This window comes from Maylandia zebra, linkage group LG1 (assembly GCF_041146795.1).
Source record: "Maylandia zebra isolate NMK-2024a linkage group LG1, Mzebra_GT3a, whole genome shotgun sequence".
NCBI lineage: Eukaryota > Metazoa > Chordata > Actinopteri > Cichliformes > Cichlidae > Maylandia > Maylandia zebra.
In genome coordinates this window covers 4,892,511-4,953,458 of record NC_135167.1, presented here as the reverse complement: position 1 = coordinate 4,953,458, position 60,948 = coordinate 4,892,511, and the positions used below count along the sequence as shown (strand labels likewise).

The 60,948-nt window shown below is 38.9% G+C and overlaps 4 protein-coding genes across 10 annotated transcripts; all 4 read right to left on the bottom strand.

The window, feature by feature from the left end:
- Nucleotides 1–778: 778 nt before the first annotated feature.
- On the bottom strand, nt 779–10,596 carry LOC143419907 (adhesion G-protein coupled receptor G1-like). Its single transcript, XM_076887744.1, has 13 exons — nt 10,401–10,596; nt 10,260–10,295; nt 10,071–10,122; nt 7,017–7,101; nt 6,707–6,814; nt 5,559–5,720; nt 5,424–5,481; nt 5,242–5,333; nt 4,277–4,395; nt 2,504–2,780; nt 1,515–1,617; nt 1,055–1,389; nt 779–964 (listed from the first exon to the last, which is right to left on the bottom strand). The coding sequence occupies exons 1-10, from the start codon at nt 10,456–10,458 to the stop codon at nt 2,678–2,680; spliced, it is 873 nt and encodes a 290-aa protein (XP_076743859.1). The 5' UTR covers nt 10,459–10,596; the 3' UTR covers nt 779–964; nt 1,055–1,389; nt 1,515–1,617; nt 2,504–2,677.
- A 2,450-nt stretch (nt 10,597–13,046) lies between these two features.
- LOC101487695 (adhesion G protein-coupled receptor G3) lies at nt 13,047–28,278 on the bottom strand. 7 transcript variants are annotated; one of them, XM_004539821.3, is made up of 14 exons: nt 28,170–28,278; nt 25,429–25,537; nt 25,201–25,243; nt 24,267–24,318; nt 22,543–22,630; nt 22,272–22,400; nt 19,520–19,660; nt 19,388–19,442; nt 19,218–19,309; nt 18,309–18,427; nt 14,548–14,828; nt 14,276–14,369; nt 13,852–14,180; nt 13,047–13,765 (listed from the first exon to the last, which is right to left on the bottom strand). In XM_004539821.3, exons 2-14 carry the CDS (start codon nt 25,435–25,437, stop codon nt 13,641–13,643), a joined length of 1,557 nt encoding a protein of 518 aa, XP_004539878.3. In that variant the 5' UTR covers nt 25,438–25,537; nt 28,170–28,278; the 3' UTR covers nt 13,047–13,640. The 7 variants fall into 7 exon arrangements, with proteins under 7 accessions (XP_004539878.3, XP_004539879.3, XP_012776328.3 ...); XM_004539822.3 differs by lacking the exon at nt 25,201–25,243; XM_012920874.4 differs by lacking the exons at nt 25,201–25,243; nt 25,429–25,537; nt 28,170–28,278 and adding an exon at nt 24,651–24,783.
- A 9,089-nt stretch (nt 28,279–37,367) lies between these two features.
- On the bottom strand, nt 37,368–52,930 carry LOC101463969 (adhesion G-protein coupled receptor G1). The gene is made up of 15 exons (XM_076888698.1): nt 52,655–52,930; nt 51,242–51,374; nt 51,009–51,051; nt 50,719–50,851; nt 50,340–50,394; nt 49,504–49,588; nt 49,233–49,361; nt 47,283–47,432; nt 47,151–47,205; nt 46,980–47,071; nt 46,214–46,332; nt 41,906–42,186; nt 38,740–38,833; nt 38,309–38,637; nt 37,368–38,222 (listed from the first exon to the last, which is right to left on the bottom strand). Exons 4-15 carry the CDS (start codon nt 50,774–50,776, stop codon nt 38,098–38,100), a joined length of 1,572 nt encoding a protein of 523 aa, XP_076744813.1. The 5' UTR covers nt 50,777–50,851; nt 51,009–51,051; nt 51,242–51,374; nt 52,655–52,930; the 3' UTR covers nt 37,368–38,097.
- Nucleotides 52,931–54,253: 1,323 nt separating this feature from the next.
- Nucleotides 54,254–58,779, bottom strand: LOC101464443 (adhesion G-protein coupled receptor G2). Its single transcript, XM_014413004.4, has 4 exons — nt 58,520–58,779; nt 55,729–55,834; nt 54,769–55,097; nt 54,254–54,680 (listed from the first exon to the last, which is right to left on the bottom strand). Exons 1-4 carry the CDS (start codon nt 58,647–58,649, stop codon nt 54,568–54,570), a joined length of 678 nt encoding a protein of 225 aa, XP_014268490.2. The 5' UTR covers nt 58,650–58,779; the 3' UTR covers nt 54,254–54,567.
- Nucleotides 58,780–60,948: the final 2,169 nt, after the last annotated feature.

The following is a 60,948-nucleotide window of genomic DNA, read 5'->3' as shown; positions in this document are numbered from 1 at the left end:
CATAGTTCAATACTCAGTTTCAATTCCTGTCAGATAACATCAGATGATGTCTGCAGCCCCATTTCACTGAAAAGTTAGTTCAGTCCAAAGCAATTAAAGTATTTTTTCATGTTAAACACTCCATCAGTAACAGTACTAACCACTGAGCTATGTTGCAACATTCATGCTTCACAATCATCTGTACAGTAGCAAAAAGTCATGGCGTGTCTGCATAGTCTCCTCAATTATAGGTGACTAATACACATTGAGTCAGCTGCTGAGAGGGTATGTAGGCTCTGTGATAGGCTGGCTTGTGTTTCAGGATGTACTGTTGATTAAAACAGAAGGACTGACAGCAATCTTTGTACCTAAACCACTAAAGCAAAAGGTTAGGTGCAATTTTAGCTCAAGAAACTAACATGAAACTTTAAACCTTATGATAGTTTCCAGAAATTATCATTTAGACCATTTAAGTGTGTAGAAATGATGCTGTGCATTAAAATATTTTAATCATAGTTTTCCTACTTGACTCATACATGAGAAAGCCAGACAAAAATATCTGAAAGTGTATAGTTCACTGAGAGACTGACCTGCAGTGAAACCAAATGTTTTTATGAAAGCACAAAAGTTTCCATCTACAGTAACTTACCTAAGTCATAATACATGAATTGTCTTTTATGAATCAGTAAATTGTTGAGAATCTTTGCCTTCTCTACTAAAAATAATACAACCATAAGAATCATAGCTGCATTTTTTGAAAATATACATTTGCATATAAAAGAAGAAACAAAACAGCAACAAAAACCCAAAAACTCATTCAACAGTCAACACCTAATATACATCATAGATAATACATCTTGGCTGTTATTGGCTATTGGCTGCTGAAACTGGTGTTCAACATTTTTTGAAGAGTCTCTGACTAATGAAACATAGCCCGATCAAGACTTCCGGGCCAAACCCACAGACCAAAGAAATATAAATACACCTGAGAAGAGAAGAAAAACGAGTGTTAATTCTTCTTGCAAGTGATCAAAGTCCAGTGCATATTTGATATAAGAATCATTCACATAATAACCTTGAAGGGAGTTCAAAATGGTGAATATGTAGATCCCAGTGAGTGAAACGTACGTAGTGCTGGCTAACCCCCAAGGTAACCCCAGCACACAGCTGAGGCCCAGCACTGTGACACAGTCCCTCCATAACCTCTTTCTTTTCTCTTTGTTTATCTCCTTCCAGTCACTGCTGCTTACAAAGCTCATCTTCTTATCATCACTTCTTAATTTCCGCATCTTACACACAACCAGCCCCAGCATGCAGGCATTGAACACGACCACCAACAAAGGAAAGGCCACAGTAGTGATGTAGCTGACTAGAGGACACTTTGATTGGAAGTCGCTGCTAATCCAGCACCTGCCCATTAAAAAGATAAAATAAAAAAATACAGTGAGCTCCTTTAACATAACAGCATGTATCTGTGCATAATCAAAATACCATGCTAATTACATATTTAAAATCAAAACCACTGAGTTTCTTACATTTGTGCTGTTGAATTGCCATTTTTGGTTTCCCTTAGTTGTAGAGTGTACTTTCCATAAACACCTGAAATCCCACAAATTGTTGCGACCAATGTGGGAAAACCTGGACAAGAGAATGATCAATTACCTTTAATTGAATCATTAGATACAAAGACCAAGATAAGATCAAATGTAACATTTTTTTTTTAAATTTGCAATATCCATTGCAGTTTCTCAAACATAAAATAAAAGATATACGGAGAATGTTAGATTATCACCAAGTTCTGGGCTTCAGTGTAAGAACCTTGCCAGTGTCTGTGTGTGTACGTGTAAAACGCAAACACTGGAATGTGGCTTCTCTTAATTTAATTTATTCAAAAAGAAATTGCTCTACATGAAAAAAATACAAACAAACAAAAAACAATAATACGAGTCTACACAAATCACCAACCTTGAGAAATTTTTAGATTGAGCCCCATCTACATATTCCTCTTATCTCTAAACTGCCAGACTTTGTCAGTTTGTTCAGTTGACTAGAAGCTGAACTGAGAGAGTCAATAACATTCAGCAGCTTTAGTAGATAATGTGTGAAAATGTCCCACTATAACTTTTTCTTAATTTAAAGGTGACCAATTCAAACAACAGCCAAAGAGAGCTCAGGATACTCTTGTTTCTGAATTTTTCTTTGTATAATTCTACTTGTTTTTAAGGTTATTTGTCAGTTTTTTGGTTTCTTAGTGTTCTTTATTGTCAGGTCTCAACTGTTATGAGTTTCACCCCAACTTGTGCTCAGTATTTCCGTTTAGGTAGTTTCTCATTTTTGATAGAAGGATAACGATAGAAGTTAGATTAGATTCAGCTGTCTTGTTACTCTCCTGTTTTCAAATCATTAATTACCTTGCCTATATTAATTGCCCTCAGTCTTGTCTTGGAACTATTGCTTCATTAGTGTTTTTCTTTTCTTTTTTCCATATTTGACAGAAACAATGTCCCAACAAAACTTCACTAACCCCATCCAACCAGGCAGAGTTTGAGCAGGTATCTCCTGATATAGATGTTAAAGACCCGAATGAGCAAAAGGTAGATTTGAAACCCCTCCAGAGCACTCCAGGTCAAGGTGGCCAGCAGAGACCAATGCAGAAAGAGACCAAGAACCAGGCAAATTGAGCTGTCCTCATTTTTCCTCAGCCATTCCCAGAAACTGCACAGCAGGAAGCTGAGGTGGAGGAGAACATTGCCCCTGTAAGTTGCATGTGCAGACCTGTGGCCTTCTCAGGACACCGCCGACTACAAGAGAAACAGGATTATTTATTTATCACCAGTTTTGCAGACAGTAGACATAATCTGGCATTTTTAGATGTTTAATTTTAAAATCAGTTTCAATATCTGTTCATACTTTTCCATACTTTACACCAATAGAGATTATAAGCTTGTTGTTTGTTTATAATGGCTATAAGACTAAATATACAAGATAAAATGTCTTGTCTATGTGTAAGTGAGGCACGTGGTCCTGTGGATTAAACAATAAAAGACAAAAAACTGAAGCTGGCAGCAGTGATGATAGGGTCTTCACACTTTGTCAAAGTGTGCTACAGCTGAGGCCAACTGTTGCTACTGTCAAGCTATTTCCTGTTGTCACATGAATAGCTTACACATTTCTTCATGGTAGTTTCATGAAGGAGTTGCTTGTCCTGTGTAGAACCCACAATGAAAATTTCCTGTACATCTCATGAACATTGAATGATGTTTACAACTTAAGTACCCAATTTCTTGTTTCTATGCCTATGCAGTAGTTCGTTCATCTGTGACCTAAAGACATAGAGACGTCTCCACACTTGGACTCTTATCAAACGTGAAGTTTGGAGCAGATTTGGTAACCATGTCATTTTGGCACCGTCACATGCAAGAGCCATTAAATATAAACATTTTCACAACAACTGACATAGGTGTCAGGATTCACAGTGTTTCAAAGCTTTCCAACCCCATAAAATACTTTAAGGTAAATTGAGATGTGGCCAAAGTTCAATGTAAATTTACAATGAACTAAAGCGAAAGTATCAGCTATAGCTATAGCTGCTGCGCAATACTGACATATAGGTGTGTTGAAACTAGACTGGGGGCTGAAGTGGTTTACTATCAGCAGGGTGCAGTGTCACAGACAACAAGTCAAACTATAGAAGAGAGAACAATAATTTATTTATAAGGAACTAAAACCTACTCTCTGCAAATGGCAAAAACCCAGGCATTTCTTTAGGTTTACAAACTAAATAGGTTTTGCAAAAAAGCATTCATGCAGGGAAGTTCAAACATTATTTTTAAAAAGTTTCAAAAATTGGAGCAACAACTGAGGTCCTATGAAGCAACATGTGGTGAGAGGCGCTGTAACCTAGCAACATAACATAGTAGTGTTCTCAGAAACAGGCAAGCCATCTACTTAGCCACCAAACACTGTGGTGGGCTTCCTGGCTATTTGTGTGACCTGGGTTTTTGCCACTTAGAATGAAATGCTTGATGTGAAATCTTTCACAATGAATGTCATGTTAAGTGTGTGGGACAAGTTAGTTTTCTGATGCTTAATAACTAATGTCTAATCTTTCACAACATAGTAAAAAACAAAACAAAATGTAATTTTTCTATGAAATGAGATGGCAGTAATTCACTTAGTATGAACACATTACTTTAGGTCCTTGATGAAAGGATGAAAAAAATGTCTCGTCTGCTAAACTAAAGAGATATTCTACAATATTTAAATATGACACATCACGGGACATGAGGACACTCACTGTAACCAAATGAAGACAATCAGGCTGATGAATGTGAAGACGACTGAAAGTGCTGATCCAATGTAAGTGATGTAGCTTAGCTTCTCCGCTTCCAAGTTTGTGACTGATATCTCAGGGTTCTGAAACGTAAGACAATATGTACGTATGTAAAAATAAGGGAAGTACCAGTGTGACCAAGAAGCTGGTGTAGACATGCTAAACACTGCAGTTCCCCCAAAAGCAAGTTAATTACTAAGGTTAAAATTGCCATAATGATATTAACAATCAAGTTTACAGCTTAGTACAAAAATAGTTTTGAGGTTCTATAGATAATTTCATCCTATTTATTACAATTGTAATAGAGTTATAATTGTAGTTATAACGAGAGGCTCAAAGTCAGGCATGCGCCAGCTTTGAGTAACATGTTTGCTAGCATAAACAGCTCTGGCTAAATACTGTCAGCTAACCTTTAGATTAGTGATATTATTTAACAAATACTATGTGGTGTGACACAACCCAGTCAAACAATTTGTACTTCAGTTTTAGTGAGAGAATACAAGTATTCCAGTATTTTATTGTTGTTTCGTAAGTCATCAAAAGCAGATATCTGTATCTGTACAATGTACCAATACAGATTATTGATGAAGATTCCTAACATCCGCTGTCCTCTCTTCCTCAAGGCGGCTAACACTGAGGCTTCTAAATGCTGATTCCAAAACTAACGAGTGACATATCAGGTTACATCCTGCTTTTATACAATCTATATGTAATGCACTAGTTAGCTCACGCTGGCATTAAAAAATCTATTCCTCTCATTTATTCTGGTATATTTAATTATACAAAATATGTCACCCCTCAAATGCTATACACATGGCATTTTGTCTCCTAATTGATATGCTGTGCCGAGTTACAGCTGCTAAACAATAATAAGACAAAAATATATTTTTATGACCAAAGTTTGATCATTTTCTGTTAAATTATATTACCACAAGAACAGCAAAGAAGCTGAGATGGTCGCAGCTGCAAATAAATTCATCTTCAGTTTTATTGGTTTTGCAGCCTTTAACACTCCAGTAACCTACACAGGAAAAAAAATCAGAGCAAGTAAGTGTGCGTCACCTTTTTACTTAGAAATAAAAATACCAAACAATGACATCGATAACAGCACCTGTTCCATTGTCTGATTCCTGCCAAAATACACAAGTTCCATCTGTAATCTGTGAAGACTAAATCAAAATAAGAGGGAAACAGGTTATTCCATTTTCTAAATATGATGTTAGCCCAACTATGTTTGTATTTTTACCTTTTTGTTGTGTTTGAAGAATAACATGATGGGTTGTAAGAGATTTCTGATGATTTCACCATTTTCTGTCATGTTAACTGCCTTCACCGCGAGGACTAATCCTCTGAGCACAGTGCCTTCTCTGCGGTGGAATTGGAATCTACTTTTCTGAGGAGGACTCAGCTGCAATGAGGCAGACACATGACAGTAATGTTAGTGTTGAAAATGGGATTTTTGTTGTGTGTGGGACTGTAGGCTGTAGGTTTATATTATGAAATGGTAATTATGAAAGAGTGAATTTTGGGCCATTTTACAGAGAAAGGAGTATGTATATATACTACTCCTAATGTAAGGAGTAGTATAATGAATTATGTTGCCCTAGATGTAACTAAGTAGCGTACTGCGTTACTTTGAAGAAAAGTATCCTGTTCAATGTGTAATACATTGCTTTTTAAAAGACCCCAATTCTGATAACAACAAAGAGGGGAAATAGCTCACAGCATGCAATTCATTTGCATATCTTTGACATGCTGCTTGGAGCTGGTGGTGACTCTCAAAGCAAAGCCCACGAGAACCTAATGAGCATCAATAAGCAATCGAGTGGGTAAAAATTATTGATAATGGAATCAGCATTGCTAAATTCTTATAAGTTTCCATTCCTACTGATGCGTGAGAAAATAATAAAGCCCTCTGAAAAGTGAGGACTCTTAAAGAGAATGCAACAAGGATGCCATGGAAAGATGATTCGTTTTGCAGGGCAGTGTCCTGTTGAGAATCCAAATCCTACAACTTTAGCGCCCTATCTTGCAAAGCCATAATGGACTTTTGGATGTTGTCATTTTGCCCCTGCTCAGGCTTTTCAAAAGCTGCCATCCTCCATCTGAACTTTCACCTTTGTGTCTCTAACGTCTGGCTTTCTTCCACATCACCTTCTGACAGCTATAAATAAACTTCTACAGCTCTGAGTAAAATCCTTTCTGCCTCGCTCAGCCATCATATCATTCTGCAATCAAACAAGACCTGATCTCCACTTCAAGGGACAGAGGATATAAAGTAAATAAACAAAATTTTTGGAAAAAAAGTTGATGCAAAATGTTTCTATGAAAGACAATACTTAAATTATGTATTCTTATGATGGGACTAAGGTTCTCTCTTAAGGTTCTACTTACCTTAAAATAAGTGCTGTTGATAACAGAAGCCATCACTGTGGTGGCAGCTCCTTTGAAAGCTGAGGATGGGATGTGAATTCTGTGGTGAGATGTAGGGTTCATATCACCCTGAAAAGCACAAACAAGAGCATGAAAAAAGATCTGAATGCATACATCCTCCACAGTATATCAATACAAATATATATAACACAGGTTATAATTTATAAAAGTTACCTTTGCTTGCACCTTGTTCCTTGTCTCAGGTATTTATAGATCTTTCAAGAAAAGATATTATAAAAACAACAAACTCACCCCCCAAAAATGTGCTCACCTCTAGTGATGAGTCCACGGTTTGACGACTGAAGCCGAATATACGCCTTTTGAGTTCACAGGCTGCAGTTCTTTCCTCATAACACCTGCAAAGATATACTCACTATATAAGTATTCACTGATCTGAAACAAATGGCACAACTAAATCTATGAATATATACTGAAGGTGACGTTTCCATTACAATAATCAGATAATATATTACCTGCAAATATTGATAAACACTACCAGTCAAAGTTGGGACACACCTTCACATTTACTGGTTTGTTTTAATTTTCACGACTATTTATGTTGCAGATTCTCACTGAAGGCATCAAAACTATAAATGAGCACACATGGCATTATGTAGAAAACAAAAAAGTGTGAAAAAAGTCAATACATGTTTTATATTTTACATTCTTAAAAATAGCCACGCTTTGATTGCTGCTTTGCACACTCTTGGCATTCTCTCACTGAGCTTCATGAGGTCGTCACCTGAAATGGTTTTCCAACAGACTTGAAAGAGTTCCCAGAGGTCCATCTCATCCTAAAACATCTCGACTGGGTTTAGATCAGGTGACTGTGGAGGCCAGGTCATCTGGCGCAGCACTCCATCACTTTCATTCTTGGTCAGCCTGGAGGTGTGTTTGAGGTCATTGTCAAGTTGAAAAATAAATGATGGTCCAACTGCAGGATGCTGTGGTAGCTATGCTGATTCAGTGTTCCTTCAGTTTTGAATAAATCTCCAACTGTGTCACCAGCAAAGCACCCCCACACCATTACATCTCTTCTTTTATGCTTCATGGTGAGAACCATGCGTGCAAATACCATCTGTTCATCTTTTCTGCATTGCACAAAGTCACAACGGGTGGAACCAAAGATCTCAAATTTGGACTCATCAGACCAAAGCACAGATTTACACTGGTCTACTGTCCATTCCTTGCGTTTCTTGGCCCAAACAAATCTCTTCTGCTTGTTGCTCTTCCTTAGTCGTGGTTTCCTCTGAACAGTTGATGTAGAGATGTGTCTGCTACTGGAACTCTGTGTGGCATTTATCTGGGCTCTAATCAGAGGTGCTGTTAATTTCTGAAGTTGGTGACTGGATGAATTTATCCTCAGCAGCAGAGGTAACTCTTGGTCTTCGTTACCTGTGGCAGTCCTCAATTTCATGGCAGCACTCCATGGTTTTCACGACTGCACTTGGACACATTCAGTTTAAGCAATTTCCCAGACTGACTGACCTTCAGTTCTTAAAACAATGATGGACTGCTGTTTCTCTTAGCTGTTTGTTTCTTGCCATCATACGAATTCTAACATATGTTGTGAAACAGGGTGTCAGCTGTGTACCAACCTGACTTCTGCATAACACAACTGATGGTCCCATCCCAACTAAGAAGGCAAGAAATTCCACAAATGAACCCTGACAAAGCACACCTGTGAAGTGAAAACCATTTCAGGTGACTACATCATTAAGATCATTTACAGAAGGCCAAGGGTTTGCAGCGCTGTCAAGAAAGCAAAGGGTGGCTACTTTGAGGAATTTAAAATATAAGACATATTTAGAGTCATTTTGTCATTTTGTTCTTTGCTGCATAATTCCATATATCTTGCTTTATATATTTCAATTCAATTCAATTCAATAAACTTTATTGATCCCGAAGGTTGGCCCGCAAGGAAATTGGGTATTTGATATCTTCAATATGTATGTACAATGTAAAAAGTAAACAGACTAGTAGTGTATATATGATAAACATAAACATGGATCTACTAAGTTGATCGAACACATTGTTTAATGGAATATGTTCCGAATTCCAAAAGTTCAAGAAAAAAAAAAAACCCCATGAAGTTCTCTAAAAGCACACAAACCCCATTTTCCTGCATGACAGTCTGGTGATTTAAGCCGCGCACTGACACCAAATGACACTGTCAGCTTTTAGTAAAAGTCAGTGTCATGGTGGCTGTGTGTGGCAGGCAGATTTGGGGACCCAATATGCAGACTCAAAGAGGCGGAAGTAAACTCAAACTTTGCTTTGTTGCTGGACAAACAGTGGGTCGACCACCCAGGTACCCTAACAGGCAGTTGGATAGCATCATTTATGACTCTGAAAGGCACTAACACTCTCAGGAGTACGCTTTGGCTACGTCCACACTAGCCCGGATAGATTTGAAAACGCCATTTTTGTCTGAAAATGCTCCGCGTCCACACTAGCGTTTTCAGTCGTTTTCACAGAGTTGCGCGTCCACATTGTAACGGCCAAAAACGCTTACATTCCAGTACTGAGCATGCGTGAAACAAGAAGATTCGACCTGCCTCACTTCTGTCTGCCGTTTATTTAGTTTCAGGCTCTTTGAAATGTCGCGGCAAAATGTTTAGGAAAAGCACAGAGTTTTTTAAATGGACTAACAATGAGGTGGAGTTGTTGCTGCGAGTAACACAAAAGTACAAAGATGCAAAAGCGAGTGAGAATTAAATAAGGTCTCTGGAGCATGTACAAACTGATATTAATCTTTAATAAGGCTGTCAAAATTGAGAGCAATAGAAAACAACTGCTCTATAATGCCCTCCGCTATCTTAGTTTAATTGGTCACATGACTGCATCATATGACTAACATGTGTCATCGTTTAGAAAGTCTGCGTTTTTGCTGTCCACACTGTGACGTGAAAGCACCGTTTTCAAATATATGCATTTTCAAGAACTTTTTGAAAACGCTGCGTTTTCCATCAGCAAAAACGCCGTCTCAGTGTGGACGGGAGGCCAAAACAGAGAGAAAACGATGCATTTTCAAACGAAAACGTATTAGTGTGGACGTAGCCTTTAGCTGAGGCAGATATTTCAAAACACATAAATGATGACAATCTAGATATGAACATGTTGTTCATCTAATTTCAATAGGTTTAATGTCTGATTCCATAAACAAAATTTATTATGTATATCTGTGTTTCTCTTTTTGACAGTCACGTTAAGTCAAATCCAGCATTTATCCACAGCAAATAGTGTCCACATTAATTCATTCATGTAGTACAACAATGCAACTTATCCAAAACAGGAGTGTTTAGATGTCCATCATTTAAATTACCGTGTCCAAAAAAGACTACTTTGTGTACAGTGAAGCAGGACATCTTCACACTCTGTCAAAGTGAAGCAAACAGAAAGTGAAGGAATCAGAAAATAACAGTCATACAAGATTTGAAGTTGATACAGTTTTGAAGTCTGAATTCAGAGACAAATGAAAGGCAAGATGTTCGGCTGTTTGGTCAGTACTTACTTAGTGGCTTCTGCGTTGTGAAACTGTTGTTGCCACCTGGTAGTAGAGAAGTGTTTTAAGGGGCTGTTTACAGTTAGTGTTACTCATCTCATAAGCAAACAACTGTAAACATATCAGCAATTACATCGTAAGATTACTCACCAACAGCTTGGGACATAGAAAAACAGATGATTTTGACGAGAAAAAGTGTAATCCACATCGTGTCTCACTCGTCCACAAATAGCTCTATGCTGTAAGAGGACCATTCAATGTGCTGCCCTACCAGGTTGAAGTGTGCTTAACCAAGTGAGCTGAGAATTTCACACATTCTTAGCAGAGCTGTGGTTCAGAGGTCAGAGGAGGAAGTGATTCATGGCTAATGTTTTGGGTTTTTTTCAAAGATGTCATGACTGAGCAATTTGAAGCTGCTGGTTTAAATTTCCACTGAAAATTTCATTGTAAACATAGACTGACACACTGTGAAAAAGCTTTAGAACATGACTAACCAGCCAAGACCATGATGCCAGACCACATCATGGTCTTTTAGTTTGCTTTAACCAAAACAAGCTTCAGAGCTTTAACTGGTTTGAAGCTAGTCTTGACCATTTAAAAAAATTAATTGACACTTACACAGAAACAAAAAATGTAACTGAATAATGAATATTAGTTTTTTTTGAAGAAAAGGAATTACTCTAATGTTACTGCTTTACATATACACAGATAGGAATACGTTAAACCATAATTGTCAAGAAATGTTGAGAATTATAAGTTATCAAGGAAGTGAAACCTGAACTCGCATCTTGTCATTTTTCTAAAGATGGCAATACATGAAAATAAATCCAGATTTTTGAAGGTATCTGTATTCCAGTATATAGTGTTTGTCTGCAGCTCTATAAGAACCAGACTGTCTGTAACAGTGGACTGAATACCCCATACTCCCAAATCACCCCTTCCGAGGCTTGGCCTTGAACCCACACGCTAACCACAAAAACTAGATGGAGGAATCTGTGCTCTGCCTGGAGTAGTGTTATAACTGTTCAGCCTGGGACACTACAAAGAGGCTTGTGATGATGATTTGGAGACACAAACTGATATCAACCTCAGTTCCCTTGTCCCAGACTGAAAAAAGTTGTAGGATACCCCATATAGAAAATATTGTCAGCTCCAGGAAAGTGAAACTGGGCACCTAATTCATCGCCCTTGTACGATAGGAAATTGGTTAGGATGTTTACAACAGGAATCCTCAACATGCGACTCTCACAGTCTGTTCTCCAAAACCTAAAAGAGGAATTATGGATTTGATCAAGCCTGGGCTCGGGGGGAGCCCGATTGTCCTAGAGGGACGTTCCCTGCCGGATACATGATAGACGGGTGGAAAAACTAGAGGGTTGTGTGCCTGGCAGGACTGTCGATCGAGGACATTGAAGACATCTACCTTTTCGGAACCATGATAACGGGGTTTTTGCTGATCGGAGCTGGCTTGGCCCTGGCTTATTGGAAATTGAAGAAGGCGGAAACAGCTGTTCAAAACCCCACAAGGCTGCCTGCGATGATTGAAACAATGGGACAAGTCGTGAATTCTCAAAATGTGCTCATCGAACGCAGCACGGAACAAAAAACTCTCTCCCTGATAACAGACTCTGTTTAGACTCTTCGTCCCCATCCCACGTCCCCCATCCTGGATTCCAAGCGCCTTTGAACACTTATCTCGAAGATGGAGGTCAGACATTGTGTGTTTTTGTCGGAGCGTTCCTTTGTGAGTGCGCAAGTGCCAACCAGCATGCTGCCTGCTGTAACCCATGATTTCCTTCAGGCTTAATAAAGTATTTCTGATTCTGATACAGAGTAACATGTCAAAGATCAAGAAAGCAAGCACTGATAATAGTGTCCCTTAATCATACAATCAGTGTAGAAAAACATCACCTGAAACGCGTTTCTTGGTATATCCTGTGCTAAGCTTAAACAGCGTCACACACGGTTTGATCCAAACAGCATGTAGTATATACTCAGTGATGTTGCGCTACACCAGGCAGTTTCAGGAGCTAGGGGTGGGTGATAAACACCTTTATCAGGAGGAGACAGAAGTGCATCAAGGGCCATCCAGGTAAAAAGCAGAGCACGGAGACATGCATGAAATGCATGAGCAATTCATAAGAGTAATGCATAAAAAAGAGGAAGAGTGTCTCCTGTGGTATTGCTGCCACCTGTTTAAACTTCTAATGTCAGGTCATGATGTTGGAGATGATTATTAACAGCCTTGTCTCTTACCGAGTACTGCGTTTTAGGAGTTCTTCCGCTCTGTTCCCCTTTTGAAGACTGCTGTAAAGTAAATGTTAAGCTGTGGAAAACCTAACACATAACTGTAACAGTAAATAAAGTAAATACTATTTTATAAGAAAATTGTTGTCAAAAATTTTCAAAATTTGTCAACATTTTAAAGATTTACTTTATCAATATCAGGGAAGAATTGGCAAGATTAAGAAAGAAGGTATTTTAAAATACTCTTAATGAATATTGATCATTCAGAGAGTACTGTAGTTCATTTTTTCTTTAACCTGAATGTTGCTATAAATAATAACTAGTTATAAGTAGGTATAGCATTAGGAGCAATTTATCAGAAGGACCTCAAAGGGTGATGCTTTAGCAATGTCATGCTTATCCTGTTAGGTTGTGAGTTGTCCAAGTATTGCTAGTGTTAGCCTGTCAGAGTCTCTGTGGAATCACAAACAACATACACTCCCTGACCACACTATTAGGTCATCTAGTATACAATGTAATACATGGAAATGTTATTTGTTTCTTCAAAATGTCATTTTTATTGTCTCTTATTAGCACGGAATCTCTAAAAACAGTAAAAAAAAATACTACACTCACTAGTCACTAAAAAGCAAAACACACAAACAAACTCAATGCATATTGGCATGAAGGAATAGTGAAGATGATGTGCTCATGATTAAACTCAGAAACAGAACGGAGGTGTGAGCATGGTGTGCTCATTGGTGCCTGAGTATTTCAGAAACTGGTGATCTACTGGCATTTTCCAACACTAAGTTCTCTGCAGTTTCCAGAGAATAAGCTGGAAAAAATATCCAGAGAGCATCAGTTCTCTGGAAGAAAATGCCTTGTTGTTGCCAGAGGTCAGAGTAGAATAACTGCACTGCTTCCAACTGATAGGAAGTCAACTCAAAGAGCCACTCATTACAGTCAAGTTATTGATATTTGCTTGAAAGAGGAAACAGAAAATCACAAGAATTTTCTTCAAAATTTCTACATAGTATTTGCACAAAAAGGAAGAAATAACACATCTAAATGTGTATATATTTTTAATTGTTAGTTATACTGAAATATATATCAATAGAAGCACAACACCTAATATAGGTCATGGATAATGCATTAGTCTTTTCAGTTTCTGCTGTTGAAACTAGTAGTCATCATTTTCTGAGAGGAAGAGTCTCTGATTGATGAGTTATTTTCAGGTTGAGATTTTGACCAGGCCATCGCCACAGACCACAGGAAAATAAATAGACCTGTGAAGAGAGAGACATAGTTTGTCAGTTCTTCTATTAAATGATCAAAGTCCAGTTAATCCTTGACATGATGATCACATACTAACCTTGAAGGGAGTTCAATACGGTGAATACGTAGATCCCAGCGAGTGAAACGTATGTAGTGCTGGCTAACCCCCAAGGTAACCCAAGCACACAGCTGAGGCCCAGCACTGTGACACAGTCCTTCCATAACCTCTTCTTTCTCTCTTTGTTTATCTTCTTCCAGTCACTGCTGCTTCCAAAGCTTCTATCACCCCTTCTTAGTTCCCAAATCTTAAACACCACCAGCCCCAGCATGCAGGCATTGAACACAACCACGAAGAAAGGAAAAGCCACGGTAGTGATGTAGCTGACTACGAGGAGCTTTTGTTCAGACTCGTTGCTCATCCAGCACCTGCTCATTATTAAAGACATAAAAAATGGGTTTGCTTAGAAATAAAATCTCCTGGCTCACTCTAATATTAAGTGATATCAAAGATAGTTTCTTACATGTGTTGTGTTAAATTGCTGTTGCTGTATTTCAGAGTGTATTTGCCATAAACACGTGAAATCCCACAAACAGCTGCAACCAGTGTAGGAAAACCTGCAAACATGGAAGACAGAATTAATGTCAGCTGAATGTTCTTTAGGACAGCGTGAGGCATTATTATCACTGTTTCTCTACTTCTCAATGCTGCTGCAACACTTCAACACAATCCACTTTCATTTAAACATTTGTGACAGTGTATTGCAGAGCAGCGTCCCACCTAAACGACACTCACCCCATCCAATCAGGCTGAGTTTGAGCAGGTACCTCCTCACATAGATGTTGAAGACCCGGATGAGCAGAAGGTAGAGGTGGAACCCCTCCAGAGCACTCCAGGTCAGGGTGGCCAGCAGGGACCAGTGTAAAACCAGACCCAGTACCAGGCAAGATGAGCCGTCCTCTTTTTCCTTCAGTAGTTGGGCCAGGAGGCTGGACAGCAGGAAGGTGAGATGGAGGCAGAACATCGCCACTGTTAGCTGCATGTGCAGACTTATGGATTTCTCAGGATACCGCCGACTACAAGAGAAACAAAATTATTCTCTTGTTGCCAACTGTGGAGATAGTGGATATTATCTTGCCTTTTTAGATGTGAGATGATGGTAATAACTCCACACTAATGCAGCAGATAAAACTATATGTAAGAAAGGCCATGAGGCTGTAGCCTCACTTCTCTAATGGTCTCTTAACTAGATGTAGCCACAAAGTTCACTTAATACCACACTATGAGTAGCAGTCGCCTCATTTGCATCATATAATGTTAGAAATGTAACAGAATATGGGTTGAACTGAAATGGGAAAATCAACAAATTCATTAAACAAACAAATTACAAAGACAAACATGACAAAATCACTCTCAGGCAGATATATTAATGTACACAACATTTCTTTAATTAATTACTTTACAAATTTCATTCACAATCACATGTTTTTTTTTCTACCATTAATATTATTGAGTTTGTTTTCTTAATGTTCAGGGTTTTTTTTATGGCATTTCCAGGCCCTCGTAGCAGTGTTTCTTTGAGGCTACTTGACAGAAGATGTCTCTGGGGAAGTGACTACATTTTGTTTATACCAGTATCAACATGTTGAAAAAAAATAGTTCCCAAAATGTAAGCAGCAACTGAGCTTTTGTGACGCAATCTCTGCAACCTCACACGCTCATCAGTCTTTGCAGAGACAACTGTTAGAGGAAACTGTTATAAATGCTCAGATATAGAGACATTTCTTTAAATAGGCGACCCTGACGAAACTTAGTAAAAATATCTGTAGTAAAAGTTTTACCCTTTAGTTCATAAGCAGCACAGTAGGGTCTCACAGAATTTGTGTCCTTAGAGGTTTTTGCCACAAACCACACTGAGCTGCTCTCTCCCATCGAATGGCAAATATAAGCAGATTAATACCCACAGCTTGATAATGATCAATTTATTAAACATTTTTCCCCCATGACTGTGGGCTGCTAGACTTTCAGAAGAAATGTGATCAGTTATGACGAACTGGTTTTGTGTTCCACCGACTTTGTCACAGCATAACTAAACTGGTTATACTTGTGAAATATATCTGATCTTTCACAACATAACTTCATTCTTCCATGACATATATTTGCACAAGGAACACTATAATGTGTATGGCCATATTATGTGATTTAATTTTTGTACATTGTTTTCAGGTGTAGTTTTGTTACACAAGGGCCTTAATTTTGTGATTTTTGTTGGAGAGCCAACATGTTCTGAGATCCCAAGTTGCACCACAAGGGGGCACCTCCGCCCTAGTGAGATGGTTTAGTGTAATGCTACTGCTCTTCATCAGATCTAGCAGAGGCCGTCTCATCATTTAATTATTTTATTCAGTTTAGTAAGTAATAAGGCCACATGTGGACCTTATTCCTTACTGTGGCCTTATTGTCCTAAAAACTCGCTGACAAGCCTTCAGTTAACCAAAATGCTGCAGTAAGAGTCCTGACAGGGACTAGAAAGAGAGAGAATATTTCTCCTGTTTTGGCTTCCCTTCATTGGCTTCCTGTTAAATCCAGAATTAAATTCAAAATCCTGCTCCTCACATACAAGGTCCTAAATAATCAGGCCCCATCTTATTTTAAATACCTTGTAGTACCATTTCACCCCATTAGAGCACTCCGCTCTCATACTGCAGGCCTACTTGTTGTTCCTAGAGTATTTAAAAGTAGAAAGGGAGGGAGAGCCTTCAGTTTTCAGGCCCCTCTTCTGTGGAACCAGCTTCCAGTTTGGATTCAGGAGACAGACACTATCTCTACTTTTAAGATTAGACTTCAAACTTTCTTTTTTGCTAAAGCATATAGTTAGGGCTGGATCAGGTGACCCTGAATCCTCCCTTAGTTATGCTGCAATAGATGCAGGCTGCCGGGGGATTCCCATGATGCATTGAGTGTTTCTTTTTCAGTCACTTTCCCACTCACTATGTGTTAATAGACCTCTCTGCTCTGAATCATACTTGTTATTAATCTCTGGCTCTCTTCCACAGCATGTCTTTATCCTGTCTTCCTTCTCTCACCCCAACCGGTTGCAGCAGATGGCCCCGCCCCTCTCTGAGCCTGGTTCTGCCGGAGGTTTCTTCCTGTTAAAAGGGAGTTTTTCCTTCCCACTGTCGCCAAAGTGCTTGCTCATAGGGGCTCATATGATTGTTGGGTTTTTCTCTGTATCTATTATTGTACGATCTACTGTACAATATTAAGCACCTTGAGACGACTGCACTTGTGATTTGGCGCTATTTAAATAAAATTTAATTGAACTGAAAAATTTAATGTGGTCCACGTAATTAACATGCCAAGTAAAAGTAAAACCTGACGATTAGTTTGTCTCGGTGGGATCTGTATTTGTCTTGGTCTTTGAAATCTGTTATGGTTAAGACAGGAGGAGCTAGCTTAGCTCGCGCATGCTGGAGTTGCGTGTAGCCTTCGGCTTTGTCTTTTTTTAAACTTAAGTCTCCCTCAAAAGTACAACACCGCTCCCGTATATTTGAGTTAGTGAATTCACAGAGACAGTTTGATGTGCTGCCACTGTAACTGACTAAAGTTAGAGAAATAACAACTCTGGTCACTCTGCAATGTTGATGTGGAGATTTTGACTACACAGATAAGCCACTAGTATATGGTACAGTGCAGGAATGTTTGTTTTATTAAACTATGTGTGGGTAAAAAGAGTGTGATTTGTAGCTCTGAGTAACAAACAAGCGATATGGCTGTTTATATTTTGGTTTATATTATTTATATTATCATTAAGTTTATTCTGATTTTGGGAATGTGAGATAAAGAGATTCAGACGATTTGTAACCGATTTTGAACACATGAATGTGTATAATTAAAGATCTGACAGAAGCGAGAGAGGAAAACAAACTACCTGTCGTCCATCTCATCAGTTACCTGTTTTTTTTCAGGACCAGATATAATCTGTTGGCTGCCCTCTCACTAGGGGCGTGTTACACACACACACACACACACATATGTGTGTCCCTTTTAAATGTATATATATTTATTTATATTGATACCTCTATATTTATCTTAATATTTATCTTTCAGTATCTCAATCTCTACACTTCATTTTATATGAGTGCTTGATGTTTGTTGCATATTTGCTGCTATGACAACTCAATTTCCCTCTGGGATTAATAAATTCTGATTGTGGTTTTGATTCTATCTGTGACTTTGTTACAGTGGTTTGACTTTAGAATGAAAACACTTTTTGATTAAATAAATCCAATAATAATATGTTTTTAAAAACATATTTTTCATCTCTTTGACTAAAATACCATAAAGCATACTACCTCTGTTCAACTGAATACTGTGGAACTTCACAGTGTGAGACAAAGCAGTTCACTCTGGATATGTACATCAGGATATGTACTGCTGAAGTGGAACTGTGGATAAACTTGCAAATTGTTTATTTTCTCCAATTTCTTATTTGATCACAATTGGGAACTGAAAACTATAAAGTTTTAAATGTGAATAATATGACATCTACTCACTGTAGATAAATATAGATGAACAAACTGATCAGTGCGAAGGGGGCGGAGAGTCCTGATCCAATGTAAGTGATGTAGTTTAGCTTGTCGGCATCAGCTTTTGTCACCGATATTCCTGGATTCTGCAACATAAAAAGATGAAGTTGTTGTTTTGAAATGTAATTTACATTCACGTGTTTGATGGACATCTGTACAGGAGCATCTATACCTAAATTTCCCCATTCCCATGTTAAAATGGCGAGATGTTTACATGTCGGAACAATAAATGCTTGGGACTGTGTTGGTTGGTTCACCCTTCATCACAATTATATGATGAGTGAATTATTGTAGAAGTCATCCATGTGCTGGCAAAGCTTAAAATTAAGTGTGTGTGTCTTAGAGTGGCAGGTGTGCTTGTTACCGTACTGGGTCTGTGACCAAGTGTTTTGTGTTTTTGTAGTTATTTTCTTTGATTTGATGTTTTACACAATTTTGGTTCTCTTTATGGTTTTCTGCTTGTGTTATATTTATCATTCCTAGTCTTTAGTTTTCTTCTACTGTGCCTTCTCTGTGTTCCATGGTTAGTTACTTTTGTCTCATGTTTCTAGTTCCCTAGTAAGTCATGTCTCCAGGTCACAGTGCTAAGTCCGCGTCTTTGTGTATGTCTCTTGTTTCCCGTTTTGCTGTGATAGTCTCGCCTCCCATGCTCAGTGTTTCCAGTTTTGCTTCCTCCCTGTCTCGTTTTGTCAGGTTAAGCTCTGTGTTTCCCTCTGTCTGTTGTTGTGTTCTTACACAGTAAGAGTACAGCATACATTTGAAACAGCTCCTTAATTTAAATTGTTTATCAACAGTAACAGTTGTTAAACATTTATTAGATAAACATGGTGTTTGCCAAAGGCTTTTATGATACGTAGGAAGAGATTTTCAGCTCACCACAAGCAAAGCAAAGAACCTCTGACGTTTGCAGCTGCAAATAAATTCATGTGCCGTGTAATTTGTGTCACAGCCTTCATTGCTCCAGTAACCTATAAAGGAAACATTCTGAGTAGCTGAGTCATTTTATTTAGAAACAAACTAACTGAAGGTTGACATCTCCAAATTACCTGTTCCATCCTTTGCTGATGTTTCCTTCCAAAATACACACGTTCCACTTTCAACCTGGAATCAAAATTAACGGTAAACAGGTTGTTACATTTTCTATTTCAGATGTTTGTCCAACACTTTTGTCTTTTTACCTCTTTGTTGTGTTTGAAGGTTAACGTGATGGGTTGTGAGAGATTCTTGACTGCACGGTTTCCTGCCCGCACACATATGACTGAGTACCTAAATACTTCCAGACCCCCAAGAAGTCTCCTGCTTTTTTCGGGAGGACTCAGCTGAAAGAAGGATGATACATAACATTCATGTTAGGGTGAGATTAATTGGAAAATTTTTTTAACTTTATTCCTAGCAGACGTCTTGTAGTTACATTTCCACTAGTGGTGCAACGGATTAAAAATCTCAAGGTTCAGATCGGCTCACGGTTTTAAGTCACAGATCGGATAAATTTTCAGATCAGCAAAAAAAAGAAAGAAAAAAAAGACAAAATTTTAACATTTACTTATTAACTTATTTAATTATTTTTTGGCTATTAAAACATTCAACTCAAGACTCATTCCATGCAATTGTATAAAAACTAATTAAGGTGCAATATAGGGCAGTACAGGGCTTTGTATCTACCACTCCGCTGTGATATAATGAGCGGTCACGGTCACACAGCTTTCCGTTGCCCTGGAGGTCCACCCATTTGTAGTTGGGCAACAGAAGATGCCTGGGACAGTTCAGCCATAACTTTAAACTTTTCCTGCTCATACGTGCCTGGGTACAATCTTGTCACTGAAGTGGACGTGCAACAGGATATCATAGCGTGGCTCAAGCACGTTCATCATAGTTTAAACCCCTTATTTTGCAGAATGTCTGCAGCTAAACACCCCAGTAGCTTTTGTAATAGCTTTAGCCCGGTCAGACTGGGCAGCAAAGGGCTGCTTAAATGCCGTAAACTCCTCTGCTCCTCCACTTGGACCGCTAACGCTGGCCATAACTATCGCTTGACAGACTGACCACGCGCACCATACACATCCTTTTTTTCCTTCTTTTTCGGATCACGTGCGTGCCGAACCGTGGAGTGGGATCGGTTTGGGTTACGGATCAACCATGATCCGTTGCACCACTAATTTCCACATCACTTTAAGATTTTTTTTGAAAATGTTGGCTAGTTGCAGCTGCAGTTTGAAGTGCCACAAGTACAGTGTTATGAAAAAATTTTTGCATTTTGGTATATTTGTAACTTGGGTGTACTGCTGGATAGCTCGTTCAAACTCAGTAAGAAGCAAGTGTCTGCTGTAGTGAGATATAGCTTCCACCAACTGCGCCTAATCTCTATGCGGCAGCTCACCTTCTGACTGGTACAAGGAAATTCTGCTCTATTACACCTGTTCTAGCCGGCTTGCACGGGCTGCCCATAAAGTACCGTATTCAATTTAAATTATTACTTCTTACGTTCAAAACTATTAGTAAATTAGTGCTGAGTCTCGGGGTGACCGTGCGTTTGCTCTGGCTGCCCCGGTACTGTGGAATACCCTCCCTCTCGACCTCCGCGCCTCTGATTCTATTGCACTGTTTAAATCACGACTAAAAACCCACTTATTCAATCTTGCCTTTCTCTCTAGTTAACATTTCACTTATGATTTTACATTATGCACTTTTATGCTCATTTAATTCCTTGTTTGTTGTGTATCTGCTTCTTCTTCTATGTATCAGTGACAGTTATCTGCTTGCATACTTAGTACTTGCTATTTCTATTTCTATTATCTTTCTTTTATTCTCTATGTTACTTTTTAAGCACCTTGGTATACCCTTGGTTTTCAGTGTGCTTTATAAATAAAGTTTTTTATTTTTATTATTATTATTATTATTATTATTATTATTTTGCAATAACTGTCAACAATTTTTTTACATAACTGTGGAGGAATTTGTCCTAGTTTTCACAGTCAGACGGTCCTCCCCGGACGACCTGCTTGTGTGTGAGTGTGTGTGTGTCTCCCTCCCTCCCTTTATCACTCAGGAGGAGAAGCACACACAGATTTTCATTGAAGAGACTCACCTGCACCACCTTCGGGAATTGGGAGAAAATCACCTTTGGAGAATCGCACTTCTTTCTTGTTTAAGACTGTATTTGAGCACTGTAAATAAACGCACTGTCTGCTTTGCATCCAGAGCGCCACACTTGAGTCCATACCTTCCATTAGCCGTGACACCAGTCTACTTTGCAGAATTGTTTTAATTCAGTCAAACAAGGATTTTTGAAGATGAATGGTTTGTATATAGTTGTGTTTAAATATCTCAAGCAGGATATCTTAAGTCCAGACTTTGATTAGACCCATGTGAAACATTCATGGTAGAGAGCTGAGCCATTAATGAAAATACAACCCAGAACACTTCTTCAGGTTCAATCTCAAAGAGATAGAGCTGTAAAGACAAATTGCATTGTTATGTTCAGGCCTGTGAAACAGGCTCTGTAAGATTTTTAGAATTATGTTGATGGACAAAACTAAATGCTCCAGAAGCTTTCGGATTCATGCTTGTGAAGCATGTTGTTGTGAGTTGGCTGTATGGCAGGCTTTTTATAGAACTGTAGTCAGAATGCATTGCATTACTGAAATAAAGGTTAACTTTGTTTGTAGACTGGTTGAGGAATTTGTAAGATATATCAGACAAACTTTAATTTTAGATCAAATTAAAGCAAACACTTCTCATTGTGGCCCTCAGTGAAACGTAATTGGACATCTTATTAAAGGAGCAACTTTTAATCAGATTTCATAATAAGCAACAGCTGAGTGTGAAGAGACTCTGCTGGAGGAATGCAAGACGCATCAGCATTAGAAAATGTTGAACCTCCTGTGGATAAATAATTAAGGTTTGTTTTCTGTTGCTTTTAGCGTTACCAACCTTAAAATAACTGCTGTTAATTACAGAGGCCACCACCAGGACATCCACCTCAGACACATTTCCTATGCTTTCTTGTAGAGCTGATGATGGGATCTGAACTCTATGTTCAAATGTAGGTCTCACATCAACCTAAAAAGCATACACGAAAACATAACTTTAAAAAATGTGTTGATTGTCAGTAATTAGAGTTCATTAATACAAGAATACGGAAATTCAGATCAAAAGTAACTTTTTCACTTCTAAAAAGCACTTCAGCTCCAAATGACCTCACCTCTTGAAGCGAGTTTACTTTGAGTTGTTTGATGCCTGTCATGGAGCGGCCTCTTGGCTCGCAGGTCATAATTTTGTCCTCATAACAACTACCAACAGATATTTAACATAGTTCAGATATATAACCATGCAAACAGGGATATAACTGAGGATAAAAAAGACAAACTAATGCAAAGAGATGAGAAGTAAGATCAATTATTGGACCTTTCTCTGCTATTTGATTACTTCATTTGTTCATGGATATACATTTAAAGGAGAAAAAATGAAACTGCAAGAACTTGAGTTGAACAAAAATAAAATCTCTTTTACTGCTTTAATTTGAATTTCTGACAATAATTTAATAATAATGTTCATATTATCATATATCAAATTCTACAGCTTTGTTAAGTCTTTTGGCATTTCAAAATATGATACTGCTACCTTTGGCATCAACGATTATAAACTCCTGTTTAAAATAAACATTTAACCTTGAGCCCTCAGCGTAACATTTGAATGTACTGTCTAACCGGTTAGTTTTCAAAGTAAACAGGCTTATTTTAACCCAAACTAGTGACTAAACTACATTTTTTACCAACTAATCTTGATTCGTACATCTAACCATTACTAATACATAAGAACCTCATAGTTTGATAAACATAAATATATTTAAATGAAGACATTGGTACATAGAACATTTTTAAATACTATGATGTTGTCTTTCACAGGAAAACAATGTGAGAAATTCAGACAAAGCTGCTGCCATGCCAGAGACCGCAGTGTTACTGCAGTTGGTTCTTTGATGCATGAGCTGCAGAAATGATAAGACAAGGCATAAGTTGTGGTATTTTAACCCAGTCCACATTTTTTTACTAAACCTAACTCAAAACTTTTAGCTGCCTAAATCTGTCAAAGCAGCTAACACAAGGCAAAAATAAAAATAAAAAACCAATATAAAAAGTACAGTAAAAAAGACAAGTACAGACAAAAGTCAACAGTGAGAGAAAGAGGACACAGAGGTTCGCAGTCTTATGATTTACGCCATCTCCAGCACTTCTGCCTACGTCTGAGCTCTTTAAATCAAGAAACATGAGCATCAGCTAAAATGTTAGAATTGTCATTTAAATAATGTTTCTAGATGAATCAAGTCTGTATTAAGTTTAACAAACACCAGCTTACACAATACACTTAAACAATAATACAAAATTATGTTTACTCCAAAGTGTTACACTGTGTTCCTCTAGTTCAGGGGTGGGCAACTCCAGGCCTCGAGGGCCGGTGTAACGCAAGTTTTAGATCTCACCTTGGGTCAACACACCTGAATCACATGATTAGTTCCTTGCCAGGCCTCTGGAGAACTTCAGGACACGTTGAGGAGCTAATTTAGCCATTTAAATCAGCTGTGTTGGTTCAAGGACACATCTAAAACCTGCAGGACGCCGGCCCTCGAGGCCTGGAGTTTCCCACGCCTGCTCTAGTTTATAGATCTGTGACTCATTTCCCCACTGTCCTCTCAGATAAGACTGGTCTTGCTCTCAGCATACAAGTATCAGTGTGTGATTTATATGTTAGAGGCTGTATACTAACACTCTAACAAGTATTATTTGATGATGAAGCCATGTAAAAACACCGAAAAGCAGCCACTTTAGAGATGAAAACATTTTAGCCAGTATTGACAGCATTTATCTAACATTTAACTATATACATTTTCAAAAACAGGAATGTGATATGTACAGTAAGTTGAATTACCCTATCCATGATTCACTTTTTCGGCATTCATCAAGAACATTTTCACAGAAGTCTGTCAAAGTAAAACACACAGGAATGGAAAGATCAAAATTAGCATAATGAATACATTTAAACAAGATTGGAAGCTGATTAAACGTCTAAGTGGCATCTAACTCCAGAGACACATGAGAGACAAGATGTTCTTTTACAAGTGTTTAATCAGCACACTTGTAGGGAGTTTTGTGAAACTGGTTGACTTAGAGTCCTTACTAGCTATTGGTAACAAAGAATCTGGGGTAATTTTACTTTTTCAAGGATTCATAACTTTGAGATATTTAGTGTGCTATTCACTTCACAAGTATACTCCTTTCAACATAAGAGTGATAACATGGTAGGTTTACTCACCACCAGCTCGGGACATAGAAAAACAGAGGGCTGTTGTGATAAAAAGTGTAATCCACATTGCGTCTCACTCATCAACAGATATAGATTTGCTGTAAGAGGTTGAGAGGATATTTTTCTGTCTGGTTGACGTTTGCTGAATGAGGGGGAGTTTCACATCTACATATATCACATGCTTCAACAGATCTGTGGTTCACAGCTCAGATGAGGAAATGACTCACATCAGGCTGTTTTTTGTTCAGTGCTATCACAATGATCAAATACTTTTAAGCTTCTGCTCTAAATTTCCACAGAAATATTAACTGAGAATAGAGACTGGTACACTGTGTAGAAAAAACAGTAGAGCCATTTAAGAGTCTGTCTGTGAAGACAGTTCTAATAATTTATGTATTGTAAAAAAAATAATAACTTAGAAACAAATACAAATATTTGTGCTGTAACTGAATGGCTGACATTAGATGGCATCTAGAGGAGGACATTTCTAAATCATACAGTTTTCATGTGTAGAAAACAAAAGGTCAGGGGACCATGGTCAAGAAATACTGATACTTACAGCTTACTGAGGAAGTGAAACAGGAGCTTGCGCCACACCAGTTCTACAGGTTGCAGCACACAAAATAAGATGCAAATCTTTGAATATTAAATCTTTGAAGGTTACGGGTCTGCACTATATATTATTTCTCTATTCTTACTGATGTATTTCTCTTTACATAGTATTTCATTTCTATTCAGTTAATGTTTTATTCTAAAAATGCAGTTAGTAGTGTTTTTTTAAGCTTACCTTAGACATTAGAAGTATTGGATGCAAGAGATTTGTGGTATTCCGGGTTTATCATTTGAAGTAATGGTAGGAAAGAAAGTATTCTCTGCTTCGCTGTTTTGTGGGTTAACTGGTCCACGAGAAAATAAAGACATTCACAGTTTGTTCAAAATTGATGAACAATTTGTGATGAACAATCAAAATATGATGACAACAATCCAGCCAAACCCAAGACACCTCATAGAAAAGATTAAAAAAATAGAAATAAAGATTTAAACATGTAGAAGTTAAGAAAGTTGACAAATGTAAAACTGAAAACAGATTACTTTTGCAAAGCTCCATTTCAAGTCTTAAATAAATGATGCATAAAATTCTGTAATATTAGAAGCTGCATCACTGAGGAGCACACCAGGAAAGTTACATCTGCAGGATGATTTCATTACAACAGAGCTATTATGCTCGTTTCCCTATCTATATTAATATTCTTTGAATGTTCAAGCTTAGCTTTGCAGAATTCACAGTTCAGTAAATTGTTTATCACATATGTGGTATGGAATTTCTTAATGGATTCTGAATAAATTACTCACATTGATGAGTTATCACTATGTGGTCGTATAAACATTCTTATCTATTTGACAGGGGTCACTGGACTGCAACTAAAGTACTTTTTGAATGTACATGTACTTTTTCACTATATTTTGGCTGTTAATAATATCATGCTTGGTACTTCATAAATAATAATGTTCATTATGTTCTTGGCAGAGGGAGGAATAACACCTCATTGGAGAAGGTGATTCATGACAACGTTTACTTTTTCCAAAATATCTCAAAGATCACGTAACAAGTTGTGGTTCTGAGTTATGATAGAAATATTCACACAGGCAGCATATAACCACGTGACATGACAGGCATTGAATCAGTTTGAGAGTTGTCTGCTGGAGACTGTGCTGCTATGGTCACATGAAAGAGAATTATCAGTTGTTGTTTTATTAAGGCCATTCGGGAGAATGGTGCGTCTGGCCCCTTTTTACAGACCATTCGGTCCTTGTACAAATATAAAAATATAAATAATAGAGCTCAGTTCGTAACACTGGAAGTAAGTTAGACCTGTTTCAGGTGGGTGTTGGACTCCGCCAGGGCTGCCCTTTGTCATGATTCTGTTCATAATTTTCATAGTTTTTTATGAACAGAAAATCTTTTTATGAACAGGATATCTGCAGCGCCGCGAGCGGTAAGCAGAAACAAGGGGGTTTGCCATTCTTGTTAACAACAACAACCCTGCCCACATATCAATCAAAGAACGGATTTCCTGTCCTGACATTGAACTGTGCACTGCTGGACTCCGGCTGTATTATTTGCCCAGGGAATTTACCCAAGTAATGTTGGTGGCTGTTTACGTTCCTTCCTCTGCTAACTCCACAGCTGCATGCGACACTAGAAGGTGCTTTATAAATAAAATGTATTATTATGATTATGATGATAATGATGATGTTTATTATTGTTACTATCCACTCTATTATTACTACCCACTCTGATATAGTACCGGGCTGTGGTTGACTCCTTTGTCAATGTGGCAAAGACCAAGGAATTGATTGTGACTTTAGGAAAACCAGGAAAACCTTGACTCCTGTTTCAATCCAGGGGTCAATATGGCCATTGTGGAGGACTATGAATACCTCAGAGTATACATAGACAATAAATTGCACTTTAAAAAACACCACTCCACTTTATAGGAAGGACCAGAGTTGTCTCTATTTTCTGAGGTCCTTCAACATCTGTCAGACGATGCTCAGGATTTTCTATGAGTCTTTTGTGGTAAGTGCTATCCTCTATGCTGTTGCATGCTGGGGCAGCAGGTTAAGGGTTGCTGATGCCAACAGACTAAATAAACTGATCCGCAAAGCCAGTAGTGTTGTGGGGATGGAGCTGGACTCATTTAGGGTGGTGTCTAACAGGTAGATGTTGTCCAAGATAAGGACAAAGCTGGACATTACCTCCCACCCACTCCATGATGTGCTGGCTAGTCAGAGAGCACATTCAGTGAGACCGAGATTACCAAAAAGCACCACTGAACGGCACAGGACATCTTTCCTGGCCATGGCCATCTCACTGTACACCTCCTCCATCTAATACACTGTAAACACTGCAATAGTTACAGCCTTTTTCACACGCTTTTATCTACTCTGTAATATTCTTCTCAATATGATATGCATGCATAAATATGATATTTATTTATAATCACCTCTGTTAAATGTTGATATTTTTAATCGAGTGATTTGTATATATCAGTTCTATTTCTTAAAGTTGTTAAATCTGTAACATTGTACATGTATTGTTTAAATAGTTTAGTCTGTCACTGTTACTGCCTTGAAGCAAGTGTAACCAACATAATTTCCATTAATAAAGTACTCTGTTTCTATTCTGATTGGTGGCCTAATGATTTTATCCTTGATCTTTGCAGATGATGTGATTCTGTTGGCTTCATCATGTGACCTTCAGTTTGCACTGGAGCCGTTTGTGTTGTGTGTGAAAGTGGCAGAAATGAGAATTAGCACTTCCAATTCCAAGACCTACTGGGAGGACCACCAGGGCAGACCCAGTAGAGATGGAGGCAAAATGGTTAAGTTAAAGAGTTTTAGTAATCCTTCTATTAATAACTGAACTAAAAGAGACGGTTAAGCTGTTATCACCATTTGAAGAAACAAAACAAAACTCAGGTGTTGGTCAGTAAATGAAAAGTAAGTAAAAAAAGGATTAATCACCAAACACTCCTCCCCATCGAGCAGGAGCAACCAGTCACCACACACAGCTCACTAGCTGCAAACACCAGCATGGCTCTCTGGAACTAGAGCTCACCTTTTTCTGGCCTTAAGTACTTCTAATTGCTGATGGGAGTCAGCTGAATAAAAAAAGGTGGCACCTAAGGCAGGAGATATGGCCGGACACACGCACACAAGGGCAACTTCAGGAGGAGTTGCCCTTGTGTGGGTGTGGGCAGAAAATGGTAGATATTTTTGGTTACTTATTACTTAATATTATTATTACAGATTAAATTATTATTATTACATATTACAGATTAAAAAAATAACAATCTAGAACTACTTTTTCAATCTAGAAACACATTTTTTTAAAATATTTTATCTGTATAGATAAAGCTACACAGCAGCAGCTAAAATAATTATAAAGCCCTATGAAGCTACCATGTCCGTTGAGCAGAGGACGGCACTGCTGAAAATAGTATAGTATAAAAGAGTGTAGAGCTACCCCCGAATTTCCTGTGCTAGAGGACTTCCCATGATGCACAGAGCAATTCGGCGCTACTGCGTGCCACAAAATGTTGCCTTCTCATAGTTTGTGCCCTCCTTATCTCTATGTGCTCTTCTTTTTTATCTTCTATTTCCCCTCACTTGGAACAACAAAAGCAGATGGCTTCTGTTGAAGATCTGATCTTGTCTGTTTACTTTATGCTGAAGTGCTGCTTACAGAGGGGCCACCATATGATTTTGGTTTTCCTTCCAAGGGTCTTTGCCTTACAATATAAGGTGCCGTGAAGCTTAATTGAATTGAAATCTGTCATATTACGTACTGTTCTGAATCAACGAGCCTAAAGTGAAAATGTGAAGTGGGGTAAAAAGCTCTACAACACCATATTCCATATTGGAAAGAAAGCCTTTTCATTTCATTTGATCACTTGAAGTTAGTATTTCAATTGCATAAAGACTAGGGTGTCTAAATTGAATCTAAGAATCTAACAATCAGCCATTAGAGGCACGAGCAAAACCAAAAGCACACAGAAAATATTGTGCACAAGGGATCACTCCAGAGAAACTCTGTTGTGGAGTTTCATAGAAGTTTATAAAAGTTTCACTTCCTCTCAGATACCATCACATGACGTCTGCAGCCCCATTTTACTAAAAAGTCAGTTCAGTCCAAACCAATCAGAGTATTGGTTTATGTGTGTACAAACCATGAAAACTGATGACTGATGTTTCCACTTAGCTGTCATGCAACATTCATGTTTCACAATCACCTGTAAAGTCATGATGTGACCGACAACAATCACTGCACCCAAACCACTGAAGCAAGAGGTTACATTTGGTTTTTAGCTCATGAAACCAACAAGAAACCTCGAACCTTATGACAGTTCCCAGAGCTGATCATTAAAGTGTCATTTTTAAGTGTGAAGGCTTAATATTGTGAGTCCACTGTCAGAGGCCATAAGAAGATCATTTGTAACCTTCACTAAAGCTGTTTCTGTGCTGTGCTGAGCTCTGAAACCTGACTGAAACTCTTCAAATAAACCATTCCTCTGCAGATGATCTGTTAGCTGTTTGACAACTACTCTTTCAAGGATGTTTGATATGAAAGGAAGGTTGGAGATTGGCCTATAATTAGCTAAGACTGCTGGGTCTAGAGATGCTTTTTGAGTAAAGGTTTAACTACAGCCAGCTTGAAGGCCTGTGGTACATAGCCGATCATTAGAGATAGGTTGATCATATTTAAGATCGAAGAATTAATTAATGGCAGGACTTCTTTGAGCAGTTTTGTAGGAATGGGGTCTAAAAGACAGGTTGATGGTTTGGAGGAAGTAATTATTGAAGTTAACTCAGAAAGATCAATTGGAGAAAAAGAGTCTAACTTAACATCAATGGTACTAAGAGTAGCTGTAGATAATATTACATCTGTGGGATGATTACTGGTAATTTTTTCTCTAATGATAAAAATTATATTTGTGAAGAAGTTCATGAAGTCATTACTAGTTAACGTTAAAGGGATGGTTGGCTCAAAAGAGCTCTGACTTTTTGTCAGCCTGGCTACAGAGCTGAAGAGAAACCTGGGGTTGTTCTTATTTACTTCAATCAGTGACGAATAGTAAGATGTTCTGGCTTTGCGGAGGGCTTTCTTATAAAGCAGCAAACTATTTCTCCAGGCTAAATGATGATCCTCTAGATTTGTGACACGCCATTTCCTCTCCAGATTACGAATCATCTGCTTTAGGGTACGTGTTTGAGAATTATACCACGGAGTCAGGTACTTCTGATTTGAGGCCTTAGTTTTCACAGGAGCTACAGTATTCAGAGTCGTACGTAGTGAGGAGGTGAAATTATTAACAAGATAATCGACCTCTGTTGGGGTAGCGTTCAGATAGCTGCTCTGCTCTGTGTTGGTACAGGGCATTGGAGATGATAACAGTGGGTGGATTATACAGTGGGGCAAAAAAGTATTTAGTCAGCCACCGATTGTGCAAGTTCCCCCACTTAAAATGATGACAGAGGTCAGTAATTTGCACCAGAGGTACACTTCAACTGTGAGAGACAGAATGTGAAAAAAAAATCCATGAATTCACATGGTAGGATTTGTAAAGAATTTATTCGTAAATTAGGGTGGAAAATAAGTATTTGGTCACCTCAAACAAGGAAAATCTCTGGCTCTCACAGACCTGTAACGTCTTCTGTAAGAAGCTTTTCTGTCCCCCACTCGTTACCTGTATGAATGGCACCTGTTTGAACTCATCATCTGTATAAAAGACACCTGTCCACAGCCTCAAACAGTCAGACTCCAAACTCCGCCATGGCCAAGACCAAAGAGCTTTCGAAGGACACCAGGAAAAGTATTGTAGACCTGCACCAGACTGGGAAGAGTGAATCTACAATAGGCAAGCAGCTTGGTGTGAAAAAATCAACTGTGGGAGCAATCATCAGAAAATGGAAGACATACAAGACCACTGATAATCTCCCTCGATCTGGGGCTCCACGCAAGATCTCATCCCGTGGGGTCAAAATGATCATGAGAACGGTGAGCAAAGATCCCAGAACCACACGGGGGGACCTGGTGAATGACCTGCAGAGAGCTGGGACCAAAGTAACAAAGGTCACCATCAGTAACACACTACAACGGCAGGGAATCAAATCCCGCAGTGCCAGACGTGTTCCGCTGCTGAAGCCAGTGCATGTCCAGGCCCGTCTGAAGTTTGCCAGAGAGCACATGGATGATACAGCAGAGGATTGGGAGAATGTCATGTGGTCAGATGAAACCAAAGTAGAACTTTTTAGTATAAACTCAAGTTGTCGTGTTTGGAGGAAGAAGAATACTGAGTTGCATCCCAAGAACACCATACCTACTGTGAAGCATGGGGGTGGAAACATCATGCTATGGGGCTGTTTTTCTGCCAAGGGGACAGGACGACTGATCCGTGTTAAGGACAGAATGAATGGGGCCATGTATCGTGAGATTTTGAGCCAAAACCTCCTTCCATCAGTGAGAACTTTGAAGATGAAACGAGGCTGGGTCTTCCAACATGACAATGATCCAAAACACACCGCCCGGGCAACAAAGGAGTGGCTCCGTAAGAAGCATTTGAAAGTCCTGGAGTGGCCTAGCCAGTCTCCAGACCTCAACCCCATAGAAAATCTGTGGCGGGAGTTGAAAGTCCGTGTTGCTCGGCGACAGCCCCAAAACATCACTGCTCTCGAGAAGATCTGCATGGAGGAATGGGCCAAAATACCAGCTACTGTGTGTGCAAACCTGGTAAAGACCTATAGTAAACGTTTGACCTCTGTTATTGCCAACAAAGGTTATGTTACAAAGTATTGAGTTGTATTTTTGTTATTGACCAAATACTTATTTTCCACCCTGATTTACGAATAAATTCTTTACAAATCCTACCATGTGGATTCATGGATTTTTTTTTTTTCACATTCTGTCTCTCACAGTTGAAGTGTACCTCTGGTGCAAATTACTGACCTCTGTCATCATTTTAGGTGGGGGAACTTGCACAATCGGTGGCTGACTAAATACTTTTTTGCCCCACTGTATTCTTAAACTTAGTTACAGCACTTTCAGAAAGACATCTACTTTGATAAAGTCTACTCTTCACCGCTGTGTAATCAATTATTGTAAATGTAAATGTTATCAGGAAATGATCAGACAGGAGAGGGTTTTCAGGAAACACTGTTAAATGTTCAGTTTCTATGCCATATGTTAAAAACAAGATCTAGAGTGTGATTAAAGTGGTGGGTGGGTTCTTTTACATTTTGAGAGAAGCCAATTGAGTCTAATAACAGATTAAATGCCATGTTGAGGCTGTCATTTTTAGCATCTACATGGATGTTAAAATCACCCACAATAATTATTTTATCTGAGCTCAGAACTAATTTAGATATAACGTCTGAGAAATCAGACAGAAACTCTGTGTAAGGCCCAGGTGGACGATAGATGATAACAAGTAAGACTGGTTTCTGAGTTTCACAGCTGGGGTGGACGAGGCTAAGCATCAGGCTTTCAAATGAATTAAAAGTCTGTCTTGGTCTTTCATTAATTAATAGGCTGGTGTGAAAAATTGCTGCCACACCGCCCCCTCGGCCTGTGCTTCGAGGTTTCTGGTAGTTAGAATGACTCGGGGGTGTTGATTCATTTAAACTAACATAATCATCCTGCTGCAACCAGGTTTCTGTAAGGCAGAGTAAATCGATTTGTTGATCAATTATTAAGTCATGTACTAACAGAGACTTGGAGGAGAGAGACCTAATATTTAATAATCCACATTTCACTGTTATACTCTTTGGTTCAGATGTGGATACTGTATTGTTCTTTCTTTGTAATTGTTTATGTTTAAGTTGTTTGTTGCTGGTTTTTAGTTTGTTTTTTGTCTTTTTGGAAGCTGACACAGTCTCTATGGAGATGGGTTTTTGGGGGGGTAGCAGGAGGAGAGAAGCTGCAGAGAGGCGTGTAAGACTGCAACTCTGCTTCCTGGTCCCAACTCTGGATAGTCATATTTTGGGGGGTTTAATAAATTTGTCCATATTTCTAGAAATGAGAGCTGCTCCATCCAAAGTGGGATGGATGCCGTCTCTCCTAACAAGACCAGGTTTCCTCCAGAAGGTTTGCCAATTATCTATGAAGCCCACATCGTTTCTGGGACACCACTCAGACAGCCAGCAATTTAAGGAGAACATGCGGCTAAACATGTCACTCCTGGTCTGATTGGGGAGGGGACCAGAGAAAACTACAGAGTCCGACATTGTTTTGGCAAAGTTGCACACCGATTCAATATTGATTTTAGTGACCTCCGATTGGCGTAACCGGGTGTCATTACTGCCGACGTGAATTATGATTTTACTGAATTTACGTTTACCCTTAGCCAGCAGTTTTAAATTTCCTTCAATGTCGCCTGCTCTGGCCCCTGGAAGACAATTGACTATGGTTGCCGGTGTCTCTAGCTTCACATGTCTGAGAACAGAATTGCCAATTACCAGAGTTTGACCCCCGGCGGGTGTGTCGCCGAGTGGGGAAAAACGGTTAGACACATGAACGGGTTGGTGGTGTACCTGGGGCTTCTGTTTAGGACTATGCTTCCTCCTCACCGTGACCCAGCCGCCCTCTTTCCCCAGCTGCTTGGGATCTGCCGGGGAACAGCTAGCGGGGCCTACGCTATCTTCGGCTGCACCAGCTCCAGGGGCCTGGCTAGCTACGGGTGAATGAAGGGTGCGAAGCCGAGTCTCCAATTCAGTAATCCTGGCCTCCAGCGCTGCAAATATGCTACATTTGTTACAGATATCATTACTGCTAAAGGAGGCCGAGGAGTAACTAAACATCTGACACAATGAGCAAGAAAGAAAAACAACTAAGTGAAATTACTTAAGAACAGTCATTGGTTACAGTAGTTTTGCGTAAACAGATGGGATGATCCATGATTTGGGCAAATTATGGCAACAGTGCTAGATCCCTTATTACTCTTCTGACCCACAGTTGCTTGCAAATGTGAAGTTCATATTAACTCAGGTTTTTTTTTCTAGGCAGTTGCGGTATGGGTGCAGGCTCCGGGTGGAGCCAGGAGTTAATATAAAGCACCTTGAGGCGCTAGTCTTGATCATTTATACAATTATACTTTAAAAAACAATGAAATAACAGTCACACAGAAACAAAAGTCAATTACTTGCAACTAAATAACTATTATGAGATGATGTTTTGAAGAAAAAGGAAGTGATCAAATGGTACTGCTTTCCATATACGCAACAGATAAGAAGAAGTTAAGCCATAATTGTCAGGAACTGTTGAGAATTATAGGTTATCAAGGAAGTGAAACCTGAACTTGCATCTTATTATTTTTCTAAAAATGGCAACCAGAGTGTGCAGCAGTAGGTCAGAGGGTTCTCGAAACGTCTACCGCTCCACCATCGAGAGCGTTCTGACTTACTGCTGCGCACTCTGTTTCAACTACTGCACCGCGGAGGACAAGAGGAAAAAACACGTGGGTGGGCAATTGGCACCATACTAACTCCCCTCAGAGACATTTATACTGGCAGACTTCAGCAGAAAGCCAGCATCATCATCAAAGACCCCTCGCACCCTGGACATTTGCAAAATAAAATTCAATATTTAGTATTTACTGTTATTTATGCTTAGCTAGATTATTGCAATGGTGTTGTGTTTATTATGTTGCTCTCTTTTTTGCTTGTTTTCTCTTTTTATTCTTCTCTCAACAGGTGATCCAGGTGATTTTTTTTAAGTGCCATTTCTCACTGTCCCTCTTCCCCTCTGTTTTTCTTTCCCTCCCTCCCTTTCTTTCTTTCTTTCTTTCTTTCTTTCTTTCTTTCTTTCTTTCTTTCTTTCTTTCTTTCTTTCTTTCTTTCTTTCTTTCTCCCAGTCATGTCTGTAACAACTGAAAATAAAACCAAGGTCAATCAAATGGACCAATATGGCAAGACTGCGATGATCCACTAGGTAAAGTAAATCCGTTGGGCATCTTTCTTGGCCTTCCGACAGTAATTCTGATGGCTAAAGAACCAAACGGGACAGGCAAAAAAGAAGAGAGAATTAAATCGTCTTATAGGCAACACGGTCCATTGAGGGAAAGTCAGTGGAGTGCGTTCAGTCTTGTAAATATTGCGGAAGAATTCATGATTCAAATCTGAACTTTAAAAACTAGCATCTGTCATATTTAAGGAAACTTTCATTTCTACACTGATAAAAATATGAGTATTCTATTTTATTATCCTTTTATTGAATGTGTTTTGTCCTTTCCCCTGGTATCAGAGCTCGGATACTGACAGTAGTGGCCAGAAGTTTACATACGCTCATCACTGGCATGAATGTCAGTGGTAAATTTGGTCTTTTAATTATTTATTTGAATTGTTTTTTAAGTTATTCTTTAAGTTAAATTATTCAGATGTGTCACCACTTTCTCGAGGTCTGAGAATACCTAATCTGTCACCCTCATATGAGAGGAAATTGGTTTGGATGATTACACCAGGAATCCTCACACAATAACATGCATGCAGAGTGACATGTCAAAGATCATATTCAAGAGACAACCAGCACATGTAAGATTTCATTTATAATACATGATGTGAATCATATTATGCCATTTCTAAAAGATTTGATGAAAGCCCACAATGTAAATAGCTGACCTGACTGGCTACCTCCCTGGAATTTTTAAGGCAGAGGTAACAATGTTTAAAACAATAACAATAATAATATTTATATTTATAACAAGGTGCAATAATAATTAATGTGCAATAATAACAGTGTGCAATACAAATACACTTATTCTTCTTTTTTATACTAAGTTAATATACTGTGTTGTGTTGTTTGTTGCGTTGTGATGTGTCATATCGTGTCGTGTTGTGTTATATGTAGTGCCGACGTAGGACAGTTTTCCAATTTCATTGTACTACTGTACTATGTATGACTGTGCAATGACAATAAAGAGTTATCTTATCTTATCTTATCAGTGTAGAAAAACATCTTAGAAGATGTGGACAGGGTTCTGCGTAAGAGAGACTCAGCAGGCTTCCTAGCAAACTGTTTCCTCTATTTCCATCTATAACCTGAAACGTGTTTCTTGGTATATCCTGTGCTAAGCTTAAACAACATCACACACTGTTTGATCCAAACAGCATGTACTACATAGTGATGTTGCACTACTCCTGACAGTTTCAGGAGCTAGGGGTGGGTGATAAACACCTTTATCAGCAGGAGACAGAAGTGCATCATTGGCCATCCAGGTAAAAAGCAGATCATGGAGTCATGCATGAAATGCATGAGCAATTCATAAGAGTTCAGTATGGGGGCCCCACAGGGAACGGTTCTGGCACCGTTCCTCTTTACCATCTACACTGCAGACTTCTTCTACAACTCCACCCAGTGCTTCCTGCAGAAGTTCTCTGATGACTCTGCAATAGTTGGCCTGATCACTGATGGGGACGGCAGGGAGTACAGACGACTGACCCAAGGCTTTGTGGACTGGTGCCTGCAGAACTACCTCCAGATCAAGACCAGTAAAACCAAGGAGCTGGTGGTAGACTTCTGCAGGCACAAACGTCCTCCACTGCAACCACTGAACATCCAAGGTATTGATATTGAGACTGTGGACAGCTAGAGGTACCTTGGTGTTCATCTGAACAATAAACTGGACTGGACTCATAATTCAGACGCCCTATGCAGGAAAGGGCAGAGCAGGTTGTACCTGCTGCGGAGGCTCAGGTCTTTTGGAGTGAAGGGCCGACTCCTGAAGACCTTCTATGACTCTGTGGTGGCCTCAGCCATCTTTTACAGTGTGGTCTGCTGGGGGGCAGCATCTCTGCTGGGGACTGGAAGAGACTGAACAGGCTGATCAGAAGGGCCAGCTCTGTTCTAGGATGCCCTCTGGACGCAGTGGAGGTGGTGAGTGACAGGAGAATGGTGGCTAAGCTGTCATCCCTGTTGGACAACATCTCCCACCCCATGCAGGAGACTCTGAGAGCACTGAGCAGCTCCTTCAGTGGCAGCTGTGGCACCCACAATGTGGGATGGAGAGATTTTGCAGGTCTTTCCTCCCTATTGCTGTCAGACTCCACAACAAAGACTTCAACCGATCAAACACACACATCCACACATGTGCAATAGCAATAACACTAAGTACAATACTCTTTTCTGGCATCGTTGTATTATACTCAATTGTATATAGCATTTGTATTCTATTTTATTCAATTGTATATAGTATTTTATTTTATTATATTCTATTGTGTACAGTTGCGCACAGTATCTATTGATATCTTATTCCAGTGTTTTTCTTTTTTCTAATTTTCCATGTAACTTTCCACTCTCCACTGCTGTAACAAAACAAATTTCCCACACGTGGGACTAATAAAGGTTATCTTATCTTATCTTATCTTCATGCATAAAAAAAGAGGAAGAGTGTCTCCTGTGGGTATTGCTGCCACCTTGTGGCACCTGCCACCTGGTTAGACTTCTTATGTCAGGTCATGATGATGGAGTTGAATATTAACAGTATCAGTATCTGGGAAGAATTGGGGAGATTAAATACAATGTATTTTAAAATACTCTTAATGTATATAGATCATTTAGAGATTACTCTAGTTGTTTTTCCTTTTTACCTGAAAGCTGCTATAAATAATAACTTAATTATAAGTAGGTACAGCACTAGGAACGATTTATCAGAAAGACCTCAAAGGGTGATGTAATGTAAACTCAAAGAGCCACTCATTACAACCAGGTTATACAGAAGAGCATCTCTAAGTGCACAATACATCAAAAAAAGCAAACAAAGCTTCAAATGACGCGTCAACTATTAAATCAGTCGTCGATTTTGATAGTCGACTAATCGTGGCAGCCCTATTGGTTATACTGAACTACATATCAATAGAAGCGCAACACCTAATATAGGTCATGGATAATGCATTAGTCTTTTCAGTTTCTGCTGTTGAAACTAGTAGTCATCATTTTCTGAGAGGAAGAGTCTCTGATTGATGAGTTATTTTCAGGTTGAGATTTTGACCAGGCCATCGCCACAGACCACAGGAAAATAAATAGACCTGTGAAGAGAGAGACATAGTTTGTCAGTTCTTCTATTAAATGATCAAAGTCCAGTTAATCCTTGACATGATGATCGCATACTAACCTTGAAGGGAGTTCAATACGGTGAATATGTAGATCCCAGCGAGTGAAACGTATGTAGTGCTGGCTAACCCCCAAGGTAACCCAAGCACACAGCTGAGGCCCAGCACTGTGACACAGTCCTTCCATAACCTCTTCTTTCTCTCTTTGTTTATCTTCTTCCAGTCACTGCTGCTTCCAAAGCTTCTATCACCCCTTCTTAGCTCCAACATCTTAAACACCACCAGCCCCAGCATGCAGGCATTGAACACAACCACCAAGAAAGGAAAGGCCACGGTAGTGATGTAGCTGACTACGAGGAGCTTTTGTTCAGACTCGTTGCTCATCCAGCACCTGCTCATTAATAAAGAAATTAAAAAAACAGCATGAATTTGCTAAGAAATAAAATCTCCTGGCTCACTCTAATATAAAATGATACCAAAGATAGGTTCTTACATGTGTTGTGTTAAATTGCTGTTGCTGTATTTCAGAGTGTATTTGCCATAAACACGTGAAATCCCACAAACAGCTGCAACCAGTGTAGGAAAACCTGAAAACATGGAAGACAGAATTAATGTCAGCTGAGTGTTCTTTAGGACAGCGTGAGGCATTATTGTCACTGTTCCTCTGCTTTAAGGTCCCTTTTCACATTTACCCCCCCCCCCCAAAGAATGCAAATTTCAGTTCGCATCACCTCAGTAAGACCATGTGAAAATTAAAACAAATCATCCAAGGTGAACTTAAACATCTTTGTTGCCCTTTTGTTAAGACATAGAAAAACGCACCAGACAAACATGCTGCAAAAGGAAATGGTCGCCTTAAATGCATATATTGTATAAACTCAAAATGCGCATTTCACTTAAGAATTAAGATGTGAAAATGTGATCAGATCAACTTGTTAGATATTCATTTCCTATTGAAAAAAACAAACAAAACAGAAATAAATAAGTCTTCTCATCAGATATTGATGCTTCTTTCCTGTATGACACAAAAAATAGGAGACAGATGTTTGTTTGTTTTTTAAGTTAATTCCTAATAAAACTAACTGTAAGATGTTTAACTACATTGCTGTTTGCATTATTGCTGAAGTCCTAAATGATCACCTTTAAAGTGTTTGTGCTAATAACATCATGTACAGTCAGACAGGCATGGAGAACAGCACTGACTGCAAGAGGCTTTGAATAGATCACATAGTTCAATTCAATATATAAGACTTTAAGAACGCACAAGCATCTACTTAAAATTTTTTATTTAATCTATCATCTATGATATTATCACGTACAATTCTAATGCATTGTGGCGAGCTCAGACAAGGAGGAGACAGAGGGATCGTTTGGTCTTGCTTCCCACAGAGTTAGCCAGGGAGCACAGCCGTTTATTAGCATTCAACAGGAAACACAACGCTTCTAACTCAACTGCTCGGCGTAGCTCTAGCATAACAACAACCACAAGAAAAAGGCGCTCTCTCCACCCAGAAACACACAGTCGCAGAGAGAGAGAGAGCATCACCTGTAACCATGGCAACATAACGCTGCCGCCTGGAACAACAAAACATAGCTGTCAAACCCCAAACAGCCCTGACCCGCTACAGTATTTTGTTCATCTCCCTTAAATAAACAGGCAGCCTTAAAGTATGAAATATTCATTTATAAAAACACATATAAATGTATCTACTGTCTCAGCCACTGAGACAGTAGATACAGGCCTTATTGTGGCCTCATTGTGAGCTTGAAGACATTTATAATGTTTAAGTAGTTTAATGTGTAGGTGCTGACGATAATCACATTGTGAATGAAAGCCGGGGAACTTTGGTAGCACGGAAACAAGTGGCTATTCTTTGTGACCGAATGGATCGGTCCCTCATATTATCATTATTTCACCCAAAGGCACTAAGTTAATACTTAGTGCCTGCAGAAATACATAGAAATATAAACAGTACTTGGTGACAACTTTGCTTTTAGCCTTTAACCCTCTGGGGTCCAGGGTATAATTGGCCATTTTTGACTACTTTTTATTTGGCGTCTATATTTCACCTTTAAAAACTGTTTATCTTGCCCATCTGTTATGTTCTCATTTTGACATACTGTATAAGCACAACTGATCTAAATTCAGACTTGAAATGCAAATAGAAATTGTACATTTAAAAAAAATATGCACAAGTTTTGCAAACAACAAAGTTATATGGTACTATTTACACCCAAAAATGCAACCAAGGCTAAGACGTTTTTATATAACCATTTAAAACTACTTACAGAACAGTAAGGTGTTCTGCACCAAATAGGAAGGCACACAAATTCTTTATGCAACTCCAAAATATAATTTGTATCCACTAAGACAGAGGAGAACAGCACAGGGATAAACCTGCAGGTCTGACAGCAGGTGTGTCACTCCTGTTTTCCACCTGGAGACAGCGTTTACACTGCGATCTGCCTTTTGTGGCTTTTTTGCAGCAACTGTGACATTCTCTAGTAGAAGTGACTCACAAAACAAAACAACGACTACACTACACACTAACTACACAAGATAACACACTAACGTGAGACTCCAAACATGGTAAACGTCACAAATCTATCACGTATCTATCAAAACTCACTCAAAACTTTCTCTTTCTTTCGCTCACTTGCTCTCTCTCGCTGGTGTCACTCCTAAAACTTCCCCCTCTTCCTAAACAACCAAATGCCACATTTTTTGATTGGTCGAAATGGTACATTTTTCCACCAATAGGGAAGGAGTATTTTTTCTTTTCCTTTTTTTTCACTCCCAGGCTGAGAGTGATTGCTAGTGCTGTTTGTTCCCCCTGCAAACACCACTGTTTTATTAAGAAAAAAACATTGCGTGTATTTTTTTATCATACCTCTGGTTTTACATGGCCGATCAACACAATTTAAAAACTGGTGTATAGTTTGAAGTCCGCACTTTCGACCCAAATTGAAATTTTGTTTTTACATTTTGCGACTCATTTTATTTCTCTATCTGATAAGAAAACTATTCAATCAGAATGTTATTTGTGGTGATGACATACAGTTACACTTTCAAGCACTTTTAAGCACCACATCTGAAATTCAAGCACTTTTCAAACCTTGAAAAGACAATATTAAAATTCTATCATTTTCAAGGATTTCAAGCACCTGTACGAACCCTGTCCTTAAAATTTTGTGCCCCATGCTGACTGCACAGGTGATCTTACCAACAGCTGTTGATTCTAAACAACAGAATAAATTAGAATGACTAAAGCTGAACAATATACAATCGTCCATATCAGATCGTCTGTTTCACAGTATTATTATCTGAACTTGAAACACATCTCTCTTAGACAGGCTTTTCAGTTAAGGCCTAATTTATAACAGTGTCATTTAATTACTTTTAAAATACATACAAGACATTTCATGATTCGTGATTTTTTTAAGTAGTTTTGTACCTATTTGCCCTAGTGTTTGGTCAGTGTCTGTTGTGCTTAAATACAGTAGGTTATGCAAATAAGGCGAATTTACTTGACATCACAATACATCAGAATAAAGGGTTTAAGCCTTTATTGTGATGTAACACTTCAACACAATCCACTTTCATTTAAACATTTGTGACAGTGTATTGCAGAGCAGCGTCCCACCTAAACGACACTCACCCCATCCAATCAGGCTGAGTTTGAGCAGGTACCTCCTCACATAGATGTTAAAGACCCGGATGAGCAGAAGGTAGAGGTGGAACCCCTCCAGAGCACTCCAGGTCAGGGTGGCCAGCAGGGACCAGTGTAAAACCAGACCCAGTACCAGGCAAGATGAGCCGTCCTCTTTTTCCTTCAGTAGTTGGGCCAGGAGGCTGGACAGCAGGAAGGTGAGATGGAGGCAGAACATCGCCACTGTTAGCTGCATGTGCAGACTTATGGATTTCTCAGGATGCCGCCGACTAAAACAGAAACAGAATTATTCTCTTGTTGCCAACTGTGGAGATAGTGGATATTATCTTGCCTTTTTAGATGTGAGATGATGGTAATAACTCCACACTAATGCAGCAGATAAAACTATATATAAGAAAGGCCATGAGGCTGTAGCCTCACTTCTCTAATGGTCTCTTAACTAGATGTAGCCACAAAGTTCACTTAATACCACACTTTGAGTAGCAGTCGCCTCATTTGCATCATATAATGTTAGAAATGTAACAGAATATGGGTTGAACTGAAATGGGAAAATCAACAAATTCATTAAACAAACAAATTACAAAGACAAACATGACAAAATCACTCTCAGGCAGATATATTAATGTACACAACATTTCTTTAATTAATTACTTTACAAATTTCATTCACAAGCACATTTTTTTAACCATTAATATTATTGAGTTTGTTTTCTTAATGTTCAGGGTTTTTTTTATGGCATTTCCAGGCCCTCGTAGCAGTGTTTCTTTGAGGCTACTTGACAGAAGATGTCTCTGGGGAAGTGACTACATTTTGTTTATACCAGTATCAACATGTTGAAAAAAAATAGTTCCCAAAATGTAAGCAGCAACTGAGCTTTTGTGACGCAATCTCTGCAACCTCACACTGTCACTGTCACGGACCCAGCTCTGGAGGACTCGGGGTCCATGAGCAGTTTTGACTGTTGATGTTATTGTTGTTATTATTATTATTTTGGTGATGTGTGTGTTTTTCTGCACTGTGCTGTGTTAGTCTGTGTCCCACTCATATGTATAGGCAGGGTATGGGTGTGTATGTCTGCGGGTGTGGCTGGAGGATGGAGCTCAGCCACCTGCAGGCCTGAGGGGTGTGGCCCTGCGGAAGGACTGGCCACACCTGAAGTTCATGCCACACCTGTTGGTGATCAGGGCTCGTCGGGGGAGCTACTTAGGAGAGAGTTGGAGCTCCCACCGGCGCGGGATCATTGAGTTATCGTACCAAGTCAGTGTGTGTCAGCTTATGTCTGTGCTGTGCGTATATGCCCGCCGAGGGTTAGTGTTGACGGCTGCGTCTCTGGTTTCCCTACAGGAGGAGGAGTGGTCCGGAGAGGCAGCACGCACGGGGGTGCGGAAACACAACAGCGGGGAGCACAAGCACAGATATCGGAGGGAAGCACGCACACGGGGTTCGAGGGAGCAACGGGGAGTTATTGTATTTACAGCCTTTTCACTGTAAATAAAGAGCACTGTTTGCATCGCAGAGTCTGCGTTTTGGGTCCTCCTTTCCCCACATCCCCACGGTCTGCCAGCCAGACCGTGACACACACGCTCATCATTCTTTGCAGAGACAACTGTTAAAGGAAGAGGGATGTTTCTTTATACAGGGAACCCTGACAAAAGCAAATACATCTGTAGCAAAAGTTCGACCCTTTAGTTCATAAACAGCACAGTAGGAACTCACAGTATCTGTGTCCTCAGAGGTTTTTGCCACAAACCAGACTCAGATATACTCTGTCAGAGTATTACAGGCTATTAGTAAGTTCTTTGGTGATGCAGAGTATGAGTGCATTCTATTTTATTTTATGTAATTACATTGCTGTGGAGACACACATAGGAGAGTTAGTCTGAGTCAAGAGTTTCTTCTTTCCCTACAGAGCTCTACAGATACCAGCTGTTTATGTAAATGGAAGCGGTGTAATACTGCAAACATCAGGATATGTACTGCTGCAGTGGAACTGTGGATAAATTCACTCCATGTATTCTATTTGCCAAACAACAACAGTTGTTTTATACAGCAGTGTTTAATCATCCACAAGTCAACATGTCAGCTACTCCTCAGATAATCGCTGACCTAATGCACAAACTGGACTCTATTTGCTCCATTTGCTAAATTCCTCCTTGTGAGACTTTAATTGTTGCAATTTAAAGAAGACTCTGCAGTTAGCAGAAGGTACAGCTATGACTTCATTTCATCAGAGTACTCGGGAAGACCAAAGTGAGTCAAAAACAGCTCATGACTTTTTACAGAAAGTACTGTATCACATTGTGCAGAAACTACGGCCTCTCTACAGGACTTACTCAATTTAGCAGGATTGAGTAAATAATCTTGGTCTCACTTTTGACCTGTTGCCACCTGAGAAACAGCGTCAAAAGCAGTTTACTTCTCAGTGCCATAACAACATTGAACCTCAAGATATACTGCCCCCCTCGATTCCCCTAGTACCACCACCTTTTCCCACTCCTCTTCTTCCTGTAATAAGTTGTCTTCTGTATAATATCATAGCCAAAACTAATATTGTGAAAAAACGGGAAATACTTGCACCATCATGCTACTCCATTACATTTTATTAAATGTATGTATATTAACTGTATGGGTTCCCTTTGCTTGTCTTTGCCTGAAGGGCCACCATGCACCAGGTGTCATGCAAAGCTAGTTATCCCTGACAGAATTAGTTTCTCCCCCGTTGGGAGCGCAGGAGACACAAATGCTGTAGGAGATAACTACCTTGGCACAACAGGTGTCAAAGCACTGACACCATTTGTTCATTTTTTAAATACTGCCACTGGATTGTTCAATCAACTTTCTTAATGTGACCGGCTCCCCTCTACCTTCTCACGCACCTTGTGAAAAAGTTTATTGTGGAAGAAGTGGTGAAAAGGTGGAGCTGGAAAGCTGAGAGAAAACAATATAAAAAAAATAAACTAAACATAAATGCAGCAAAATGTGTCAAAGTAACGGCATGTAAGCCGTCAGGGTTGCCTGACTGTGAACCAGCAACAAATAGTAACCAATCCTTACAGGTTGCTGGTGCTGCTGCTAACACCAGCTGTGGAGAAGTGAGGAAGCAATGGAGGAATGTGAAATGAAAAAATGTTTTTTTCATACTAGTGAATCTTTCTCAGAATCATTTTGTCATGTCACTAGAACAGGCTGAAACCATCTTGAAAATGGTGAATATTAGGACAGCTGCTGGCCCCCGATGCCATCTAGCTCAGTGAGGATTTTTCTACAATCGTACAGAGATGTGTAGAGGGTGGAAACATAACCAGCATACAGAACAAATGAAATGTAACTGATGTGAAGTCATTTAGAAAAAAAACATATTAATCACAATACTAAAAAAAGATGCAAGAAAACTAAATGAGTTAAGATCAGCTGTATTTACACATCTTGTGATAAAAAAAAAACTGATGAGGTTGTGTCCTCAACTGATGACAGATTAGAGCCACTGCTGTTTGCTTATAAAGTAAGCATTGATATAGATGATGATAAGCTCATTGTTCTAGATCATACAGCATATAAGCATCTTCTGCTTTTGATAAGGTGCAGCCCCATGTACTGATGGACTGACTGGCCTCTGAAATTATTTTACTTGAGCAGATTTTAATGTTACATTTGAATTTTTTAACTGAGAAACTTGAATGGGATTTCTGTAAAATGTCCAACCCTCTCAAACCTATCAAACTCCAGCTCTCCTGAGGGCTGTGTTTTTTCTCCTCTGGTTTTTATCATGTACACAGACAGCTCCTAGACTTGAAGTTTCCTGATAACACTGCACTGCTGCCTCCTCTTCAGACCTCACAGTCAGGTCTGGCTGATGCTTTGCCTGCATTTGTTAAATGTTCAGAATGACGATTTCCTTAAACTTAACGTGACTAAGAGTGGGTCATTAATCACTGATTTAGGGGAAGACAGCTGGAAGCCAAAGGCTAGTATGAGCATCAGCCAGGTATAGAAGTCCAAATTGTGCATACTTTGCTTAAGAAGCAGTTGGAAACAACCTGGTACTTCCTTAATTTCTTCATCGTTTGAGATGCAAAATTCTTAAGAGTATCGGTTTGTTCTTATTTTTTCATCTCTTATTTTCATCTGCTCATGTTTGAGTGTGGGTGTTGTGGTCAGAGACCTTATCACTGAGCTGCTGTCACTAACGAACTCAATAGCTTTTATACAGTCTATTTTCTCCAGTTTCTCATTTGATCACAATTGGGAATTGAAAACTATAAAGTTTTAAATGTGAATAATATGATATCTACTCACTGTAGATAAATATAGATGAACAAACTGATCAGTGCGAAGGGGGCGGAGAATCCTGATCCAATGTAAGTGATGTAGTTTAGCTTGTCGGCATCAGCTTTTGTCACCGATATTCCTGGATTCTGCAACATAAAAAGATGAAGTTGTTGTTTTGAAATGTATTTTACATAAGAAATTTGTTTTAGTAGTAGACCAAGATTTGTTAATTTATCAATTGCTAAATTTCCATGTTAAGATGGCAAGACATTTTGGTGCAATACATGGTTGGGAATGTATCGGTTGGTTCACCCTTCATCACAACTATATGATGAGTTAATTATTTTTGTAAGTGATCCATGTGCTGGCAAAGCTTAAAATTAGAGTGACAGGTGTGCTGACCCATAGCCTTAAATTGTGACTTGATACCATGGTGGCTCCCTCTATCTTTTATACAATCTATGTGTAACACACTAGTTTGCTCATAGAATAGAATAGCCCTTTATTGTTATTTTACATGCACAACAAAGTATGTGTACAGTGAACTTATAATTATAATTATAATTTAAATATCATAATTATCATCTTTGAGTGTATTGCTGACATTTCAGTTCTGGTCATTTGGTTGTGGAAAGACTGGAACTAAATATGTGGCTATTTATACAGTATAAATTTGAGACAGCCTCTCAATTCAAATTGTTTATCAACATGTTTATCTAATTAAATATTAATTAGATAAATATGGTGTTTGCCAAAGGCTTTTATCATATGTAGGAAGAGATTTTCAGCTCACCACAAGCACAGCAAAGAAGCTCAGATGGTTGCAGCTGCAAATAAATTCATGTGCCGTGTAATTTGTGTCACAGCCTTCATTGCTCCAGTAACCTATAAAGAAAACATTCGGAGTAACTAAGTCATTTTATTTAGAAACAAAAACACTGAAGGTTGACATCTCCAGTAGTACCTGTTCCATCCTTTGCTGATGTTTCCTTCCAAAATACACACGTTCCACTTTCAACCTGGAATCAAAATGAACGGTAAACAGGTTGTTACATTTTCTATTTAAGATGTTCGTCCAACACTTTTGTCTTTTTACCTCTTTGTTGTGTTTGAAGGTTAACGTGATGGGTTGTGAGAGATTCTCGACTGCACGGTTTCCTGCCCGCACACATACGGCTGAGTCCCTAAATACTTTGCCATTTCTGCGGTGAATTTGTGGTATCCTACTTCTTTGGGGAGGACTCAGCTGAAAGGACGGCACATGACAGTTATGTTAGTGGCGCCTCCACCAATGAGTGATTTTATTAAACAAAAGTCTAGCAGTGTTGCCGGGTCTCGACTAACTCAGGCCACTGTTAGAAGTGATTGTGAACTGGCACTCAGGCGGACCACCTTTTCACAGAATGCTCTGTCATATCAGGGAGTGAGCTTCTGGAATAGTCTTCCACTGTCAGTGAGGGAAAGTACAAGTCTACCCATCTTTAAGAGTCACTTAAAAGGGCGGCTGAGGGACACACAAACATGTGATCATGTTTAATAATCATGCGTTATATTGGACGTGAAAAAGAGTTAGTGTATTACAAAAAGGGAAACAACTGTTAGTGCAATGGGTGAACGCAATATCACGATGGTCAGGGCATGTACAATACTGGGGTTTGTGCAATATAATTGATGTGTTTCCGTTATTGTTATCTATACTGTCCTCTGTGTCCACTCTCCTTGTCATTGTTTGTTCTAGTATAATGTGATCACTGTTTTTGTCCTTGTCACATGACCTGTAAATACTGTCTCTGTATGTTTTTACTAACTTGTGTTTAACACCAACCTGCCAGAGGGTCTGCAGATGGAAATTAGCCCAAGCCTATAATCTGGCATATTTACATTTGTTAAAATGTTCATTAATATGTATTGCCCCTCTTTCTAAAAAATAAATAAATAAATAAAATAAATAAAATGTTAGGGTGGGATTAATATGAAAAAATGTATCTCAAATCTCAAAAACTAATCTAGCCTTTAATCCTGGCAGAGGACTTGTAGTTAAATTTCAAGATATTTTTTTTTTTAAATGTTGGCTAGTTGTAGCTACAGTTTGTACAGCCACAAGCGCAGTTTTATGAACAAAGTATTTGCATTTTGAAGATCTTTTATATTTCTCGCACTTACATGTTTCAGACCATTAAACAAATTGTAATTGTCATGATCCTGGGTCCTTTTGACCCAGTATTTTGTGTTTTCTCTTCGATTTTGGTTCTGTTCTTCCTTTGTTTAGTGTTTACTCTGTTCTGCCCGTGTGTTCCTGTTTTATTGTGAAGGTCTGCGTCTTATGTGAGTGTTTTCAGTTTGCCTCCCTAGTCTCGTTATGTTAATCACTCCCAGCTGTGTTTCCCACCTGTGTGTAATCTCCCTGTGTTCTCTGAGTGTATTTAAGTTGTATTTTCTGTCTTAGTAATTGCTGGTTCGTCTGTGTTGTTTCCCCTCGGTCTCCCTGCGTCTTCCCATATGTATTTCCATATGTATTTCTCCGGACCTCCCTGCATCCTCGTTCTGGTTTGTCTTATTAGTTTACCCAGTTTAGGTTTCCAGTTTCATGTTTTGTCGCCACCGCTGTTTGTACTTACCCACCCCTGTTAATAAACACTCACCTGCACCAGAGCTGCTGCCTTTTGGGTCCTTCCTACATTCCACACGGCTTGCCCCGGCAATCCGTGACAGTAATATTAGGTAAAGGTAGCCAAAGATTGTTGTTGTGAGTAGCCTTTTTATAGAACTGTAGTCAGAATGCATTACTTTTCTGAAATAAACATTTTAAAGTCTAATAAAGTTGTTTGTACACTGGTTGAGGAATTTGTCATATAAGACAAATATAAGACAAACATTTTAGACTAAATTAAAGCAAACATTTCTCATTGTGGCCCTCAGTGAAAACAACTCTTTATTAAAGGAGCAACTTTTAATCATTTTTCATGATAAGCAACAGCTGATTGTGAAGAGACTCTGCTCGTGGGAATATTTAAGTTTTTTTTCTGTTGCTTTTAGCGTTACCAACCTTAAAATAACTGCTGTTTATTACAGAGGCCACCACCAGGACATCCACCTCAGGCACATTTCCTATGCTTCTCTGGAGAGCTGATGATGGGATGTGAACTCTATGTTCAAATGTAGGACTCACATCAACCTAAAAAGCATACACGAAAACATAACTTTAAAAAATGTGTTGGTTGTCAGTAATTAGAGTTCATTAATACAAAAATACAGAAATTCAGATCAAATGTAACTTTTTCACTTCTAAAAAGCACTTCAGCTCCAAATGACCTCACCTCTTGAAGCGAGTTTACTTTGAGTTGTTTGATGCCTGTCATGGAGCGGCCTGTTTTGCAGGTCATAATTCGATCCTCGTAACAACTACCAACAGATATTTAACATAGTTCAGATATATAAACATGCAAACAGGGATATAACTGAGGATAAAAAAGACAAACTAATGCAAAGAGATGAGAAGTAAGATCAATTATTTCATAGTGGACCTTTCTCTGCTATTTGATTACTTCATTTGTTCATGGATATACATTTAAAGGAGAAAAAATGAAACTGCAAGAATTTGAGATGAACAGAAATAGATTCTGTTGTATTTGGTTTAAGCATCCTTCAGTGCTTTTCAATTTGCACAAAATAATGCTGAGCTGTGAAACTCTGACAATAATTAAATAATAATGTCCATATTATCACAGTATCACATTCTACAGCTTTGTCAATTCCAAGCAGCTAACAAAATCCAAAAAGAAAAATAAGAAAGAAATATAAAAAGTACAGTAAATCATCCAAATAATGTTTCTAGATAAATCAAGTATGTAACAAGTTTAAATACACGCCAACATACACAATACACTTAAACAATAATACAAAATTATGGTTATTCCAAAGTGTTACACTGTGTTCTTGTTTGAAACAGCAGTATTTGTTACAATGAGTATATGTTAGAGGCTGTATACTAATACTCTAATGATTCTTATTTGATGATGAAGCCATGTAAAACCACTGAAAAGCAGCCACTGTTGAAAACAATTAACAAGTACTGACAGCATTTATTCATTCATGTAGGACAATTTATTTTTCACAAACAGGAATGCGACATGTACAGTAGAAGCTGCATTACCCTATCCATGATGGGTCACTGTCTCGGCATTCTTTAAGAACATTTTTACAAAGGTCTGTCAAAGTAAAACACACAGAAAAGGAAAGACCAAAATTAGCATAATGAATACATTTAAACAAGACTGGAAGCTGATAAAACGTCTAAGTGGCATCTAACTCCAGAGACACATGAGAGACAAGATGTTATTTTACAAGTATTTGATCAGCACTTGATAAAATTGCAGGTAGTTTTGTGAAACTGGTTGACTTAGAGTCTTTAATAGCTATTGGTAACAAAGAAGCTGGGTAATTTTACTTTTTCAAGGATTCATGACTTTGAGATTCACTTCACAAGTATACTCCTTTCAACATAAGAGTGATAACATGGTAGGTTTACTCACCAATAGCTCGGGACATAGAAAAACAGAGGGCTGTTGTGATAAAAAGTATAATCCACATTGCGTCTCACTCATCAACAGATATAGATTTGCTGTAAGAGGTCCAGAGGGTATTTTTCTGTCTGGTTGACGTTTGCTGAATGAGGGGGAGTTTCATATCTACATATATCACATGCTTTAACAGATCTGTGGTTCACAGCTCAGAAAAGGAAATGACTCACATCAGGCAATTTCTTTCAGTGCTACCACAATAATCAAGTACTTTTAAGTACTAAAGAAGTGCTGATACTTACAGCTTGCTGAGGAAGTAAAACAGGAACTTGCGCCACACCAGTTCTACAGGTTGCAGCACACAGTAAAATAAGATGCAAATCTTTGAAAATAAAGTCTTTGGAGGTAACTGGACTGCTGTATTTTTCTATTCTTCCTGACCTGTTTCTCTTTACATAGTCTATTTCATTTCTAATCAGAATAGCTCATGTATTATTCCAAAAATTCCGTTAGTAGTGGTTTGCTTTAAACTTACCTTAGATCTAATGAGGTTTGGTGTGATGGACTTGTGGTATTACAGGTTTATCATTTTAAGTAGTGGCAAGGAAAGTTTTCTGTTCTTCCTCTGCTAGTGGGTAACCAGATCGACAAGAAGATGTGTCAGACACCTTCATAAAGACATGCACAAATTATTCAAAATTATATATCAGGTCTAAGAACTTCAACAGATGTCATGAAAAGTGTAGCACTCCACCCGTTATACTGAGTCTAAACCCTCTTACATCAGTTTAGACCCACTATTTTGGGTGTTGGATTAGTTATTGCATCAGATTCCACAATGGTTTTGGTATGGACAGGAATCAAGGAAATTAACCATAAACCCCTTGCCTGCATGTTACACTTAAACACTAATGAAAGAATTGATCCCAGACAACTTAAGCACAAGAACAGAACATTTACTGTACTTTGGTGCAGCATAAAAATGTACAAAAACACACATTTTTTATAAATTCAAATGATATCACAGTTACTTTAGAAAATGAAATATCCATCCATCCATCCATCCATCCATCCATCCATCCATTCGCTTCCGCTTATCCTTTTCAGGGTCGCAGGGGCGCTGGAGCCTATCCCAGCTGTCATAGGGCGAGAGGCGGGGTACACCCTGGACAGGTCGCCAGTCTGTCGCAGGGCCAACACACAGGGACAGACATTCATTCGCACATTCACACCTATAGTGACAATTTGGATTATCCAATTAACCTATCCCCACAAGAAAATGAAATAGATATTTTAAATTAAATAATACCATATGAAATATTATTAAGCAACACAGAAGCAGGTTATCACATCTTGGTGGTGTTGTGCCAAAATGTGATTGCCTGTCAAAAACTGATTTTCGGTATTTACCAAGAAGCGATGGCCCGTAGTTACACTGCTACCCCCCCCCCCCCCCCCCCCCCAAACAAAAAAAAAACAAAAAAGCAAACCACACTTGTTGGCCTATGCTATGTGAAATGTGTCAAATATATCCCTCATGAATGATATCAAGTCATCTTGAGCCACAAACAACATTCCTATCACAAGGTAGAAGCCGCAATCAGTTTTTGGCAAAGTGCCTTTTAGTTTACTGTCCAGTTAAAAAGTCTCGTTGACATTAAAAAATGGCTTTTTAAGAGTAATCTGGCGAAGAGGACAACAGAAATTGCAACAAATATAGCAAGAGTTCTATAAAGATATTTTAAGTGGCCAAAAAGTACTGGACTGGTTATGAATGTACAGTAACATACATGCAGTCATAAAGATATAAAGTCATAACTGTTATTTTATTTTTATTTTTATGCATAACCCCTTTGTAAATCCTGTTCACTAAAGTCCCTTGACCAATATAAGTAAAGACACTGCACATAAAAATGGAAACACAGTGGCTCTGTCGGTGGCTGCTCACCAGTCCACTGAATCCAGTTCTCGGCTCCTCCTGAGGACACCGCGCTGTCTGTGCTACAGCGCGCCAGCAAGTCACTTTACAGCTCTCCGACGGTCCATATCAGGGTCCGCTGATCAGACGAGTTGTCGCGACCAACCTTTAACCTTAGCAGTTGCAGTTGAAAACACCTTTCTACACTGTGGTGCGACTCTCGGAAATGTCACCTCACACTGTTAACGTCTGGTCACACACAAACAAAGCCAAGTATGTCGCACGTGTTGAACTGACACCCGTGTGTTTCTCCGCTATACGTTCTCTCCTTCTCAGTCTCCGCTCAAAACTAATATGCTACCTTCACAGATCTCTAGAACATTCGAAGTTGCATACGAGGGAAATTATATTTTGTGATTCATATGATAGTTTTGTTGCTCTAATTAACTACATTTACCTTTGTGACGTATTAAAATGCATATTACATTTAGATTATATTTAGATCACATGGGTTTAACTGTGAATACCATATATTATTGTTGCATTTAATCCCATGGGAATTTTGAGTACTTACTCCGGAATTCTCATCTCTTACCTTTGGCCCCTTTGGCCAAACCTCAGAGAACTATTACAACCCACTGAGGTTGAGAAAAGAACTGAGGATTTAAACATGTAGAAGTTAAGAAAGTTGATTTCTCTAAAAAAATGTCAAACTGAAAACAGACCACTGTTGCACCCTTTATTTGAAGTCTGGAATAAATGGTGCATTAAATGCTGTAATAATAAAAATTGAGTCTCTCTGGACCACACCAGGAAAGGAAGAAAAGTTAAATCTCCATAAGGAGTTCATTGCAATGGATCTATTTTACTCTTTTTCCGGATCTTTTCCAGATGTTAATATTAGTTCACTAGCTCAGCTTTGCAAAATCCACAGTTCGGTAAATTGTTTATCATATGCATGGTATTACATATCTCAATGAATTCTGAATAAATCAGTCAGACCGACTTATCACACTGATGACATCACTATATTATAAATCGGTCTTATAAAGAATTGTTATCTATTTAACAGGGGGTTGTCCAAAGGTCACTGGGCTATTGGTGCATGTGCTGAAATGAAAGCACAGTTAACCTAACATTAACCTGGATGGATACAGAGATATTTTTCACTAGCATATTACATTTTGAAGAAATGGTCTAATTCTTCAGTGTGTCGTGTGAGAAAGTCTGAAAAGGGCAAAGTTAATCATGTGTTCAGGCCCATAGAAACTTAACAACACTTCAGTGGGGTGGTTGTGGTTCATGTGGTAGAGCAGATCAGCTACTGATTGGAAGGTTGGCGGTTTGATCCTTGGCTTCCCCAGTCTGCATGTCAAATATCCTTGGGCAAGATACTGACCCCAAGTTGCCCTCTGATATGTTAATTGGAGTGTGAATGTAGATTAGTTTGCACTTGAGCTTAGAAGTGCTTGGGTAAATGAGGCATGTTGTATAGAGTGCTTTATGTACTCCGGGAGAGTAGAAAAGCGCTATATAAGAATCAGTCCATTACCAGTCTACCATATATCATGTACAACTTTATTCAGAAGCATACATCAGAATATACTTTAATCTCTAAGGAAATTATGTGGGTTATAGTTGCTCCAAGACACTAACAGTAACAGACTAAAGTAATTAAATATGTTACAGAGTTTTTAAAAAAAAAAGAAATAGCTCTAATATATACAAATTGCTCAATTATACATATCAAGAATATTAGAGGTAAAATATATATGATTGACTAAACAGAAAAAAATAAATAAACAGAATATAAACAGAAAAAATATTAAATCATATAGACAATACAGACATACTATAAAGCAATAGTATTTAAAGTTTCAGTGTGTTTTTAAATCTAACATAACAGAAGATTACATGTAGAGCAGAAATGGTAGAGAGTAACTCTAATCAGATTTGATTTCTGTAGTTCTCACAGGAGCTGAAGATGTTCGGTCCTCCTTAGCCCTCTTTCTCTGCTTCTTTGCTGACAGACAAATCCACAGGAAGATAAAGAAACCTTATCAAGAAAACCAGAGAAACAAATGAACAGATCAGACACAAAATGCCCAAATCACTTGCACACAAACACAAACCACTAAACTGACCTTGTGTGGAGTTGAGGATACAGAAAAGATAGAGAATGGGGTAGTTGATATATCCAGAACCCAGGAAGGCCAGGCCCCAGGTGGTACCCATCAGGCAGGTAAGACCAAACAATGTTAGGCCACTCTTACAGGATGCGTTAAGCCTCTCTCGGTCTCCCCACAATTTCCCCTTAGCTGTGGCTCCTGTCTTTAAGGTAGTCTGTAACACTTGTTTCATCTTACATATGCTAGAAGCCACTGCCATGAGAATGCCAGTGTTAAAGATAAAAACAAGGGTGAAATATACCAGGTTCAAGGAGTAGAAGAAGGTGTCGTCAGTGATCCAGCAGCTGTAAAACAGGCAGAGCTGTCAAAGTACAGTTTCAAAATCTGTGGCTGCATAGTCTGCCTACAGTCCAGCATACAAAGAACAGAAACAGTATAATTTCATAATGATATGAAACTTGGTTGTTGGTACTTTATGGTTTCAGCAGTACGCACTTCTTTGTAAGACAGATCTTACTTTAATAGGCAGGAACATCCTGTAAAGAACATTTTTTCCAGTGCGTTATTTAATTTATTTGCTATCCTGATTAAAAACTACATAATGTTCAGCAGGTTTTTAAATATGTCTGTGTGGCATGAAAATTCTCACCGTGGCTACGTCTACACTAGCCTGGATAAATTTGAAAACTAAAATGTGTCATCGTTTTCGAAAAGGCTCCGGGTTCGTTGTCTACACTGCGACGTGAAAACTGCATTTTCAAATGTATCTGCTTTGGAGAGTGTTTTCAAAATGCTCCATTTGCCAGTGTGGATGGAAGGCCAAAACGCTTTCAAATAAAAACGTATTCATGTGGACATGGCCTGTGTCATGTGTAGCAGACAGGTTGCCCTGCAAACTCAGTCATGGTTTTGGATTCCTATTGCTAAAGGCGCATAGTGCTAGTTTATAGTCTTGCCAAAAGCAGGTTTACTTACATCGAACTAGTTTGGTTGGTGTCAGCCATGGTCATCTGTTTAACTCCATAAAACTGTTTGCAATCCATCACTCCTACAGAGACTGCCACAATTACAGCAGGAATACCTAAGAAGCACACAATAAGACACAGACACAGTTTAACACCAAGTTATTTACTATCAAAGAGGCACCCAGCATATGAAAGACTTCATTCATAAGTTTAGGGAAATCTGGCAGTCAAGTGAGTCTGAAGAAGTCAGACATATTTCTAAGAGATGTTGTTCAATTTTAACAGTGTTCATTAATCATACAGTGAATGTAGAAGGAAATCTCAAAAGGGGTGGCTACTAGGCCTGGTATTGATATTCTTTAAGCTGGCATACACTGTGCGATTTTTTTCAGTCGCGTTATTCAGCTTCTGCTCAAACTTCACAATTGACTCAGAGGTGTTACATCCCCCAGGAGGATGTCTCTTCTCCCTACTAACTCTTTGTTTCGTCTAGGCTCCACCTCCTCTGTCCTGATTGGATGCTGCTCAGAGTCCGGCTAATTGTTAATCAGCAGAGCACTACTTAAGGCCTGTGGAGCTGTGCTTCTGTGCCCTCTGGCCATTTTGGTTGCCATACCTGTACAGGCTGGCATGCCTTTGTGATTTGTATGAGCATTGTTGTTTTCATGTTCAGACTGCTTGTAGGGGAGAGCTGCCTTTTGTTTTGACATCCCGTTTTCTCCTGTTTATGTGTTGTTAGGTAGGTTATGGTTATAGGTTGTATATTTTGTTTTCTTTGGAGTTAGGTAAGTTTCTTTTATTTTTACATCAGGGATGTTTTGTTTGTTATGTTGGCCATGGCTCTCCCTGAAGTTATACCTCAGTCTGAACCCAAATCTCATCACCAGCATTAAATAAACCTTTTAAAGTTACCATCTTGGCTCCTCCTTCACTATCCACCTTTATGTTCGTCCCTTCAACCCCCTAGACTAGCCAGGGGACGTAACACAGGGGTTAATCGTTCGTAGTTCACGATGCAGGTTCACACAGATTTCGCAGCTGCTCTGTTCCCAAGTTCTACTGCGTGACTGACAGCCTTGAGTTTGAAATCCGCTTCATAATCATGTCTCTTAACAGGTGTCATTTGTGGTCCTTATACACACACAATATGGCAATATTACGTTGAAGCACAGTACGTATCACTCTGCGAGGCTCCTGACTACGGTAGCCGTAATGCTCCGACAATTCCAGCAAGTGGTGCAGCAATGTAGCTTAACAAAGTCGTACTAAAACATTTTTGACAGATTTCTGAGTGCTGTGTACCACATAAAAGCGGTCCGTGGTCAGTAAGCACAACCAGAATTTATAAATAAGGCGCACTATCGATTTTTGAGAAAATGAAAGGATTTTAGTGTAAGCTTATAGTCCGAAAAATACGGTATACGAGTTTGGTAAGGTGGTTTGTTTCGGGGCAGGAGGCTGGGAGACTTTGCGGTCTACAGCACGCAGTTTCACACAGTCTTCATTTTGCACTTTATGGCGCTGTTGTAAATGGTGAAAATACTATTAGTCCTCCAGCCTTTAGTCGGGATTAGGGGTGGGTTTTGATTATCGATTTATTGATTAAAATCGATTCTAGCTTGGATAGCGTGATATCGATTTATTAAAATGCTGAATCGAATTTTAAATATACATTTATTTTGCTCGAAACGCCTGAATCTCAGGTTAAACATCAAAAAACTTCAACAACCACCAAACAGCTAAAACAGTAAACGACAGCAGGTACAGGGATTCTGCACAAAGATGTAAACACAAAACGCGGACCCACCGACTGATCAGAATCAGTGAGATGTCGCCTTTCTCACCTGACAGCACGGGCATGGACACGCCGTCGGGGCTGAAAGCCGAAAGCTTTGTGTTTACGTCCTTTTTGCGCTCGATTCTGATGCTGCAGGTTTTTATCTCTCTCCAAACAATATTGACTGAACCAGCAGCAAAAGAAGATCGCTTCACATTTCGCTTCACATAAACATCGTCATGAATTCCCTCTGACTTTTGCTGTTTTGCTTCCACCATGATAAAATCATGCTTAGTGCAGAGCTCTCTCTCTCTCTCAGGAATTGTTTCCCGTCTAAAACGCTCTGTTTTCTGCATTATTCACTTGCTTCGCTCTCTAATAAAACCTCTGTAACTTTGCTCTGCTTCACTTCAGTAGCATCAGTTAATGTTCATATGCTGATTAATGGTTTTCTTGCAAGCAGTTGATCGTTGTTTACGTGCCTCACCCTCCCTCCCTCCCTCCCTCCTTGTTCTCAATTCTTTAACTTCCTCATTTCTATTTAGTGCATGGGGATCGGCCAGGCCTGGGAGCCATCGCCAGTCCCCTTCGAGGCCTTCCCCAAACCGCAGCTCAATTCGTGTCAAAGCATTCACTTTTACCTACCAGTACTTTGTCAAACCTAATATGAGGACGTGGGCCCAGCTAGTGAATTCAGTGAAGTAGAGAGGGGAGTCAGAGTAACGTAGCGTAGGCAAAAGTGGGAGAAAGAGAGGTAAACTTGCAGCTCCACAAGTATAATTATAACATAGCATAGACTATATCGATATAAACAATATTGTCACATCAAATATCTCTTATAAAAATATATCGATATATTTAAAAACTTGATATATCACCCAGCCCTAGTAGCTACCCATACTTTCACATTCAATAGTGATTGCAGCCATTGTCTACATGATCTCTGGTTCAGTGCAAGTTTCCTCATAAACCCTTTCCTCTTTTCTCATGTAGTAAATACCGTTGAAAATTTTGCAATACTCACCCCAACCCGCAAGTGAAAGTTTCAGTAGGTAGTGTTTGTAGTAGGTGTTAAACACCTTGATCAGCATTAGATAGAGGTGAAGTCCCTCTATGGCCATCCAGGTGAAACTGCAGAGCAAGGAGTAATGCATGAATGCTGCAACAAACACACACACACCCTCTAGGTCCAGTGTAGCTCCCCACTCAGTCAGCAGGAAGGATGAATTGAGCAGAAACAAGGCCCCACTCAGGGATACGTGAATAGATAGTGAGTAGTCCAGTTTGTGGTTACTGAAGAGGAGACAAATAAAAAAACAATCAGATATGTGAAGTCCACAGACAAGCACATTATTATGCATGCTAATTTTATGATACATACCGACTGAAAGCATACATCAAAAGAGACAAAGCAGTAAAGAAAGCTGACAGACCGCAGCCTATGTAACTGATGTATGACAATATTTTCCAGTGGACTGCTGCAATTTGACCTCTTATCTGCAAAAGTGATGAAAATTGTCTGTAGTTTACATATTTACTTTTACCAATATCTAAAAACAAGTGAGAAAATTAGGAAATAGGGGATTTTCAGTCGCACCTAACCTCTGGAACCCATATTGAATAAAGATCTCTATAATTAGATTTATTTTTCTTATATCTTAAAACTGAAAGCGGCTAAAAACAAGAAGTTCATCAGGAACAACTTACCAGAAGAACAGCAAACGGTGTAGTATGGTCACAATAGCACGCAATGTCCTGTTCATCTGATTGGTTGAAGCTTTGAGTCTCACATCCATCAGTTTTCCAGGGTGAGCCTAAAAAATAAGTAAAACTTCGTTCTTTGTACTTGAACAGTTTCCTATTTTAAGTGCAGTAATCTATACATCAGTGCCTTTTCATTACTGCTTTCTTAACTTCACTTAAGCATATGCAAAATTTTTAAAAGGCAAGAGATAGAATGTGGGGCAGGCCGCCAGTCCATCACAGGCCTAACTGAGGATGCACATCCACAGATGTGGATCCACACATCCACATCTAGAGACGAAATACAATACAATACAACTTTTGTATAGTACATTTAAAACCAGAGATACACCAAAGTGCTTCACAAAATCCAATAAAACAGTAGCAAAATACAAAAGCAGATAAGCTAGCAGGTGGGAGGCATTGATTAACCAAGCATACAAGTACGCAGATAAGCAAGTAAGACTTAAAGATAAAATTGATAAAACAATATAAGCAAAAGAGGAAAATGGGAGGGCAAGAAAGTACACTTAAAAGGCATGCTCTAGGAAGCCGGGAAGGCTAAACTAAAAAGGTGGGTTTTCAATCGAGACTTGAAGGTCTGGCTTTAGTCAGACGAGCGAATAGCATGAGGGAGGTTGTTCCAGAGGTTAGGTGCGACTGAAGCGAAGGCACGGTCACCTCTGGTTTTCAGCTGTGACCTAGGATGCACCAAGAGAAATTGGTCAGATGATCTCAGTGTTCTACTGGGAATATACACACTGAGGAGATCAATAAAGTAGCTAGGTGCGATATCATTTACGGCTTTAGAGGTGAGCAGTAGGATTTTGAAATCAATGCGGTATTTAATTGGAAGCCAGTGGAAGCCAGAGAGAATTGGGGTGATAAACTCAAGCCTACCAGTACCAGTTAGAAGGCGAGCCGCGGCATTTTGGGCGAGTTTCAATCTATGAAGCAGGGCAGAACGGTGTGTTTGTAGTAGAAATGAGTGTAGTAGAAATGAGTGTACAAAGAGGTTAGAGTACTGAATAGAAACACCCCCCTCCCCAGGAAGAACATGCAGAAATAAAACAGGAAGCTCTCAACAAAAGATTAGATTAGAGGTTACAACGACTGCATCAAAATACAGTTATGCTTGTCTCTGCAGCAATGTTGCACTGTGTCTATTACACTACATGTCCTAATTCACGTACAAAGATCCATTTACTTACACCAAACTACAGGAGTTTTAAAACACCATGTTTATAAAGCCAATATAGCGTAAATAAATCAAGCCAGTAGTTAAAGATTCCCCAAATTGTCAGTTAACAAATAATTAGGTAAAAAAATATTAATGTGTCCAATCTCATTACTTTGGTGTTCATCTTGAAGTAACCAATAAAACTGATATATACTTACCATTTTCATCAAATTCATCAAAATAGTGACAGACTAACTGTGAGTCATTCTGTAAAATTAGAAAAATGTTAATAATGCAAAGTCAATTAAGCTTCTTAAACAGAATAAAACTAGTAAAAGAAAAGTTCTATAAAACTTATGATGATGATGAAATCAAGTCACATCTTTTTTCCCCTTTTTATGAGCCAGAACATTTAGTGTTGCACAATTTAGTGGTTCAGTGTATGATTAGGCAACAGACACCGAGATTATCAGACACAGTGATCTCAGTTGCTCCCTTAATCACAAGGAGGAACTGCATGTTTGATCTGA

What these genes read in the sequence shown, in the direction of transcription:
- LOC143419907 (XM_076887744.1), bottom strand. Translation starts at nt 10,458, where the DNA reads ATGTGGATTACACTTTTTCTCGTCAAAATCATCTGTTTTTCTATGTCC. An exon ending in CCGTGGACTCATCACTAGAG is followed by an intron (nt 6,815 to 7,016) that starts GTGAGCACATTT and finishes TGTGCTTTTCAG; the next exon opens with GGTGATATGAACCCTACATC. An exon ending in TCTTCAAACACAACAAAAAG is followed by an intron (nt 5,482 to 5,558) that starts GTAAAAATACAA and finishes ATTTTGATTTAG; the next exon opens with TCTTCACAGATTACAGATGG.
- LOC101487695 (XM_012920874.4), bottom strand. Translation starts at nt 24,708, where the DNA reads ATGTGGATTACACTTTTTATCACAACAGCCCTCTGTTTTTCTATGTCC. An exon ending in ATCAGCAAAGGATGGAACAG is followed by an intron (nt 19,310 to 19,387) that starts GTAATTTGGAGA and finishes TTTCCTTTATAG; the next exon opens with GTTACTGGAGCAATGAAGGC. An exon ending in CGTATTGAACTCCCTTCAAG is followed by an intron (nt 13,766 to 13,851) that starts GTTAGTATGTGA and finishes CTCTCTTCACAG; the next exon opens with GTCTATTTATTTTCCTGTGG.
- LOC101463969 (XM_076888698.1), bottom strand. Translation starts at nt 50,776, where the DNA reads ATGTGGATTATACTTTTTATCACAACAGCCCTCTGTTTTTCTATGTCC. An exon ending in ATCAGCAAAGGATGGAACAG is followed by an intron (nt 47,072 to 47,150) that starts GTACTACTGGAG and finishes TTTTCTTTATAG; the next exon opens with GTTACTGGAGCAATGAAGGC. An exon ending in AGCAATTTAACACAACACAT is followed by an intron (nt 38,638 to 38,739) that starts GTAAGAACCTAT and finishes ATTAATGAGCAG; the next exon opens with GTGCTGGATGAGCAACGAGT.
- LOC101464443 (XM_014413004.4), bottom strand. Translation starts at nt 58,649, where the DNA reads ATGCATTACTCCTTGCTCTGCAGTTTCACCTGGATGGCCATAGAGGGA. An exon ending in ACCAACCAAACTAGTTCGAT is followed by an intron (nt 55,098 to 55,728) that starts GTAAGTAAACCT and finishes CCTGTTTTACAG; the next exon opens with CTGCTGGATCACTGACGACA. An exon ending in TATCCTCAACTCCACACAAG is followed by an intron (nt 54,681 to 54,768) that starts GTCAGTTTAGTG and finishes TTTCTTGATAAG; the next exon opens with GTTTCTTTATCTTCCTGTGG.